We start from the raw sequence: 60,948 nt of genomic DNA, 5'->3' as shown, positions 1-60,948 counted from the left end.
ATTTTCAGTCTGTCTGTTTGTCTTTAGTGACGTCACAGAATTTACCAGGCTATCACAGAATGGCCTCCAACTATTAGGAACACACATGGGTAAAATGATTATTGAATAACCAGTGGGGCGTGCCTTATAACAGGCACCACCCAGTTATCATTTAAAAAAAAATTAATAATATTACATTATTTTTGGGCTTGCTAAGGCAAGCACACACTACTGTTATTTATTATAGTTAATTCTATTCTATTCTATTCTATTCTATTCTATTCTATTCTATTATGTTATGTTATGTTATGTTATGTTATGTTATGTTATGTTATGTTATGTTATGTTATGTTATATTATATTAATTATATAATATTATATTATATTATATTATATTATATTATATTATATTATATTATATTATATTATATTTATTGTTTGTATTATATTATATTTATTATATTATTTTATATTATATTGATTGTATTGTATTGTATCATATATTATATTATATTAATTGTATTGCGTCTTATATTATATTATATTATATTATATTATATTATATTATATTATATTATATTATATTATATTATATTATATCATATTATATTCATTATTGTATCATATATTATATTATATTATATTATTATAGGATTACATGTACTCCACTGCTGCTTTTCTTTTGTTTTGTATTATATAATGGTGTTGCACAGTCTGGTGTCACTGGTCATACACATGTGACAAATAAAGCTTATGAAATGTAGAAATTTAAAAAATAACTACATAAAACAATAACAGCTAGCACATCAAAGGAACTTCAACTAAAAAAGGAAAAGTGTAAAAGGAACTACATGTAAAAAAAGAACTACATTTCCCAAACGTCCCTTAGCGGCACGACGGCGTCACATCCGGTCCCACCGGCAACCAGGAAGTACAAAGTAGCAGCTGAGAGAGAGAGGAGCGAGTGGCTAATGCTAATGCTAAACACAACTATTATGAGCCTGAATGTTTTCCATCTGAACAGTAAGTCATGCGTTGTTATCGTAATTAACTCTAATGAGCGTCAGCTGTGTTTCCATTGAGTGTCATTACCAGTGTTTTAGTGTTCACACAGCCCGTGGAACTAACGTTAGATTGACGTCCATGTAAACATAATGCAAATGTACAGCATTAGGCTTATATTACAGTGTGTACACAACATAACATCATATTTATAAATCTTTATAAAGCATGACGTCATGGTATATTTCAGTTTGACTGGCTGGTTTCTACTTTACGTCTATAAATAACTATAGAAACAGCAGAATGGAAACATGTTTACACAGAATTATGAGTAAACATAATATGTCCAGTGGTGGGGTAAAGTACTCGCATTTAAAAGTATCAATACTGCAATGTGGAAATACTCTGTTACAAGTAAAAGTCCGGAATAAAACATTTACTAATGTAGTAAAAGTACTAAAGTATTGGTATCAAAATGCACTTGAAGTACCAAAGTAGAAAGTACTCATTAAGCAGCATGTCCCATTTCACACGTTTTCAAATGTATGACATTTTAAAAAATCTTTTTGAAAATAGCAGATCTACAAGCTCACAATGTGTGGCATCGAGAGCTTGTAGAAATGTGTATATATGGTCTGAAGTGGTTAATGTATGTTTTGTAATAATAATCAAAATCTACAAAGTAATTAGTAACTAAAGTTTTCAAATAATTGTAGTGCAGGAGTAAAAAGTGCAACGTTTACCTCTGAGATGTAGTGGAGTAGAAGTAAAAGTATTGAACATTGGACATACTCAGGTAAAGTAAAACATACCTCAAAATTGCACTTAAAGTAAATTTACTTAGTTACTTTACGCCAATGACAGTGGTTCTCAAACTTTTCATTTCAGAAGGACAAATGGAACAAATGTTGTACACTCTCAGAGCTAACAGACCTGTAAGTGTCCCTCTAGAATCCCCTCGTGTCAAGGGACCCCTGGCCTGAGGGTGAATTGATCTGAATCTGATGAATTGAATACACAGGACCACAATGGAAAAAAGCCCTTAGTCCATGGTCATATGAGCTTGTAGATCTGCTATTTTTGAAACATCGTGAACATTTGTGACTCAAATCTTTGCTCTATGGGATTCTACAAATGTCTTCTAAATCCTTTTACCTTTTCTGAAAAAACTATTGCTATATATTAGTGGTGCCCAAACTTTTTCATGTCAACGACCCCCAAAATGATATGTATTTGGCCGTGGACCCCCATCTCAAAATATTTAGTTCCAGGGACCCCCATGAAGCAAAGATTTTAGTAAAAAAAAAAGTTCCCTTATATGTAAAAAAAAAAAAGTTCCCTTATATGTATTTTTTTTTTTTACATATATTCAAAGACAATCACTTACCCTACCTTTTAAATCAGGGGTGGGCAACTTTGATGATGGAGAGGGCCACATTTCCAAACTATAGAGGGCCACATTGCATATACTGTTGGGCACCTCTTATCTCCGTATTTTTACTTTTTTCGTAAATGAATGCCGTACTTCGCCATTCTATGTCACACAAAAGTAGCAAAAATAGCCGATCTACAAGCTCAAAAACTTTTTTTTTTGTTGCTATTTTTGAATGGAATCCTGAAAAGTAACATTTGTATTTAATTTCAAATGCATTTAGTTATACTTATGTTAACTTTATGAACTTAAATACAAATACATCTTACTATAATTCTAGTAACCTCTGTAGTGGTGAAGCTACCCGGTTCTCCTCACTGGCTGGAGCAATTGCTCTGATTTTGCACACAGCCATTGACCATTACCATCTGAACTTAACTGTGAAGCCTGTTTTGATTTCATCAAATCTCAGCTTCTTATTAGCGTTTTTGTGTAAAACACTGTCGCCATGGTTACGGGGCTGCCCAGCTATGGGACGAACTGCCTCCCGGGTTGCCAGATCATGTGCGCATATCCCCCCACGGATGCGTCGACCGGGTATGGTCTAGTTGGACATAAAATAGACAATGTATTGTTTATACTAGTCATAAAGCTACTTATAAAGCGGGTCATGTTTGCATGTTTTCAATTGTAACAGCTGAAATCAATAATATATCAGTATTCTGATATTAACCTGCGGGCCGCTTTTTTCTGTCCACACCAAATGTCTTTATAGATTCATCATAATCAAATCGATTATTTAAATAGTTGCCAACTAATTTAGTAATCGTAATCGAATCGACAACCCTCGCTGGAGGGTTTTTCTTTTCTCCCATTTAATCGTGGGTGTTTTTCCACATAACCATAGTTTTTTCCAGCGTTAAATGTAACTAAGCTTAGGAGTAGTGAGCCATATCTCTTCCCTAAAGGCCAGTGCCACCTGCCCCAATCAATGGCAGTTGCAAGGAGTTGCATTGGTGTGAAGTTGAACTGGCCTTAACAGGCATTTGTGGAATCGTCCCCAGGTCTTAATGGGTTGAAACTGTTTTGTTGCAAGGAGTTGCGACTAGTTTGCATTGGTGCGGTCTGGCCTTTTGCGATCTGCCGATAGCTGACCGCAAACCAAAATATGGCACGTAACAATGGTGGTGCCCTATGCAGATGACTTCCAACATCATCTAAAGCAGGGGTGGGCAACTTTGATGATGGAGAGGGCCACTATATTTCCACACTCACTCCAGAGGGCCACGTTGCATTATACTGTCTCTCCGTATTTGATTTAGTTTTCCGCCATTATGTCACACAAATGTAGCAAAAATAGCCGATCTACAAGCTCAAAACGCATCGCAAGCTTGTAGATCTGCTATTTTCAAACACTTTAGTACTTTTGGTCCTTTAAGTATATTTTTATGACAATACTTTTGTACTCAAGTAACATTTTAAACACAGGCCTTTTACTTGTAACAGAGTATTTCTACTTTGCAGTATTGATACTTGTTTTTTTTGTTGCTATTTTTGAATTGGAATCCAGAATTTGTTTTTGCTATTTTTGAATTGGAATCCTGGAAAATATCATTTTTATTTAATTTCAAATGCATTTAGTTATACTTGTGTTCACTTTATGAACTTAAATACAAATACATTGGACATACTAAATACTATAGAATTTAAATACTGGTCATTAAGCTACTAAAATATAGACAGAAGTAATGAAAGCGGGTCATGTTTGCATGTTTGGAATTGTAACAGCTGAAATCAATAATATATCAGTATTACGATATTAACCTGCAGGCCGCATTAAGTGAAGGAGGTGGCCGCATGTGGCCCCCGGGCCGCAAGTTGCCCATGTATGGTCTAAAGTCTGAGGCCATTTGCCCTCTCAACATCATAAATAAAAGGATTACCTGCAGTAATCTTAAGTAGGGCTGTCACGATTACAACATTTAAGTTGACGAGTAATTGTCATACAAATAAGTGCGATTAACGATTTAATTGTGTTTGTGCTGTGGCATTAAACATATGAACATAAATTATCAAATTTCTGTTTGGCATTTTACTAGGCTTTATAATAAAAATAAATCACAGGGCACATATGACAAATCATTATGTATACAAAGAAATTACTGACACATTTATTACTTTTATTAAAAAGAATAAAGAAATAGCTGATCTACAAGCTTATAACCCATACATGGGTAACTGGCGGCCCCCACCTTCACTTAATGCGGCCCGCAGGTTAATATCGGAATACTGATCTATTATTGATTTCAGCTGTTACAATTCCAAACATGCAAACATGACCCGCTTTAATTACTTAGTCTATATTAGTAGCTTAATGACTAGTATTACATTTCTATTGTCTTTTTTATGTCTAATATATTTGTATTTAAGTTCATAAAGTTAACATATGTATAACTAAATGCATTTGAAATTAAATAACATTTAGACTTTTCAGGATTCCAAAAAAAAAACAAGAAAAAAAATCTGGATTCCCCCCAAAAAATAGCATATCTACAAGCTCAAAACGCGTCGCGCTGCGACGCGTTTTGAGCTTGTAGATCTTCTATTTTTTGCCCAACAGTATATCTCTGCTGTCCAGCCAGAAACTGCTAACTCCAAAATGCTCATTGTTCAGGAAACGAAAAAACAAGATATACGTTTTTCAGAAAATGAACAAAACCTTATATTTTTAAAACAAAGCAATATTACCTCGTCAAAGTTGGTATAGTGACTGTATATATTGTGAGATACTTGCATGTGTCATTATATTATCAACACTTTACCCAAATCGCGGGTAAATCAACACTTTATCCAGCGCGAGTGGAGTTAGAAGTTTCAGACGAACAGAAATCAAGCTGAAATGGAGTTGGAAATGGAGGTGTCCAAACAACAGTAGCTCCACTCGCTGCTGAGAGAGGTTTCAAAAGGGTACAGATTCCCAAAAGCTAACAATGGATCTCCAAGCTCACAATGCATCACAACAACGTGTGAATTAATGCCCTGATGCTTCATGACACTTATTATATAGGCCTACAACAATAAACAGGACTTTAAATATTACAATAACTTCTGCTAAGAGGTAGTAGAACACTAGCGCGACAGAAATGCTATGAACGTCTTTCTTCTTATCACATTGCTCTCCTCATTAAACACTTCATAGATTTTAGAAATATAATGACTTGTTTTCATAAAATTAGCGTCAGTGCTGTTTGATAAACAGGTACACTGCATAGTTTTAACAGACTACGGGGAGTCTGTTTACGTGTTGTTCCTCCTCGTTCACTGCGCACCGCGCACTGCTAATGCTGTGCTGTAGCACTGTTTAGAGGAGAGGGGGGAGTTGTTTGTTTTTGACGGACAGTTTGAGGATCCAATGGAGTTGGGAGTTTTCGTCTGAGGCGCTTTTTAATACTTTTCATTGGTTCAAATGTTTAGATTTTTTACACAGACGTGAAGGGTGTTCAATAGCGTCGATTTATGAAAAGAAAAAAAAAACCTGAAAATGGAGTTAGTTGTTCCCGGCTGGACACCGACGATATGCAATGTGGCCCTCTGGAGTGAGTGTGGAAATATAGTGGCCCTCTCCATCATCAAAGTTGCCCACCCCTGTTATAACCCGTCACGAAGTGACACGTTGTAAGCTTGTAGATCTGCTATTTCTGAAAATGTATGATAATTTTTCAACATGGAAACAATTATGACGATTATCTCCAATAATTGCAATTAGACGATTATGTAATAATTACGACAGGCCTATTTGTAAGATGGAGTTTCTACTGTACTTTAACATTAAAGCCAATACAACAACGTCTGTACCTGCGTGCAGCGTTATAGGATCGAGAACAAACAATATGGCTTGGATATTTATTTTTAAATGACCTAGTTCAGTTTTAAAAGAGTACAGTCACCCTTTAGCCTGACAAATGTGTATTCTATAATAAGATTAATGCAGTCAGAATGAGTAAAAGTACCGTGGGTGGCTTTTATTTATTTAGATTTGATTTGTCTTTTATTTGAATAGTAGCCTATTCAGCAGCTGAGCAAAATCTTATAAAATATGTATTTTTGAATGAATCGTCTTTATTGTCTTTTTTGTTAGTTAGAATAAAATAAAATAACTTCAATTTCAATTTATACGCTAATTGCTAAATAAGTGCCATAATCCGATCAATTGTTTCCAGTGGTGTAAAGTAACTAAGTACATGTACTCAAGTACTGTACTTATAATAAAGAAAAACATCACATGGATGCAACTGGGACGTATCATCAGTGTTGTAGCCTGGGGTCATCGGGTGTTTCGGGTCTCGCAACATACAAAATACACCCTCGCCCAGGTGACCCAGCCAGGGTTGATCAAGCCCCGACTTACTTCCCAGTAGCTACCCACGGTCAGTCCTATAGGGCAAGACAGGGCAGTCCGCTTCTCCGGAAGTACTCTGCCGGGACTCGGGGAGGCTCTGGCACGTGGAGGGACTAGGCTCTGTGGGTTGTCTCCTGTCCGGGCTCCTCCTTCGTCTCACCAGGTCCAGGACCTGAGCGCTGCGCCAGATCAGGTGCACCGCCCCGATCCAAAAGTGTACTTATGTACACTTATTTCTACTTTACTGGAGTATTTCCCAATGTCAGTACTTTTACTACTTTTACTTGTACTCCACTACAATTATTAGAAAACCTTAGTTGCTAGTGACTTTGCAGATATGACTTATTACATCATTAAACATACATTAACGACTTTAGCCCTAATCTAAACCTAGGCTATCTGAAAATAGCCGATCTACAAGCTCACAACGTGTCGCATTGAGCTTGTAGATCTGCTATTTTGAAACACTTTAGTACTTTAGTACTTTTTGTCCTTTAAGTATATTTTTATGACAATACTTTTGTACTCAAGTAACATTTTAAACACAGGCCTTTTACTTGTAACAGAGTATTTCTACATTGCAGTATTGATACTTTTACTTAAGCAGAAAATGTGAGTACTTTTTCCACCGCTGATCGTTTCGATAATCGGCCGATTAGTCAATTACGGAAATAGTAATGTGTCTGTGTGTTTGTGTGTGTGTGTGTGTGTGTGTGTGTTTGTGTGCGCGTGCGTGTCCATCCATCCAGGTGCCTTAGCGTGCGTTGGGCGGCGGTGAGGGTCACCACAGAGAGGTCAAAGGTCATGGCGGTGATAGAGGGGGTGGGGGACGAGGTCACGCTGCTGTTTGGCCTCCTACTGGTGGGCCTGGTCCTGGTGCTGGCCTGGCTGTCCACTCACACCGCCGAGCTGCACGCGGAGCCCGCCCCTTCTTCCTCTGCGAGCTCCGCCCCCACGCCGGAAGATGCCGCGGTTCCCGTGGCAACCCTGGCAGACTCTCTAGCTCCGCCCCTTGGCGACGAAGCAAAGGCGGAGGCTGACGGAGAGGGGCGAAGGTAGACACGCACGCACGCACACACACACACACACACACACACACGTAGGCCTGTCTCCATTATTACATAATTGTCTTAGTCGCAATTATTTGAGATAATAGCAATTATTTTGCTTAATTGTTATAATCGTTTCAAACATTACAAATTAGAATAGTGGAAATAGCAGATCTACAAGCTCACAGTGCGTTGACATGCTGTGAGCTTTTCACCATTTTTATTTCGAAAGGATAAAGTATCAAATATGTCATTTATTTGTATGTTTATAGGACCGCTTCACCCATTTTCAACCTTATCTTCATATAATTGGTCCTCACCCGATAACATGCTCACTATAACATGGCACCGTCTGTCTATTCAGTGGCCCAATTCCAAACCACCCCCTCACTGACTCATTGACTTGGGTGCGCGTTCATGTGAGCTCCGTAAGGGCTTGAGGGTTGTTCCAAATGAAATCGGAAAGTCAGCCTGAAGTCAGCGAGGGCTCGGTAACGCCCCTTTCTGCACCCTTTCCGTAAGTCAGTACCTTTGGAGACTTTGGCAAAGAAATTGCCCACAATACATTGCGTAGTGGGAGTTACCAGAGAACGCCGACGCCCACGGCCAGTCTTTTCTTTTTTTACAAATCTTTATTTATATTCTCATGAATTACAAGACAATACAAAACGAACAAACACAAACATACACAAACAAAGAAGTTATCAATACATCTATATAACATCATCAGAGCCAGGGGGATTTACTAACAGAAAACATTAAAGAGTGAACACAAAAAGACAGTTCTTGCAGCTTTCTTATTTTTTGAGTCATAAATTGTTTTAATGTACTGCCTGGCTTCAATCTCAAATACAAAGAATGAGGGTTTGGAATGGCTAAATTTGGATTTATGTATATGAAATTTAGCTAGAATATGATCAAATTAATTATGAATTCCTCATTTTTCTTCTTATTACTATTATTACTGAAGCACGGCCAGTCAGTCTGTCGTTAAGGTAACGTGGGACGTCACAAAGGGCTGTTCCATTGCTTTTGTACCCTTTTGGAGCCCTTAAACCCTCCCACACTCAGGCACTTACTAGCTGACTTACCTTAAGCTAATGATGGTGCAGGGCTTGAGGGCTTAGGGCGGAGTTTGGAATTGGGCCAGTGTGTCTCTTTGGAGGGCTGTGGACAGTTCAGAAACCTGCCCTACCACTGACACTTTTTTTAAATGAATGCAAGAGCAATGAATTCTGTTTCTATGCTCTTGCATTAATACAAGATAACAAACAAAATAAAACAGATGATGTCACTGGGAAGCAGGTTTCTGATCTGTCCACAGCCCTGAGACAGAGTGAGTAGACAGATATGATGCCATCTCTTAATGAGCGTTAGTGAGGACCAATTGTATGAAGATAGGTTGAAAATGGGTGACGTGCTCCTTTAACTTATTTGTCATATCTACCCTGTGATCCAAAAGCATGTTTCATGTATATGCTCCAATGTTCAATGCCAAAACACATCATTATTGTGACGATAGGCTCTATGCACAGCAGCCATATTGGGAATTAATTGGGCCCCTTCCTTGCTTCCGTCACAGGTGTTACCAATGATACTAATTAAGGCTCTGTTCCATTTAGTGTGGCATAGTGGTTGTCCTATTTTCAAGAACCCCCATAACTCTGAGAGTGTACAAATGGAACCAAATGGACCCTTATGGGTCCATTTGGTTCCATTTGTACACTCTCAGAGACACACACCCACCATAAGGGGCCATTTGGGAACCAAAATGGAGTGTTTCTAGTGAGCCAACATGCACGATATCAGCACCCTGACCAAATGACCAAAATGGAACAGCCCTTCATTAGTATCATTGGTAACACCTGTGAAGGAAGTAAGAAGAGGCCCAATTTCTTTCCAATATGGCTGCTGTGCATAGAGCCTATTAATCGTTGAGCAACATTTCGTGGTCGTGGCACAACCCCCAGGCAGAGCCTTACGGGAGACGGGCCAGTAGACGACGGCGTGAGGCGTCGGGACTCCGCCTCCTCGTCCTCGTCCAGCCCGCTAGACGGTTCGAGTCCCGCCGCCCCGGACCCAGCCGCCGCCACCGCCGCCCCGGAGGTGCAGCGGAACATGGTGCTGAGGTTGAAGTTCCTCAACGACACGGAGAGAATGGCCCAGGTCACGCCGCAGGACACCATCGGATACATCAAGAGGTAATTAACGGGTCTAATTAAATTCAGCGTAGCGAATAGCCAGGGGTGCACAGCCAACTGGTGCGCAGGTGCGCATGCGCACCCAAAATAAAAAATGCGCACCACATCAAACGACGCGAGGCGCTTTTGCGTACCAACAGCTGGGACAGGAATTTCCAAGCTTTTATTTTTTAGCAAAAATAAAAAATAAAAGCCTGGACATCGAGGCTAGGAATTGACTTCCTGAAGCCACACTCACACAATCACGCTAAAGCACGCGTTGGCCCCATGTACAGCCATTAGGCGCAGGAGGAGGGGACGCATGCTGTACGTGATTGTGTGATTGTTGCCTCACGTCGCCTCGCATCACCTCGCATTGCCTCGCTGCGTGCACGCAGCCAGCAGCGGTTGTTAGAGGCACTTAGTCGTCACCGATGATGAACGCACCGTAATGGTGCAAAATATGCCGTGAACGTCCCAATCTGGTGGATAAAAGCAGCGCAGCACAGGGCACCAACCTTGGGGGCTTCTCCTAACGGCGTGAGAGAAAAAAACGGCGAAAATCGGCGGAATTTGGAAGCAGAGCGTCCTTTTATTTCCCCCGTTGACAAAACTGTCCGGTGGGCGCCGTGCGTGCTGAACCCTGCTTAAACAATTAAAAAGCTATTCGACACGTCTAACGTGCCAAGTGGACCAAGTAGCAATTGACTTGAAAACGCATCGAAGGCAGTCAAAGAGTTAAGCAGCTTCTGTTCGCTGTTCAAATGGTTAATGTTGCATTAAATGGTTATATGCAATAATATGGTAAATTGTTAATAAATGGTAATGTTTCATCCTGAGCTGAAGTGTCTAAATCAGGGGTCTTCAACGTTTTCAGGCCAAGGACCCCCTAGCTGAGAGAGATGGAGCAGGGACCCCCTCTATATTGTATAAAATTGAGTTTCAGATTAAACTTTTTTTGTTTACTTGGTCTGCTCTGTTTTTCCCTCTACACCTATACATCTTTGCCAAAAATAGCCGATCTACAAGCTCACAACGCCTCGCAGCGCGAGGCGTTGTGAGCTTGTAGATCGGCTATGTTTGGCTGAAGTTCTCCTCGGAAAAGGGATGCTAGGGTTCAAGTGGTTAATGTAAAAAAAAAAAAAGAATCATATCACACAAAGATTTGGCGGACCCCCTGTAGTAACTCTGAGGACCCCCTAGGGGTCCCGGACCCCCTGTTGAAGAAGACCCCTGGTCTAAATGAACAGTAGCGATGAACGATGGGTGGGACCACAAGCGCTTTCCCTATTTCCAAGTGGATTCAGAAAAGGTTGAAAACCTTCTTCACTTCACACAGTTTGACTCTGCTGTATGTGTGTGTGCATGTGTGTGTGTGTGCGTGTGTGCGCGTAGAACATATTTTTCAGGTCAGGAACAGTGCGTGCGTCTCATCTATCAAGGTCAGCTCCTGCAGGACGACGGACAGAGCCTGGCCTCCCTCAATCTGACCCACAATGCCGTGCTGCACTGCTACATCTCGCAGCACGCGGCGCGGGGGGGCGTAGGGGCGGGGCCAGCCGGTGGCGGCGTGGGCGTGGCCTCAGAGCAGGTAAAAACCTTTAACCTCTGTTCACTTTAGCGTAGGATGGCCTCGGAGTGGAGGAGAGAGTTTCCCCATCTTTCATTGTGTTTGGTTTTTAATATCCTAAACGGCATAGCTCCCGAAATACTTGCTTAACCCATATAGACACGAGGCCGATTCTACAAATCGTCTCTGTCGGGTGGAAACCAAATCCAAATCTGTTACTTTTCAGGATTCAAATAGAAAAATAGCAAAAGTAGCAGATCAACAAGCTTGTCGATCTGCTACTTTCGGTACTTTTTGTGTGACGCTGCACTATGTTCAAGTAGGGCATTAATTTACGAAAAAACACAAAAAGTTAGAAGATGGAGGTAAGAGGTTTGTGCCCGAGAGCAATAAAATACCATCTAAATCTTAACAGTTTGCTGAAAAACCTATGATGTTGCTATATTAGCTAAGATCTAAATTGACACGGATGCTTTCCAGGTCTAAATGGGCTTTTTCATTAACCCATTAAGACCTGAGGGCGATTCTACAAAATGTCTTCTAAATCCCAACAGTTTTCTGGAAAAAAACGTATGTTTCTATATCAGTGTTGCTCAAACATTTTCATGTCAAGGTGGTATGTATTTGGCCGCGGACCCCCATCTCAAAATATGTTGTTCCAGGGACCCCCCAGAAGCAAAGATTTGAGTAAAAAATGTTCGCTTTAAAAGAATATAAATATATTAATTTGCACACATTTTCTCGATTTTTCAAAAATAGCAGATCTACAAGCTCGTAGTGCGGCACTCGGTGCCGCGCTATGAGCTTGTATATCTGCTATTTTTGAACAGCCCAAGTGTAAAGTAGTAATAATAACTTTTTTGCTCAAATCAAAAAGTGACACAGATGCGTTCCAGGTCTTCATGGGTTAATATTTTTATTAGAAGTTGGGTACAAAATCAGTTCACTTCTGTATGATTGCTGAGTTGGCAGCGGCAGTCTTCCATGTGTTTCTATGTGATAAAGATGCGCTGATGCGCTCAAGCTGGAAACGGTTCAACTTTTGGGGAGGAGCACTAGTCATTTGATCCTCCTTATTGTGTGTGACAACCCGATAATTTACAACCCGACTTCTATTCATTACTACAACTATGGGAAGTCCATGTTTACATTGTTTCAACTAAGCTGTTTGTGCTAATAACGCACTAGGACGTTTGAGCAGTGAGCACCTCAATAGTTGATGAGGTTTAAACAGTGTGGACGTCACCCTGTGTTCGACCATGATATCCAAAGCACTGCTCATATGTACTCCACCCATACCAGGTTCAGGACCCTTACCCTTACAAATTATTGGCTTTAGGAATGCGACAAAAAACAAAAAAAATCTCCATGAATTCAAGGCTTTGTGGGGTGTGTAATTGATAGAAAATAAGTTTTTTTGAGTGAACTACTCCTTTTTAAACTGTCATTTATACCTTAGGGCTGAGATTATTAAAACTTTCCCACGTTGTGGGCAGCCTAAAACCAGAGATTTTCATGTCTTTATTTTTTTCATTTCATGTCTTGTGAAACAGAATATATAATCATATGCCATTATAAACTACTATGATTTACGTTTACATACATACTGGGACCACAAAGGAAACTTTTTTTTTTGTGCTGTTTATTCCGTTTTAGCGCTTTTAATTGGGTGATGGTGTGCTTTTAACTGTCGCAAATACAGTCTCCCGTTCTTCTTCTTTTCCACACAAACACACAGGTGCTGAACGTGGGCAGCCTCATGGTGCCGGTGTTCGTGGTCATGCTGGCCGTGTTGTGGTACTGCCACGTCCAGTACCGCCACGTCTTCACGGCGCCCGCCACCGCCTCGCTGATGGGCATCACCGTCTTCTTCAGCTTCGTCGCCTTCGGAGTCTACAGACGATGAAATTCTCAATTGATTGATTGATGGATTGATTAATTAGTCTACAGACGATGAGTTATATTACACCCAATGCTTTACAGGGCCGTTCATACACACACCCCAAGCACTCTAACCGTAATCTATAAAGCAGTTGGGTTTCTCAAACCTTTTTTTTTTTTTCATGTCAAGGACCTGCCAAATTTAATGTGTAGTTGGCTCTCGTTGCAGTCGGGCAGAAACCTTGTACCTCCATATTTCAACTTTTTACGTTTTGTTTTTTCGTAAATTAATGCCCTTACTTCATCATACAAGAGTGTCACACAATGCGAGCCGTTGTGAGCTTGCGGATCGGCTATTTTCCACTGCTTTAAATCGTTTCGAAAAATAAAACAAAATTTAAGTTTTATTTTTTTACTCGCAAGGTTTCCACCCCGACAGCAACGCTATACTATAATGATGTCTATAGCTGTATCATTGGTTATAGTTGTGATGAATAACCATAGCTATAATGACGTCTATAACTGTATAGTTCATTATGGTTGGTGGTGTGTGGACTCTCCCATCCACTGGAGTCCGCTGGAACCATTTTTTTTAAAACTACGTCTTTATAGTTATCGTTATAGTTCCTGGCTGTGGACAGCCTGTATCACTGAGCTGTCTGTCTGTCTACCTGAATGTCTGTCTGTCTGTCTGTTTACCTGAATGTCTGTCTGTCTGTCCTCTTTTGTGTGGAAGACATGGCATAAAACCGTTGCTTCCACAGCGATGGCTGACAGGCAGTGTGTTTGTTTGTGTGTGTGTGTGTGCGCACGCGTGTGTGTGTTTTTAGTGCCAGACACACCTCTCGGAGGTGTTTTTTTTAAGGAGGTCAAAAGGTCAACTTCCTGACTCCACACAGAGCAGCGGTGTAGCTATGCTGCTTTCTCTTTGGCTGAAACCCAAATAAACTGTCTGGTTTCCCCCGCTTCTTCAGCGCTATACAGCAAGAGGGTAAGAGTTTGTGCATGCCCTGTTGTTTGGCGTGGGATTCAAACCCTCAACATAGTCATTAAAGTTTGTGTAAGTGATATTATTTGGTTAAAGTTACGGCTCTATATTGTGATAGTAATCGTTGCTGTAGAGTGTTCGTTCGGTAACGGGGGGGGGGTTTCCCCGTCTCTCCAGCTCTTCAATAAACAGATAATACATTTTCAGGTGGGACTCCAATTTTATCCAATCAGGGCGAGCGAACTCATTTGTCAGCTTCAATTTCATAGTGTTCCAGACCAGTTCCAATTCGTTTTTGTTTTGTTTCATCTCTTCCATTTTGGATCAAATTGGTATCCAGACTTGAAAATGTATTTTTGTTTATTAACCCATTAATACCTGGAACGCATCTGTGTCACTTTAGATTTCTTTGGCTATTCAAAAATAGCAGATCTACAAGCTAGTGCCGCGCTATGAGCTTGTAGATCTGCTATTTTTGAAAAATCTTGATTTTTTTTTTTTTTTAATTCAAAAAACTGTTGGGATTTAGAAAACCATTTTTACGAATCGCCTCAGGTCTTAATGGGTTAAAAAGCTGGAGAGAAGGGGAGAACCCCCGTTACTGAACTCTATAGCAATAATTACGAGCACAATATAGAGCTTTTTAAAACTTTGTGGCTGCCGGGTGGGTACCTTTTTATATGTCCAAAACGGTTACTTTTCAGGAAATGGGAAAACAATAACCTGTGTTCCAATGGAACTATATAAGTTATTATTTATTCACAAGCTCTTGTTGATACTTTGCATTGCTTCAGTATTTATACAACCCGTAGACACACTTAACCACATATGCTTTCACTTAAAAAAAAAAAAATCAAAAATACCCGATCTTTAAGCTCACAACGCATTGCATTGCAAAGCGTTGTGAGCTTGTAGATCTGGTATTTTTGAGAGACACTCGCGTGCGTCAAAGTAGGGCATTAATTTACGGAAAAGATTTGAGGTTTCTGCCCGACGGCAACGACCGAACAACTAAATATCTCTTACTGCACCATTAAGACCTGAGGTGATTATTAAAAAATGTTTTCTAAATAAACAGTTTTTTGAAAGAAAATCAAAAAAAAAAAAGTTTTTCAAGATTTTTCAAAAATAGCAGATAATACAAGCTCATGGTGCGGCACTCGGTGCCGCACCATGAGCTTGTATTATCTGCTATTTTTGAATAGCCAAAGAAATCTAAAGTGACACAGATGCGTTCCAGGTCTTAATGGGTTAAAAAAAACAGAGTTGAGCTGTGGGCTCGACACTGACCTTTGACCTTTCGACCCCATGTCTGACTGTATACTCCATGGTAGGAGTACATTAACCACCAGGGGAAAACCTTCGCAGAAAATGGCAGATCTACAAGCTTATCTGCTATTTTCAAAAGATATGTAATGTAGAGCGAAAACAGAAAACGGCTACTAGAAGAGGGCCCTGAGGGACTCCACTTAACCATATGGGGTTTAAGTGGTTGAAGTGACGTATTGTTGCCGTCGAGCAGACACCTTGTGTGTCCATATTTCAACTTTTTATGCTTGTAGATCTGCTATCGTTTTAGACCGGCTTTGGACATCCAAGGTTTCCACCCTACCGCAAGGGCAGGTCACACAAAGACTTGCAGATGTAATGAAAATGAAGTTTCACGACCTCGGGTCGTGATTTGACGATACAGTGCATTGTATCGTACAGACATGCATACGTACATATACCCAGTGACGTACGTATCATGTCTGAAAATAAAAAACAAAAAGAGCTGTTCTCTCTCCATGTTTTCTTCATCTCTGCTCGTCACAAAAGAACGTCACCGAGATGAAATAGGCTCTATGCACAGCAGCCATATTGGGAATGAATTGGGCCCCTTCCTTGCTTCCTTTCCTTCACAGGTGCTACCAATGATATTAATTAAGGCTCTGTTCCATTTAGTGTGGCATAGTGGTTGTCTTATTGTCAAGAACCCCATAACTCTGAGAGTGCACAAATGGAACCAAATGGACCCTTACGGGTCCATTTGGTTCCATTTGTGCACTCTCAGAGTTACGCACCCACCATAAGGGGCCATTTAGGAACCAAAATGGAGTGTTTCTAGTGAGCCAACATGCACGATATCAGCACCCTGACCAAATGACCAAAATGGAACAGCCCTTCATTAGTATAATTGGTAACACCTGTGAAGGAAGGAAGTAAGAAGAGGCCCAATTTCTTTCCAATATGGCTGCTGTGCATAGAGCCTATTGTTTCATTGATGCTTGATTGATTCGGAATTAGGATTTGCAATTATATCGTTTGATTTCTAGTAAAAACAAAAAAAAATGTCTTAATGTGCGAGATTCACTCACTGTGCCTCTGTCTCACATCTTGTCTGTTTATATGCATCTGTCTGTCTGTCTTATCTGTGGTAAAAGGTTGTCAGTAGTTGATCAGTATGCGAGGCCTGGATGTGAGAGTGTAAAAATAATCTTTTATGTAAAATATGGAAGGAAGTACAATTCTATTAAATCATTCTTTTATGAATGCCTGTGTTTTTTGTTGTTTTTCTTTCATGTAGCGAAGAGATGCTGTGGAAACCAGTCCGCTTTCTGCTTGAACTCTTTTACACTATTAAAATTCAGCCAGTAATACTAATTGTATAAACCATCTTAAGTATAAACTAATTATATAAACCATCTTCATTATTTATTAACAACTAATTATCCTATAAATAGTATCTTTGTCATGGCATGTTTTGTTTTCAACTCAAACACATGCATGAAATAATTGAATGAAATCATTTCATGTATGCGTTTGAGATTAATAGGACCACGCCAGTGGTGTAAAGTAACTACGTACACTTACTCAAGTATTGTACTTATGTGCAATTTTGAGGCATTTTTATTTTACTGGAGCATTTCCAATGTTCAGTACTTTTACTCCACTACATATCGGAGGCAACTAGGCTATTATACTTTTACTCCACTACAGTTATATGAAAACTTGAGTCACTAGTTACTTTGTAGATTTTGATTATTATTACAAAACATACTCACACAACATTACTCACTCCCTATATACATTTCGGCCATTTGAAAATAGCCGATCTACAAGCTCACAATGCGCATTGTGAGCTTGTAGATCTGCTATTTTCAAAAACTTGTGAAATGGGACATTCTGCATAATGAGTACTTTCTACTTTAAGTACATTTTGATACCAATACTTTTGTACTTTACTCAAGTGAATTCCAGACTTTTCCTTATGAAAGAGTATTTCTAAATCTAAACACTTTTACTTAAGTAAAACATAATTACTTTTTCCACCACTGCATAGGACAGAAAAACAGAAAAGCAGAAACTGTTCAGTGTTGCACTCGGGGTCCCCCGGACACATTTAGCGGCTGTACCGACAAGCAAACATGGCGGACGTTTCTTGTTAAAATATAATTATGGAACAAACGGGTTAAATAATAGGATGAATTGCAATAGAAAGGTCATGAGAGAGTGTAAATCACAGTCATGTGATAAAACTCCTTCTGAAGGATTACATTTGTAAGATAAGTGCTGAATCTGAGTCACTTTGAGTGAACACTGAAAGTTCTCACTGTGACCATATTAATCCAGTAGATGGCAGTATAATGCAATGACAAACCAGAATGAGTCACACATGTAGGTGCAGAGCAGAGGGAGACGTTAAACAACAGTTCAGTGATGGGAAAAGTACTCAAGTAGTCCATGAGCCAGAGCCCCAAAATTGAGCAATGATTATCGTAAGAGTGGGCAAAACCATACCAATATTAAATGGTTTATAGCGTCAATATAAGTAAATAAATATATGATAACCTTTCCACAGGAGCAGCTTTTTCATATTGATCACACATTTTGTTATTTTCCCCATACGTACATGACAGGTGAAAAAAATGACACAATTAAAAAAATAGTTATCATAATGAAACCTCCCCAGTTGATTACTTACATGAAGGCAATGATTTATTGTATTACAAGTTTTCTGAAATTGTATATTTAAATATACAAATTGGGCATCTAGTCCATGAGCCAGAGCCCCAAAATTGAGCCAGATATTGAATATTCCCTCGTTAAAAACCTTTGACTCCAAGTCTCCAACATCTTAACCAAATGAAATAAGAATGTTGACTCTGGCTTTGTCCAATGTTTCAATGTTGATTCTGGAAAGTTATTATATGGTATATTATTAGGGTATATTTTCCTAATGCCTAATACAATGTCTGAACATCTTTTGAAAATAGCAGATCTACAAGCTCACAATGTGTCACATCGCGACGCATTGTGAGCTTGTAGATCGGCTATTTTCAAATGGTCAAAATGTGTATAGGCCTGAAGTGGTTAATGTATATGTTTTGTAATAATAATCAAAATCTACAAGGTAACTAGTAACTCAAGTTTTCAAATAATTGTGATGGAGTAAAAGTACAATATTTGTTGATTTTTTATTTTTTTCATTTTAATAGACAGCAACAAAATATTGATGTGTTTTTTTCTTTTATATATTTCTAATGGCTTTTGTGTGTGTGTGTGTGTGTGTGTGTGTGTGTGTGTGTGTGTGTGTGTGTGTGTGTGTGTGCGCGTGCGTGCCTGCCTGCCTGCGTGCGTGTGTGTGTGTGTGCGTGTAAAATTGCCTGCCACTGTGCGTTTTTAGTTTACCTTTAAGCGTTAATTGCATGTTAATTGAGTGGTGCACAGGTGTTAAATGTTTGCCAATTACTGGTGATCCAGTTCAGTTGTTTCAGCTGCTGTGTGTGTGTTTGTGGATTCCAAGTGTAGCAAACAGTGTGTGTTTCTGACAATGTAAGTGTTGATTATTATGTTAAGTGTAGGGGTCTTCAACTTTAGCCACTTACCTTCGATACTTGTTAAACTTTACCTGTGGCTCTGTACTTGGTTTGCTCTTTTTTCCCCCTTCTACACCAAACCTCTTAACGGAAAATAGCCAATCTACAAGCTCACAAGGAGTTGCGGAGCTTGTAGATCGGCTGTTTTTGGCATAAATGAAGGAATGAAAAGAACCGGTAGGCTATGCTAGGGTTCAAGTGGTTAATGTAAAAAAAAAAAAAAACACAGATTTGGCAGCCCCTCTATAGTAGGGGGTCCTAGACCCCTGTTACCATGCTTTGGTGAATTGAAGTTCTTTATCTTGGATTATATCAGTGTTTGCTAGATTCAATGTGTAGTTTGAGGCGGAGATATTCCATCACTTGTTTAACTCAAATCTTGTCAAATTGCTTCCCACTATTAGATTACAGAGTGTCTTTAATTATTTAGGCTACCTGTAGGACATTGTTTCCATAATGTTTGCAGTGGTGGAATAAGTACTCACAATTTGTACTTAAGTAGGCCTACTAATACCACAATGTAGACATGGTATACTCTGTTGCAAATAAAAGTCGGGTATAAAAAAAATACTTGAGTAAAAGTACAAAAGTATTTGCATAAAAATATACTTAAGTACTGAAAGTAAAAATACTCGTTTTGCAGATGGTCCCATTTCACAAGTTTCCAAATGTATAATAATACCTAAAATGTAGCAGATGCTTTTATCATTTAGCAGCTAAATGACTGTAATGTAATGTACTTAAGCTACTTTTGATCATGTTATTTTGGACCTTTTCTGGACCAGGGCCTGCTTGAAAATCTGGTTCTAGGATTCTCTGTGACTCCCTGTCCCCTAATAGCCATCTTCGGTGTGTCTCCTGTAGGGGGCAGATTTAACAGATCCCAGGCTGACTTGGTTGCTTTTGCTTCCCTCATAATCAGACGCCGTATATTGCTCCACTGGAAGAGCCCTAACCCTCCCAGTGCGTCATCATCATGGGTAAAGGACTTGTCTGCGTTTCTCCAGACCATTTGGAGAAAATCAAACACACTGTTAGAGGTTCGTCTGGGAACTTTTACAGAACCTGGGACCCATTTATTCATTCAATGCATTAACTCCTTGACCACGGTTTAATTAGGGATTAATCCCCCATTATTCTTTTTTTCAATCTTTGTACTTGCTGTACTCTGTTAACCATCATTTTTGTTGCTTTTTAGATATAATTGCTTGCTTTCTATTTTATTTGCATGAGTTCACTAATATACTATTTTACTCCCCCCAGGGCAGGAGTGGGTGGTGTCTTGGTGTATAGGAGTTTTTTTTTTTGTTGTCTGCCTTATTTTATGTTATGTTATGTGTCCTCTGTTCTGTTTGTGGTCATGTATGTCTTGTATTTTAAAGCGAATAAAAAACATATTTAAAAAAAGTTATATCATTAACCCATTAAAACTGGGAACACGTCTGTGTAACCAACCATTGTTTTATACTTTGGCTATTCAAAAATAGCAGATATACAAGCTAGTGCGGCACTGCTGCACTATGAGCTTGTATATCTGCTATATTTGGAAAATCTTGAATGTGTGCAAATCGATAATATATTTTTAAACGGAACATTTTTGACTCAAATCTTTGCTTCTGGGGGTCCCTGGAGCAACACGATGACAGATGGTGGTCAGCGGCCAAATACATGTCATTTTGGGGGGCCTTGACATGAAAAAGTTTGAGTACCACTGATCTTTAGTAACATACGTTTTTCCGAAAACTGTTGGGATTTAGTAGACATTTAGAATCCCCAGAAGCAAAGATTTTAGTTACAAATGTTTGCTTTAAAAAGATGTGTGTGTGTATATACAAGAAATCTACAAATGACACAGATTCTTTCCTGGTCTAATTGGGTTAAAATCTTAGTGTTCTTCCAGTTATTTGGGGGCCTACTTGCAATATCCTCACAGAGATGTATAACTTTAATGAGAAACAAATTGGTTGAATGTTGTATATATAAACACATTTTTCTTTCAACAGCTATGGCCTGTAATGCCCTTTTAAGTCGCACGTTCCCAGCCAGTAAGCCTGGGAAAATGCCTGCCAGAAACAAACGCATTGCCCTGGACTTCTACCAGCGTTATGTTGAACTCCCCAACTAACACATGGCTCTGAACAGAACCTGGCCTTCCTGCAAGGGAAAATGGACGCCCTCCGAAGGTAGGTAGATTCCACACAGGGTTACCTCCAATGACTGGCTCCTGAGGTATTTCCTTAAAGGGACAGTTCACCCTCAAACTGATTTTTTTTCCCTATTGATTACACACCCCATGGAGACTTGAATTCATGGAGATTCTTTAGTTTTTGTCGCATTCATTCCTAAGCCGATAATTTGATGACCGCCGGCGGATCCGGTAGGAGACTCAAAGTGTCAACTTTGAGTCTCCTACCGGTTACATTAGCAGCTTTCCGCCGGTCATCAAATTATTGGCTCAGGAATGCGACAAAAACTGAAGAATCTCCATGAATTCAAGGCGTGTGTAATTGATAGAAAAGTCATCTTTTTGGGTGAACTATCCCTTTAACCCATCCAATCCGGGAACGCATCTACAAATCCTAACAGGTTTCTGAAAAACGTATGTTGCCATATCAGTGGTGCTCAAACTTTTTCATGTCAAGGACCCCCAAAATGATATGTATTTGGCCGCCGACTCCCATCTCAAAATATTTGGTTCCACTCTCATTTTAGAAAACTTATGTCAGGATTTAGGAGGCGTTTTTGGAACCGGCCTCAGGTCTAAATGGGTTAAGTGGAGATTTCCAAGTGGGCCCTGATCCAGCTGGTTGAGAACCACAGCTCTAGAGCATCTGTTACTGAATAGAAAGCTACAGGTCATACATAGGTCAACATTTTCATCTGACAAGCGTCTTTTAAATGACTTTTAAATACTCCAGTAAAGTAAAAGTACCCCAAAATTGTACTTAGGTACTGTACTCGTAAATGTACCTTTCTACCCTAAGACAGAAGGGTTGCAATTGAAGAAGGCAACATTCAGTGTACATGTGGTCTTGTTGCTTCACAAAGTCCAAGTTTGAACAAAATGTCTTGATTTCTTTTCAGAACGGTTGGAACAGGAGTTTGACACACCTACGTACGAGGCAAGACAACATTGTGGGGTACCATGCCCTTCGTCCTTGTGTGTTCCTCAATCTGAAGTGGCTGTTGACGTTTTCGTCTCCGGGCAAAAGTTGATCAACAACGTGAGTCAAGATGGAGTGTTTCACAGTCTTCACACAGTTTACTCTGTTGACTGAAAATGCATTTTCAGGTGGGGGTACGATATTTCATCCAATCCGGAGATAGTACCCATTCATCAGCTTGTTACAGTTCCAATTTTGTTTGCTCGTCTCTTGGTGTCATCACTCTAACTGTAACTTGTTTATCCTTTTTGAGTTCGCTCTCCTAATTGGATTAAATTGGTATCCCTACAAATGTATTTTCTGTTTACGAAACTGCTGGAAAGACGGGGAGACCCCTGTTACTGAATAAACACTCTATATTACTATCACAATATGGAGCTATTTAACACTTATTTTGACAAGACAAAAAAAAAAAAATCACTTAATGCACCATGAAACAAAACAAAAGATTTCGTTTGTAAGTAGAGTGCATAGCAGATCTACAAGCTCACAATGCGTCCTGTTGTGAGCTTGTAGATCTGCTATTTTTTTCCGGTTGCCAGTGGGGTCGGTGAACCACTGCTCTATAGCAATGATTACTATCACAATGTAGAAATCACTTTTTAACACCACATATTTTAACTTCTTTCTTCCAACAGGTAGTTTTGTAAAGGGACCATGAGGCTACAGTGAAGACCTCACACTGACCACACCCACACTGACCACACCCACAGGACCAGGAGTGATCTTTGAAGTGGACTAGTGGCCAACTCTGGTACTGCAAGCTTGTCCCAACATTCAGGTGGCTGGAAAAATAGGCTCGACGCACAAGCGCCCTCCCTGGAGGTACTTAGTGACTCACTTGCTCTGTTACAGGCGTTCCCAAACTTTTCCTCTGAAAACCCAAAAGACACATTTGACTCCCTGGGCCCCAAACCTTAAAAATACATTAGGAATAGGATATGTACATTAGGATACATTAGCATATGTGTTTTTCTTTAAAACAAAATTAGGATATGTTTTTTTCTTTTCTTTTTGAATCTTTGCAAATATGGGTCTTGAGTCGACCCGTTGCTTTGTCAAGTTGGTCTCTTACCTCTATCTCTACCTCTTATCTCTACCTCACTCATCAACACAACAGGAGTGCCTACTGCCTTGGAAACTCAAAATCACATCACATGTTTCTCTGGGACATTTACCAATGGAGGTTTTGATACTCCACTGGACCGGTAGGCAGCGGTTCCAGTGCAGACACAAAGGACTCTTTGTGTCTCCTACCGGAACCGCTGCCGGTCATCAAATTATTGGCTTAGGAGTGCAAGAAAAAATCCATGAGTTGACTAATCGATAGAAAAAGTTTATTTTGGGGGTGAACTATCCCTTTAAGCCAGACAACTATTCCACAATGTCTGAATGCTGGTGATTCACCTGCTCTGTTACAGGCGTTACCAAACTTTTCCTCAGAAAACCCAAAAGACATATTTGTCTCCCAGAGACAATACAAATACATTAGGAATTAACCTCGTAAAGCACAATTTAAAAAATGGCGTAGACCGGCTATTTTCACTATTTCTTAGGTTTTGTACATTTATGGATTTTATTTTAAATATTCTTTTATTTCTGGAACTCTTGTGAAAAATTGTTAAATTCAGAGTGTACTGGATCCTTTGTAAATATTGGTGGTTGCGTTTTTTTGGGGCTTAATTGTTTTTAAAGTGTAGTTGCTTATTTGGGCTTGCTTCCTAATATTGTTTAAACCAGCTTAAACATGTTTGAGTTAAAACTCAAACATTTTCATGTCAAGGAAACCCAAATGAAAATGTTTTGTGTCAGGGACCCCCATACCAGATTTCTGTTGTTAAAAAGCTTCAAAAACATTCTGAATTCTTAAATGCTCATGTAGCTCATGTCGCTTCTTTTGGGCTTGTTTTCATAGACCTGGTTGCTTATTTCTTAACAAAATCTGGCTACACTGATGAAAGCAATTAATGATCTTGTGCAACATGTTGCAGTGGTGGAAAGTACGGAGTACCTTTACTCAAGTACTGTAATTAAGCACAATTTTGAGGTCATTAAGTTGTACTATAATTTTCAATACTATATACCAGTGGTTCTCAAACTTTTTCATGTCAAGGACCCCCAAATGGACACTTATTTTAAAAGATAAGCCAGGGACCCCCATAAGAGAAGATTTTTACGAATGCATTGGGCCCCTTCTTACTTCCTTCACCGGTGTTACCAATGATACTAATTAAGGCTCTGTTCCATTTAGTGTGGCATAGTTGTTGTCTTATTTTCAAGGACCCCCATAACTCTCAGAGTTAAACACCCACCATAAGGGGCCATTTGGGAACCAAAATTGAGTGTTTCTAGTGAGCCAACATGCACAATATCAGCACCCTGACCAGAATGGAACAGAGCCTTCATTAGTATCATAACACCAAAGGAAGGAAGTAAGAAGAGGACCAATTTCTTTCCAATATGGTTGCTGTGCATAGAGCCTATTTCACAGCTTTTACGATGTGGGTGACTACTCGTCACAACCCGGGGCTGCTGGACAGCAAGCCAATTCTGAGGTGTGGTTGGTTCTCTGCCCTAGCCCATTAAGACCTGGAACTGTGTAATTTTTAGATTTGAGCTAAAAAGCCTTATTTTACACTTTGGGCTATTCAAAAATAGCAGATATACAAGCTCTTGGCGTGGCACCGAGTGCCGCGCTACAAGCTTGTAGATCTTATATTTTTGAAAATTTGTGAAAATGTGTGCAAATCTTTGAATATATATATTTTTAAAGCGAACATTTTTAACTCAAATCTTTGCTTCTGAGGGTCCCTGGAACAAAATATTTTGATGGGGGTCCGCGGCCAAATACATATACTTTTGGGGGTCCTTGATATGAAAAAGTTTGAGCAACACTGATATAGAAACATACGTTTTTCAGAAAACTGTTGGGATTTTGGAGACATGTAGAATCGGCTTCAGGTCTTTGCCCTAGGGGGAGGTGGCCTCTGGCCAGTAGTGTAAAGTAACTAAGTACATATTACTCAAGTACTGTTCAGTACCATTTTGAGGTACCTTTACTTCACTGGAGTATTTCAAATTTTCTATACTTTTACTTCTACTCCACTACATCTCAGAGGCAAATATTGTACTCTTACTCCGCTACAATTATTAGAAAAGTTTGTTACTAGTTTCTTTGTAGATTTTGATTATTATTACAAAACATACATTAACCACTTCAGCCCTTAATACAGTTTAGCCATTCGAAAATAGCAGATCTACAAGCCCACAATGCGTCGTGAGCTTGTAGATCGGCTATTGTCAAAGATTTGAAAACTTGTGAAATGGGACATTCTGCATAGCCTAATGAGTAGCCTACTTTCTGCTTTTGGTACTTTTAAGTACATTTTGATTCCAATGCTTTTGTGCTTTTACTCAAGTCAATTTTGAATTCCGGACTTTCACTTTGAACAGTATTTCTACATTGCAGTATTGATACTTTTACTTAAGTAAAACATTTCAGTAACATTTCAGTACCTTTTCCACCACTGCTGGGTGCTCCCCCAGGTACAGAGTACGTGTGGAAGAGTTTTTGGGCTGGGGCTTTAACGCCTGAGGTGCTGGGCGTGCGAGCAGTACGGGTAGCGGGGTATAGGAGAAGGGGTGACAGCCGTCGCGAGGAGGGCAGGTTGGGTGGTGGAGTGTGGGAGGTCTCGAGTGGGGTTGAGAGAGGGTGGTGTATGTTGTTGTATAGGTCTGGCTGCTTGTATGTGTGTGTCAGGTCGTGTACATATAGGTTTGGTGTGTGTGTGTGTCCTCCCGCAGGGGAGGCTTTGTTTCTTGGCTGTCATAACAAAATAATGGGTTTTGTTCTTGTAGTACACAATGTTCTAAGTACTTTGGGCGCGTGCTTCCTTATCTCTTCTTTCTACCCCAAGGTCCCCTCAGTGGACAGCGGGAACACATCCGTGGAGTTGCAGTCAAATCGTTAGAACATTAACTGTTTTAACAATTTTGAACTAAAGGAACATCCTGCTGGCACTGTTTTTTTTTCAGGAATCAATCAGGCAGATGTTTTTAGCCTTGCCAGGTGCGAGATGTCCTTGGTGGAGGTAACAGTGGCGGTGATGATGGAGGCCTGGTACAACAATCTGTAGTCATTTAAGTCCTGCCCGTCTAGAAAATCACGGCAGAGCGCTGGAGTGACAAATGGGCTCTATGCATAGCAGCCATATTGGAAAGAAATTGGGCCTCTTCCTTACTTCCTTCACAGGTTTTACCAATGATACTAATTAAGGCTATGTTCCATTTAGTGTAGCACAGTGGACCCCATAACTCTGAGAGTGTACAAAAGGAACTCATTCTCATCACCCTCATTGCCAGTCTTTGCTCTGCAACTGATGAAAGGTTTCCTGGATATTACACACTGACAGCAACACCTTTGGCAGCAGTATTTGGGCATTTATTTTCAGAGAAAAATGATACACACACCCTGTCAAGGTGCTGATGAGCTCGGCCGTGCGGCAACGGGTGGCTGTCGTCGCTTGGGAAGAATCTCCCAGGTACACCATGATGTCACGTGTCTGCTCCTCTGTGAATTCACCGCTGAAACTTCTCTTCAATGCCTTTCTAACGCAATTACTGGTCACCGGTTTACACTTGTTGTGTTTCAGCAGAGCAACTGTGTCCGCCGAGGCATCAACTTTCTCTCCTCCGGACCCGATGAAGAATCGTCCCTGGTTTGGAACTTTGTCCTTGACGAGTTGTGGGCGGATAAACGTGTAGTATGCCTCAAGGAACTGCAGAGCAAACATGGTTCCAGTTAGTTCACGGGTTACACTTTGGGGGAAAAGATGAAATAGGAAGGAGTCAAGTCCCTATGAACTGTCATTGTAATTCCACCCAAAAAAACAAACAATGCATTTGATCAGTTGTATAAATTACGTTCTTGTCCCCTTCATTGAGGACGAAGGCAGCTTGTCTCTGTTGATCACGGGCAGACACCCTGAATGTCCACACACCTGCCTCTCCCCCTTCTCGTATATCAGTATCCCACTTAGTCACCTTGGAATCAATAAAGAAGCAGAATCTTGTGTTATAATGACACTTACTATTACAATGATTGTTGTTATAAATGGCAAAGACGGGAAAAGTAGGCAAGTTTGATAACTAGCTCACTGTGAATGTCTCGACTGATTCAGTCTTTTTCATGTGCTTCTGGAGCACGATAGCCTGGCAGAAACGCCGGTAGCGATGCATATCTGCTTCATCGCAGGCGCATCCATCCCCCAGTCGTTTGCGTATCGGCTCCATTCAGAACGCAACTTTTGCAAAGTCTTTGCGTTGATCGGACAGAGATTCCTCTCGTTGGAAATCAGATAGGCAGACACCCATACTGCAGACGATGTTGACGCTGTTGCTGCAGAGGATGTTGACGCTGTTGCTGCAGAGGAGGCTGTTGCTGCAGAGGAGGTTGACGCTGTTGCTGCAGAGGCAATGAAGGAAAGGTCTTCTTTGAAGAGGAAACCCCTTTCCGTCATTGCCTCCGTGAGAGCGATCCTGGAGTTTTCATCTGGAATGAGCCTCAAGAGCTGCGATTGTGTCCACAACCTCCCATGCTCATTGAACTTCTTATTGGATGCTTTGGCCCTAATCAACTCGGCCGTTACCGCGTCCTCGCCTTTTCCCTTCAAGCATGCCCCTTTCAAGTGAGCGGAAAGCTGATCGGAGGCCTTTCCGCACAGCAAGCACTGCACAACGCGTCTGTCTGGGTCTTTCTTTGGCGGCATTGCACAATATCTGAAAAGGGTTTCAAAACAATGGACATTGTTACGTGGCATGGCAACCAAGAACCAAGGACCGATTTCCAAAGCAATTGTAATAACAATATAATGAATTATTAAAAAAAATATATAGTAGTAATATATCAGTTTTTGTTCATTCATTACATTATTGTTAGTGCCATTGTAATTCTAGTCCTAGTCTCATACAGCGTATGACTAGGGATAAGAACTTCCAAGGCAATTGTAATAACAATATAATGGATAATACAAAAAGTCATAATAATTATCATTTTTTAATTATTCATTACATTATTATTAATGCCATTGAAATTCTAGTCCTAGTCTCATATAGCGCATGACTAGGGATAAGAATGTCCAAGGCAATTGTAATAACAACAATATAATGGATGATACAAAAAATAATAATTATCATTTATTCATTACATTATTATTAATGCCATTGAAATTCTAGTCCTAGTTTTGTAGAGTGCATGACTAGGGATAAGATTTCCAAAGCAATTGTAATAATAACAATATAATTAATACAAAAAATCATAAGTATCAGTTTTTGATCCTTCATTACATTATTGTTAGTGCCATTGTAATTCTAGTCCTAGCCTCGTTAGGGTCGTTTGTCTACCGGGAAACTGGTACTACCTCCTCTTTTGGCCTCCAGAAAGATGAGTTTTTAGGGCTGTTTTAAATGAGTCCAGCGAACTGCATTTTTTGAGGGATGGGGTTAGACTATACCATACCTTGGTGGCTGTGCTGTAGAAGGAGAATTTGCTGAAAAATGTTGTTTAAGGACATTGCCCTGCACAGCCTCATATACTGGTGTCTGCTTTTTCAGCCCCTCACAGGCCTCCTCCGACCCCCAATAGGCCTCCATATCTTCTGGTGTTACGTCATAATCCACATGGATTTCTGAGGGATACCTTGCCTCTCTCCCATAGAGGAGGTAGAAGGGCGTGTGCTGTGTTGTAAGGTGCTTCTTCGTCCTCAGTGCGAACAAGGCAGCTGGAAGGTACCTGTCCCACTGGTTGGGGTGATCTTGACACAGGGCTTTCAGCGACCTGAAAATGTTCACGTTACATAACATTATAGCAGACATTCAGATGCATTTAATGTAGTCTACAGCATTCATGTTGTGTACTGTAGGTGTATCTGCCAATTTGGCAGTATGCAACTTACTTCTGGATGGTTCCATTAATTTTTTTCTACCAGGCCGTTAGTCTGCGGGTGGTAGGGCGCCGAAAAGCTCCTTTTTATGTTGAGGTCTTCACAGAGCCGAGAATTCACCTATAAATTCCATTAATAATAGATTTGGAACACAATTTGACACAAATCTCAAAGTGCTACATTGCATAAAAGTATAAAAGCAATTAAGAAATGTTTTTAAATGGAAACAATAATAATAAAAACAATTAAATGAACACAATTCAGATCAATGGTACGAGTCCCATCCCCAACATAAAAAAATTAAATGACAATATAATTTGTAATGTTTGATGAGTGTTGTACCTGATTACGGAATTCGGATCCCTGATCCGAAAGGAGCCTTTGCGGGGCCCCATGCCGGTAAACAAAGTCTATGATGCTCTTTGATACCTCCCCTGCATGTTTTGACCTCAGTGGGAAGGCCTCCGTCCATTTGGTAAAATAATCGACCATTACACAGATGTACTCATTGCCATCCTCTGTCCTCTTTAGCTTCATGAGGTCAATCCCCACAAGTTCAAACGGCTCCTTGACCTGAAAAAAAGGTGATTAAAAAATAAACCAATTAGACATCTGTATGATTGTTGGTAGCCTATCTTTGCACATTTAGATGCATGGGATATTCAGAAAGATGAGTTTTTAGGGCTGTTTTAAATGAGCCCAGCGAACTGCATTTTTTGAGGGATGGGGTTAGACTATACCATACCTTGGTGGCTGTGATGTAGAAGGAGAATTTGCTGAAAAATGTTGTTTAAGGACATTGCCCTGCACAGCCTCATATACTGGTGTCTGGAGCCTTTGCGGGGCCCCATGCCGGTAAACAAAGTCTATGATGCACTTTGATACCTCCCCTGCATGTTTTGACCTCAGTGGGAAGGCCTCCGTCCATTTGGTAAAATAATCGACCATTACACAGATGTACTCATTGCCATCCTCTGTCCTCTTTAGCTTCATGAGGTCAATCCCCACAAGTTCAAACGGCTCCTTGACCTGAAAAAAAGGTGATTAAAAAATAAACCAATTAGACATCTGTATGATTGTTGGTAGCCTATCTTTGCACATTTAGATGCATGGGATATTCAGTTGCTAAACACTCACTGTTATGGGTTTGTGACAGGGTCAAAGCAGGGGGGTGAAACCAAATTGTAACATTTTTTATTGATGATGAAAAACCTGTATTACGCACTTAAAAACATCATTCTCTTAACTATATTTCTGCACTGCATGTTTTATGGTTGACGATGTATTTCCCCCCGGTCCCCGAGCCACTTGACATTGGACTCCCCTATAGGCTGTGTGACATTGGCCTTGTGACAGCGGACGGCCAATGTCCCCAGGTCACGCTGGTGGCAGAGCGAATGAGGGCGGAGTAGGGTGTGGCCCACCTTATTCAAAAGTGAGCGCGAGCCACTTGGACAGCAGAGAGACAGGCATACAGGGCAGTGTGGAAGTGACAGCCAGAAGGGACGGTTGTGCACAGGAGGAGCAGACATACCACGGAGCAGAGGTGGGGAATACAGTGATCGCGGCACGTACCAAGCCACCAGCAGCGGACGGTGAGCAGACGGCGCAGTAGCAGCAGAGACGGGGAGGACAGACAGACGAACCAAGGAACGGAGGAGAGGTCCAGTGGCGATAACGTTGCGCGCTTCACACCCTCAAAGCCAGACGTACAGTCTGGCGGGCGAGTAAGTGTCCTTCTATGCAACGTTACCTTTATAAACCCACGGTCCTAAACCTCATATGTGAAATATACCTGAACAGATGAACTGGTTCTAGTTTCTATGATTGCAGGCAATACGCACGAAGACAAGAAGAGACAGTGATTCCTGGCCTAAACCCCCGCTCCAGTTAAACCCCATATAAGGACATTCCCACCTTTTGCATTGAACCGTGATGAGTATATGACATATAGCAATTGAATTGGCACTTGGCACTTTACTGCTTCAGTAATAGTTGGCACTTTAACGCTAAATTCATTATTTATTTGCTATAGTTTGCACAAGCCCTGTCTGTTTTTAGTGTTTGGTGATTGTCTGTATTCCTGTATTTTAGTTAGTTAGTGGGCGCATTAGGAGGTTGAGGTTTTAGAATTAGTGTTATATTTTGTTTATGCTTTTCAATATTTTATGGCTTATAGACGCCACTGTATTAGCTTAATAAAATAGATTACCTTTTTATACAAACCTGTTTCCGTCCAGCTTTCTCCAAGGGATATGTGTTGAAGTGTTGTTCTCATTTAAAAGTATTGTACTTACCTGGGTAAACTCGAACCTGTGAATAGCCTAAGAAAGAGTGTTACAGAGGACCCTACCTCTTAAATAAAAAGGTGGCGTAGTCTTGCAGTACCTAACAAACAGTATTATTCTCACAGTAATTACGCACCCCGCACTTTACCGTGCAACTGATATTTTATTGTTGTGAGTTTAATGTGTATTGTTATTTATTTATTATTGAGACAAAGTAAAGAGTGTCAGCATTCTAAAAAGAAGTGGCAAGTTACATGTGACAACCTGGCCACCGTCACATATTTGGCGTAGCGCGGCAGGACTGGGTAGAGAACAACACAAAATCCCTAAGAGAAACTGTATTGAAATTTTGCTGTTTTGCTGCTTTTTGTTTTGTTTTGTTTGGTTGAATCAAGAAAGTAATGATGATGATGCCAGTGTATCCAGGGGCACCGTGGCTACCTAAGTTTTCGGGCATAGAAGGTGAGGAGAAATACAGGGAATGGAGAGAACAGATTAAAGGATTATTGGGCACTCAGGATTTAACAGAGGAGAAAAAAGTTGCTTTTGTAGTACAGACCCTTACTGAGGAAGCTAAGCGACAAATTAGTGTAATTGACAAGGAAGATCGCAATACAGTGGCCAAAGTCTTTAAATGTTTAGACACGTTGTATAAAACATCCGTTTCTGCTTCCCAAGCTCGTGCCTTGTTCTATGGCTGTGCGCAACGCGCAGGCGAAAGTGTGCAGGCTTATATTTTGAGGCTTAGAGAGTTGTTCTGCGGGCTGCGGCGGCTCGACCCAGACACCGCTCCCTCCGATGCCATTCTGCGAGAGCAGTTACTTGTAGGACTGTCTGAAGGCCCTCTGGGTCAAGCCTTAAGAATATATGCCCGTCGAAACCCCACAGAAGACTTCGCCGCCCTAAAAAATGAGGCCTTCCTACTAGACACTGAACATAGAAGAGAAGGGACTGCTGAAATCTTGTGCCATGCTGTTAAACCTGTCTCTATCCCAACACCCTCACAGGAATCTGAATGGAGAGAGAAACTGAAACAGGAGATTATGGAAGACGTCAAATCGCAAATGCAGGGGTTTACGCAGGAGCTCATGAAAGAGATCAGACCGCTCCTTCGACCCAACACCACCGATACACGACCTCGCGGTTCGCCTCCATCTGAACGACGCCGGGAGCCGTACCAACGCAACGAGTGGGATGAGGGAGGTAGGCCGATCTGTAGGAGCTGTAGGCAGTCTGGGCACATTGCTCGCTTTTGTAAATCTGACCCCAATCATTTAAACTAGTACGCCCTGTCGCCGAGGTCCGGGAGACAGGGGTGCAGCGCGCACTCGCCAGATCAAGGGCTAATGAAGTGTTTATTGGGGACTGTCCGACTATTGGGATCACTATGGGAGGAGTCCACTTAAGGGGGTTACTGGATACTGGGTCACAAGTCACATTAATGCAGCAAAGCTTATTTGAGGAAAAATTCTCACACCTAACGTTGGGAAATGGGCCCCTTGTTTTTAAATTACGCGCCGCTAATGGTCTTGACTTACCGTACACTGGCTATGCCATATTGGACCTAGAGCTGGAGGGAATGAAGATCCCAGGGAGAGGAGTTGTAATCGTGAAAGATGAACATTGTACTCAACCGCTGATTATTGGGATGAATGTCGTGAACGCTGTATGGCATGCCCTCTTTAAATGGCCTGGGAGGCCTGTGTTTCCATGTCAGCAGGGAAGGACGCTGTGGAAGGACGCATTCGCCACCTGTAGGAGGGTGGAGGCAGTGACGAACGAAGATGGGTCCATCGGTTATGTGTGGCCGGTCGGCCGGCGGAAGATTCGAATCCCCGCGCAGAGTGACGCAGAGTGAAGTGATGATCTGGGGCCGCGCTTGGAGAGGACCAAATGGAGCGGACTACGAGGCCTTGATGGAAGCCTTGCCGGATGGAAAAGATTTGGGAGTGGCCCGTGCCCTCGTCACGGTGCGCCACGGACGTGTTCCCATGCGAGTGTGCAACCCACACGCATATAGTCTGGTCCTGGACCGCCACCAGAAGCTGGGGAGGCTGTACCCGGTGGAAGAAGCGGATGTCCGAGGCGGCAGGGACCTGAGCCTGTCCCTGGGGACCGACGGAGAGGTGGAAGTGGCCGTAATCAGTGTGGAAGATGATGGACCACTGAAGACCCTGCCCGAAGAGATGGAAGTGTTGACGGAGCGTGATGACCTGCCGGAGGCGCAGAAGAGAGAGTTACACGAGATGTTGTGTCGGTGGAAGAAGGTGTTCGCCATCCATGACGAGGATTTCGGACGGACGGACGTCGTGCAACACCAGATACCGACCGGAGACGCGGCACCCATACGAGAGCGACACCGGCCGTTGCCGCCCTCCATGTACCGGGAGATGAAGACCCTCCTGAATGAGATGCTGGAGAAGGGAGTCATCAAGGAGAGTTGCAGTCCGTGGGCGGCACCTATCGTACTGGTCAAGAAGAAAGATGGCAGCTGGAGGTTCTGCGTCGACTACAGGAAACTTAACGCCGTGACGCACAAGGACGCCTTCCCCCTACCCAGGATAGAAGAGACGCTCACCAGCCTGACGAAGGCGCAATGGTTCTCCACGTTAGACCTGGCCAGCGGGTATTGGCAAGTAGGAATGGATCCCCGGGACCGGGAGAAGACCGCCTTTACGACCCCGCTGGGCCTGTTCGAGTTTCAACGCATGCCGTTCGGGCTTTGTAATGCGCCCGCGACGTTCCAGAGGCTGATGCAGCAGTGTCTGAGTGGTCAGGTGACAGAATCCTTGCTGGTATATCTTGATGACATTATAGTATATTCACCTGACTTCTCCTCTCATCTACAGCACCTCGAGCTCGTCTTCCAACGCCTGTGGAGACATGGACTGAAGCTGCGGTTAGACAAATGCAAACTTCTGCGGAGGGAAGTGCAATTTCTGGGCCATGTCGTGGACAAAGAGGGAGTGCGGCCCGATCCGGAGAAAGTGGTGGCAGTGCGGGACTGGACACCACCCTCAACGGTCCGCGAGGTCCGCGCGTTTCTAGGTCTAGCGGGTTACTATAGGCGTTTCGTGTCCTCTTTTGCTGCTATAGCACGACCCTTAAACAACTTATTGATAGGAATCCCAAATGACGTAAAATCCCACCAGTGTAAAGTCGAGTGGACTTCGGAGTGCCAGCGGGCGTTTGATGCGTTAAAGAGTGCCCTCACACAAGCCCCGGTGTTAGCGTATGCGGATTATACACAGCCTTTTGTGGTTTACACTGATGCGAGTGGCCGTGGGTTGGGAGCGGTTCTAGCCCAGGTCCAAGACGGTCACGAACGTGTAATAGCTTATGCAAGCCGCAGTCTCCACCCGACCGAGCAGAATGACGCAAATTATAGCTCGTTCAAATTCGAGCTTTTGGCCCTTAAATGGGCCGTGACCGAGAAGTTTAAAGATTATCTCACTGGCGCTCGATTCACAATATTCACGGACAATAACCCTGTTGCGCATCTCCAAACGGCTAGATTGGGAGCTGTGGAACAACGGTGGGCTGCTCAACTTGCGTCGTTTACTTTCGACATCAAGTATCGACCGGGCAAAAACAACGCCAACGCTGATGCCCTATCGCGGTTCCCAGTGCAGCCTGTAGATGTGGCGGCTGTACAATCGACGCCAGCAGCCCGGGAGGATGAGTGGAGAGAGACGCAGGATCGGGATCCAGATGTGCAGGTGGTGAAGAGGTGCGTGGAACGGGGGAGAGCCCCTAATATGGTGGAGAGGAAGAATTGGACTCGGGGAGCGCGGCAACTGTTACGCCAGTGGAACAAACTGATTATACGAAATCATGTGTTATATAGGAAGGTGACCGATCCTTATACCAAAGAACAATACTCACAGATCATTTGTCCAGGTTCACGCAGAGAGGAGGTATGGAGAGGAATCCACACGGCCGCGGCGCATGCTGGGTTGGAGAGGACCTTGGCCCAGCTGCGACGTCGGTTCTATTGGCCAGGCATGGAGGGAGCGGTGCGTCAGTTACAACAGGGTTGTGTCGCCTGCAGCCTGCAGAGGAACAGGTCAGAGCCTCGGGCCCCCTTACAACCCTTTGAAGTCTCATATCCACTAGAAGTAATAGCCATTGATTTCCTCACATTAGGTAGGCCTGCTGATGCGTGGCAAAACATTCTGGTAGCTACTGACTTATTCACCCGTTATAGTTGGGCTATTGCCACCCGAGACCAGACTGCGCACACCACTGTCCGTGCGTTATGGACGCATATTATCCAGCCGTTCGGCTGTCCGGCCCGGTTCCACTCAGATCGAGGCCCCAACTTCGAGTCCGAGTTAATGCACCATTTATGTCAGACTTATGGTATTGCAAAAAGTCGCACCACTCCGTACCACCCGGCTGGGAACGGTGGAGTGGAACGATTTAATCAGACATTACTGAACATGTTGCGATCACTAGACACTGATAAACAAGGAAGATGGAATGAGCACTTACCCGAGTTAGTTCATGCTTATAACAACACGATCCATAGTGCTACGGGTTATGCCCCCGCCTACTTAATGTTTGGCCGACATTTGAGGCGCCCTATAGATGTCCAGTTAGGAGTGCAGTCAGCGCAAGAGCGCATGGGAGTGGGTGGCTGGGTACAGGACCACCAACAGAGAATGGCGACAGCTTATAGGACCGCAGGGGAGAGGATGGGAGAAACGGCCAAGAGGAGAAAGCAGGTTTATGACCGTAGGGCCGGTATTACACCCCTATTACCAGGAGAGAGAGTGTGGATTCGAAATAGGAAGAGAGATGGCCAGGGGAAATTGAGTACGTGGTGGGACCCCGAGCCTTACGCAGTGATGGAACAGGTGGGAGCTACGGGGTTGGTGTACCGAGTCAGACCCGAGAAGGGGGGGCGAGAAAAGACCATACATAGAAATGCGTTGAAAGTGTGTGTAGCCCCCAGGTCGCCCCACGAGGACCCCCCAGCTGTAGTGCAGCCCGAGCAGGTAGAAGCAACAACGCCGCAGTATTATGGGTTTCTCTCCGTCCCGAGAGCACCAGATGAGCCACGGCGCTCGGGAAGAGCAAATATAGGCCAGCCACCCCAGAGGTATGGACATGATTAGGGACAGTTGCAGGGACTGGCAACGGAAAAGTGGGGGGGGATGTGACAGGGTCAAAGCAGGGGGGTGAAACCAAATTGTAACATTTTTTATTGATGATGAAAAACCTGTATTACGCACTTAAAAACATCATTCTCTTAACTATATTTCTGCACTGCATGTTTTATGGTTGACGATGTATTTCCCCCCGGTCCCCGAGCCACTTGACATTGGACTCCCCTATAGGCTGTGTGACATTGGCCTTGTGACAGCGGACGGCCAATGTCCCCAGGTCACGCTGGTGGCAGAGCGAATGAGGGCGGAGTAGGGTGTGGCCCACCTTATTCAAAAGTGAGCGCGAGCCACTTGGACAGCAGAGAGACAGGCATACAGGGCAGTGTGGAAGTGACAGCCAGAAGGGACGGTTGTGCACAGGAGGAGCAGACATACCACGGAGCAGAGGTGGGGAATACAGTGATCGCGGCACGTACCAAGCCACCAGCAGCGGACGGTGAGCAGACGGCGCAGTAGCAGCAGAGACGGGGAGGACAGACAGACGAACCAAGGAACGGAGGAGAGGTCCAGTGGCGATAACGTTGCGCGCTTCACACCCTCAAAGCCAGACGTACAGTCTGGCGGGCGAGTAAGTGTCCTTCTATGCAACGTTACCTTTATAAACCCACGGTCCTAAACCTCATATGTGAAATATACCTGAACAGATGAACTGGTTCTAGTTTCTATGATTGCAGGCAATACGCACGAAGACAAGAAGAGACAGTGATTCCTGGCCTAAACCCCCGCTCCAGTTAAACCCCATATAAGGACATTCCCACCTTTTGCATTGAACCGTGATGAGTATATGACATATAGCAATTGAATTGGCACTTGGCACTTTACTGCTTCAGTAATAGTTGGCACTTTAACGCTAAATTCATTATTTATTTGCTATAGTTTGCACAAGCCCTGTCTGTTTTTAGTGTTTGGTGATTGTCTGTATTCCTGTATTTTAGTTAGTTAGTGGGCGCATTAGGAGGTTGAGGTTTTAGAATTAGTGTTATATTTTGTTTATGCTTTTCAATATTTTATGGCTTATAGACGCCACTGTATTAGCTTAATAAAATAGATTACCTTTTTATACAAACCTGTTTCCGTCCAGCTTTCTCCAAGGGATATGTGTTGAAGTGTTGTTCTCATTTAAAAGTATTGTACTTACCTGGGTAAACTCGAACCTGTGAATAGCCTAAGAAAGAGTGTTACAGAGGACCCTACCTCTTAAATAAAAAGGTGGCGTAGTCTTGCAGTACCTAACAAACAGTATTATTCTCACAGTAATTACGCACCCCGCACTTTACCGTGCAACTGATATTTTATTGTTGTGAGTTTAATGTGTATTGTTATTTATTTATTATTGAGACAAAGTAAAGAGTGTCAGCATTCTAAAAAGAAGTGGCAAGTTACATGTGACAACCTGGCCACCGTCACAGGTTGATACTGGGTTTTGTCCTTTAAGCTACCCTGCTTTTTTTGGCACCCAGGGCACTCCTTGATCTTAAGTCAAATGATATGCACATTCATTTATATCACAGGCCTTTGGTCAAGCACAAACAGTAAGTGAAGGGGATATACAATCACACGAGTGTGTGTGAATTTAATTAATGCTTCAATTTGCCATTGTTTTCTTAAGTAGGCCCTGCATAAATGGGCCTGCATGTACAAATGATATATACACATTTGGATGACCCTTGACCCTTCCAACTTACCCATTTGTGGATGTCAGCCTCCATTCCAGGCCAGTAGTATCAGTGGATCACTGCGTGGTGTGTTTTCTTAACACCACAGTGACCACCGATACTACTGGCATGGAATTCGTTGAACACCGACGCCGCCTCAGCAGCCGACGCCACCACCTACATACATAGATAGCATATAGAGAGATGAGATAGACAGATACTTAGATTCCTCTTTTGATTCTCATGGGGAAATTCAAGTGTTTGAGCACCAAAAGTAAGCATGAAACACATTTACCTTTGCAAAATGGGGCTCCTGCTTCTTAATGAAGCATTCCATCTAGTACAAATAAATGTGAAAATGTTCAATTTACTCTTAAAGGGACATTTTATCATCTACTCTTGCTTGATTCAGTATTTAGATATTTGATATTCATTTTATCAGACACGCCCCCTTCCTATACAAACCCATTATAACTTCAAACTCCATTTTAACCATGATGGATTAATCAAAGACACCAGTTCTTGGTCCTGGTGACTGATATTGTCCTTCTAATGTGTGAGGAGACCATGTTTTTTTTAAAGAATTTTAAAAGGTCAATGAACAAAGTACTTTAAATAAAGATTGATAGTGTAACAGAATACATACCCTTAAGGATATATTGGTTGGCCCTTCTTTTGATGTTTTACCTCTGCTGTTTTGTGAGGCCTTCAGGAAATGTTGGATTCCTCTTGAAAGCCAATATTTCTGCAAACATTTTTGGGTCCATGACTCAAAAATCTCTCTCTCTCTCTCTCTCTCTCTCTCTCTCTCTCTCTCTCTCTCTCTCTCTCTCTCTCTCTCTCTCTCTCTCTCTCTCTCTCTCTCTCTCTCTCTCTCTCTCTCTCTCTCTCTCTCTCTCTCTCTCTCTCTCTCTCTCTCTCTCTCTCTCTCTCTCTCTCTCTCTCTCTCTCTCTCTCTCTCTCTCTCTCTCTCTCTCTCTCTCTCTCTCTCTCTCTCTCTCTCTCTCTCTCTCTCTCTCTCTCTCTCTCTCTCTCTCTGATATATGGTGTCTCACTCTCTGACTATAATCGCTCCAACTCCCAATACAGTTGTTCAACCTTTTATATGTTTGTTAATTGAGCAAGCAATCAGCACACCTAAACCCCTCCAAATTTTCTGACACCATGTTAAAGGGATATGTCACTTTCAAACATGTTTGGCCCATTTATTTCTTAATCTACTCAGAATTGTGTGAGCACCCCAGACATTTTTACGTTGCTTGATTGAAGTATTTAGATATTCAGTATATCCTATACCAACCCATTGTACACCCATTGTCAAATAGCAGATATCATCTGAAAGTGTGAAAACTACTGATTTAGAAGGAATTTGTAAAATAGGCCTCGTCTCAATGGGTTAAGGTTACTACTCATGTTACTGGTTGTCATGGTTACTTATTCTAATGAGATAACTGAGCAAAGGCTGGGCTTCATGGCAAGGGAAATTTGCTCACAGACACACAAAACGTCTAAAATTATGAATACTTTTAACTTATGAAGTGGTTTGTAGGTGTCTTGCCTACTACGAATTTGTTCCTTCTGGGTCTGGCAGAACCAGGTCTCCTGGTCTGTAACATAATGAATAAGAATAATAGATGATGATGGTGAGAGATTTTAGAAACAAATCTGTATTAAATAGTTGGAAATCAGTGTGGTGACTGAGGTCTCAAGTTAATCTAGTGACCATGACTGTTTTGATTCTTAATGGCTGGTTGTATACTCTATGAGTTGTGGTACCCATTTGTTGTGAGAAGAATGGCGCACCGGAGTAAGCGCCTGTCTGGTGTAATTGTGCTGATTATTGGGAAGAGTTCGAATCCCAGGAGGGAATGAACATTTATTTATATATTAATTCATTGATGCGTTTATTTGCACGCTTTGAATGGGCTGAATATTGATTGTACCTTACACATGTTGACTCCGACTCCAATGGCGAATAGCTGCATTTATAAAATGTATTGTTAGAGATTGTCACAGGAAGAAGTGGCGTCTCATTTGTGGCGATTCGAGTACGAGTCTCTGACTCGAGTCCCCATCTCATATGAGTTTTCAGTCATTCTATGGGCTTGTGTCGAGTCAAGTAAATTTTATTTATCGAGCTTGTTTAAAAACAACCAAGAATAACCAAAGTGCTGCACAGCATAAAGAACAAAAACATTAAGTTCTGCAAATCATAAAACCCAAAGTTTTGAAATGAAGAACAATAAATGTGAGTGGTGTGCGTAAATGTGAGTAATAAAGGTGTGTATGGAAACCTGCGAAATGGAAGATACAGAACCTTTGAAATTGAACAATTACTTGTGGTTTGTGACATTGCGATGTACAGTAGCAACAGACCGGAGACATGTTTATACTCTTTGCCACAGATGTTGCAGGAGTACATGCTCAACTTTGCCGTGCTGTCGCAGGTGGCCATTCAGCATGCGGTTGGTTGTGAATGCCTTTTCTTGGTTGGTTGTGAATGCGTTGCCCTAATATATACTCCTGCCCGACTTCTATTTGAAGATGGCGGAGCAGAGGGACTGCAAGTCTGTGAACTTATCTCCACGCCGGAGTTTCCTGGAGTAATGAGGAGACGGGAAAGACAAAGATGATGACGATGATGATGATAGCTTGAATCTATAGGCCTTTCATGAACCCCACGGATGCTTTACATAAAAAAACGATTAACAACCAAACAAAACAACAATTGACTACCGTAAATTTTGGACTATAAGCCGCGACTTTTTTCCCATTTTTCGACCCTGCGGCTTATATAACGGTGCGGCTTATCTATGGATTTTTATAGCTAACGGCCACTAGGGGACCTCCTAAATCTAGGGATTTTACACCCGCGGCTTATAGTCCAGTGCGGCTTATATATGTACAAATCATTCAATTTAGCTGCTGCGGCTTATATTCAGGTGCGGCTTATAGTGCGAAAATTACGGTAGTTGCCATACTGTATGCCTGAGAGAGTGGGCGTCTTTTCAAGGCAAATCTCTATTGGGAGAGTTCCACTGGGTGGGGGCTGCCACACTGAAGGCTCTGTCCCCAGAGCTAGTTTGGGGTATCGAGAGGAGATCCAAGTCTGTGGACCGCAGGTTCCGTGAAAGATTAGGCCTGAGAGGTTTGGTTTCAACCGGTCCGTTTCAGTTGGTCTGGTGTACTTGATCACCTCGTCGGGTTCATATTTGTGTTGGAATTTCTCAACTCGAAAGCTACAGTTTGAACTTGTGACTCTGAGCCTGTTTGAGCAGTCGGTCAGCTGTGAGGAGTTTTCCTCTCCAGCTCCAGAGCTCTCTGGCTCTCGGGCGAGACAGTTCACCCCTCCCCCACACCTTCTATATCCTTAATCGAGTTGTTGAGCTTCATTAGGAGCAGGTCAGTGTTGTACGTTTCATCTTGACTGTCTCCACTGTCTGCTGGAACAGGACACACTGGCTGCGACTTCAACATCATCTCCCGTTTCTGGAGTTTGCTCATGAGGCTCTGGATCTGAGTTCTGGACCTTCATGTGGCGAAGCTGTTTGCTGAAGACATGTTGTTTCAGCAGAGACTGGTACTTGACCTTCATACCCGGCCCACGGACACCCAGCCTGGCTGAGGAACCGTGAAGGAGGAGCACAGGGTGGAGGGGAAGTGATCTAGACCTGTGGTTCTTGAAATGGGGTCAGGGGACCCCCAGGGTGTCCTGGAGGGGTTTCCAGGGGGTTCCCCAGCAAAATGCTGAACAGTTCAAACACTTGAGCCAATGTCCAAGCACACAACGTGTCGCATCAAGGCGTGTGTGAGCTTGCGTGTCGGCTATCCCTTGTCACTAAATATTTTCAAACGGGCGGGGGGGGGGGGATCCTGTTGGCTTTGTTAACTGTAGTACTGGGTTTCCAGAAAGTGGCAAAACCCACATCCGGTTCCAGTTAATATTCCCATAGCTTTGTTTGATAGGCAGCAAATTTAAACCGGAAACGCATATGAAAGTGTCATGTGTGTTTCCAGTTCCAAGTCTGCTGCCGAGCCAATCAAGTGACGCTATGGGAAAAGGAGAGTTAACCAGGATAATAGTCTGGGTATTGTGGGAGAGTTAGCTCTTCACCGTCAGGGACCACTGCTTCGGAAACAAATGTAATAAATAGTTCTCCAGTTCTCCAGTATCTGTATCTGTCGCTTCTCTGCTCCGTAAGCCAGAAACCGGAAGTAGTGATTCCATTCACTTTTGTTACACAACCAAACGGGTCACAGCATCACATTTAATTAGCAAATAAATTACCGTCAACACTACATTGTGTGACGGTCGATATCAACACATTCAACAGCATCCAAAAACGGTTTGTCGTATGCTGATGGCAGCAACTTTTATAGACCAATTATTTATTTACCAACATTGAGACTGGATGCACAGGTGATTGTTTCATCAATTATCAACCTGTTGTTTCGGGGTGCGCTGGTTTCAGCACACCCCAACCCCCTCTTGTGTGTTGGCTAGTGAGGCGCGTCCTAGCGAGACCTGACAGAATGGGTTTCATTGCGCGCATACTGGTTGCACGCATACTGGTTCTTATCAGTGTGACGTCGTCTGTTAAGGGGTCTGTCTATACACTACGCCATTAAGAGCTTGTATGAGGAAAATATTTTCAAGTCTGCAATAGGCTCTATGCACAGCAGCCATATTGGCCAGAAATTGGGCCCCTTCCTTACTTCCTTCACAGGTGTTAACAATGATACTAATGAGAGCTCTGTTCCATTTAGTGTAGCACAGTGGTTCTCATTTGAAGGACCACCAGAACTCTGAGAGTGTACAAACATTTGTACACTCTCAGAGTTACTCACCTGTAAGGGGACATTTTGAACCCCCTCAAGGAAGGAACCATGAGGGTCCCTGGACCACACTTTGAGACCCACTGGTGTAGCAGAGTGTTTCCAGTGAGCCAATATGTGACGGTGGCCAGGTTGTCACATGTAACTTGCCACTTCTTTTTAGAATGCTGACACTCTTTACTTTGTCTCAATAATAAATAAATAACAATACACATTAAACTCACAACAATAAAATATCAGTTGCACGGTAAAGTGCGGGGTGCGTAATTACTGTGAGAATAATACTGTTTGTTAGGTACTGCAAGACTACGCCACCTTTTTATTTAAGAGGTAGGGTCCTCTGTAACACTCTTTCTTAGGCTATTCACAGGTTCGAGTTTACCCAGGTAAGTACAATACTTTTAAATGAGAACAACACTTCAACACATATCCCTTGGAGAAAGCTGGACGGAAACAGGTTTGTATAAAAAGGTAATCTATTTTATTAAGCTAATACAGTGGCGTCTATAAGCCATAAAATATTGGAAAGCATAAACAAAATATAACACTAATTCTAAAACCTCAACCTCCTAATGCGCCCACTAACTAACTAAAATACAGGAATACAGACAATCACCAAACACTAAAAACAGACAGGGCTTGTGCAAACTATAGCAAATAAATAATGAATTTAGCGTTAAAGTGCCAACTATTACTGAAGCAGTAAAGTGCCAAGTGCCAATTCAATTGCTATATGTCATATACTCATCACGGTTCAATGCAAAAGGTGGGAATGTCCTTATATGGGGTTTAACTGGAGCGGGGGTTTAGGCCAGGAATCACTGTCTCTTCTTGTCTTCGTGCGTATTGCCTGCAATCATAGAAACTAGAACCAGTTCATCTGTTCAGGTATATTTCACATATGAGGTTTAGGACCGTGGGTTTATAAAGGTAACGTTGCATAGAAGGACACTTACTCGCCCGCCAGACTGTACGTCTGGCTTTGAGGGTGTGAAGCGCGCAACGTTATCGCCACTGGACCTCTCCTCCGTTCCTTGGTTCGTCTGTCTGTCCTCCCCGTCTCTGCTGCTACTGCGCCGTCTGCTCACCGTCCGCTGCTGGTGGCTTGGTACGTGCCGCGATCACTGTATTCCCCACCTCTGCTCCGTGGTATGTCTGCTCCTCCTGTGCACAACCGTCCCTTCTGGCTGTCACTTCCACACTGCCCTGTATGCCTGTCTCTCTGCTGTCCAAGTGGCTCGCGCTCACTTTTGAATAAGGTGGGCCACACCCTACTCCGCCCTCATTCGCTCTGCCACCAGCGTGACCTGGGGACATTGGCCGTCCGCTGTCACAAGGCCAATGTCACACAGCCTATAGGGGAGTCCAATGTCAAGTGGCTCGGGGACCGGGGGGAAATACATTGTCAACCATAAAACATGCAGTGCAGAAATATAGTTAAGAGAATGATGTTTTTAAGTGCGTAATACAGGTTTTTCATCATCAATAAAAAATGTTACAATTTGGTTTCACCCCCCTGCTTTGACCCTGTCACATCCCCCCCCACTTTTCCGTTGCCAGTCCCTGCAACTGTCCCTAATCATGTCCATACCTCTGGGGTGGCTGGCCTATATTTGCTCTTCCCGAGCGCCGTGGCTCATCTGGTGCTCTCGGGACGGAGAGAAACCCATAATACTGCGGCGTTGTTGCTTCTACCTGCTCGGGCTGCACTACAGCTGGGGGGTCCTCGTGGGGCGACCTGGGGGCTACACACACTTTCAACGCATTTCTATGTATGGTCTTTTCTCGCCCCCCCTTCTCGGGTCTGACTCGGTACACCAACCCCGTAGCTCCCACCTGTTCCATCACTGCGTAAGGCTCGGGGTCCCACCACGTACTCAATTTCCCCTGGCCATCTCTCTTCCTATTTCGAATCCACACTCTCTCTCCTGGTAATAGGGGTGTAATACCGGCCCTACGGTCATAAACCTGCTTTCTCCTCTTGGCCGTTTCTCCCATCCTCTCCCCTGCGGTCCTATAAGCTGTCGCCATTCTCTGTTGGTGGTCCTGTACCCAGCCACCCACTCCCATGCGCTCTTGCGCTGACTGCACTCCTAACTGGACATCTATAGGGCGCCTCAAATGTCGGCCAAACATTAAGTAGGCGGGGGCATAACCCGTAGCACTATGGATCGTGTTGTTATAAGCATGAACTAACTCGGGTAAGTGCTCATTCCATCTTCCTTGTTTATCAGTGTCTAGTGATCGCAACATGTTCAGTAATGTCTGATTAAATCGTTCCACTCCACCGTTCCCAGCCGGGTGGTACGGAGTGGTGCGACTTTTTGCAATACCATAAGTCTGACATAAATGGTGCATTAACTCGGACTCGAAGTTGGGGCCTCGATCTGAGTGGAACCGGGCCGGACAGCCGAACGGCTGGATAATATGCGTCCATAACGCACGGACAGTGGTGTGCGCAGTCTGGTCTCGGGTGGCAATAGCCCAACTATAACGGGTGAATAAGTCAGTAGCTACCAGAATGTTTTGCCACGCATCAGCAGGCCTACCTAATGTGAGGAAATCAATGGCTATTACTTCTAGTGGATATGAGACTTCAAAGGGTTGTAAGGGGGCCCGAGGCTCTGACCTGTTCCTCTGCAGGCTGCAGGCGACACAACCCTGTTGTAACTGACGCACCGCTCCCTCCATGCCTGGCCAATAGAACCGACGTCGCAGCTGGGCCAAGGTCCTCTCCAACCCAGCATGCGCCGCGGCCGTGTGGATTCCTCTCCATACCTCCTCTCTGCGTGAACCTGGACAAATGATCTGTGAGTATTGTTCTTTGGTATAAGGATCGGTCACCTTCCTATATAACACATGATTTCGTATAATCAGTTTGTTCCACTGGCGTAACAGTTGCCGCGCTCCCCGAGTCCAATTCTTCCTCTCCACCATATTAGGGGCTCTCCCCCGTTCCACGCACCTCTTCACCACCTGCACATCTGGATCCCGATCCTGCGTCTCTCTCCACTCATCCTCCCGGGCTGCTGGCGTCGATTGTACAGCCGCCACATCTACAGGCTGCACTGGGAACCGCGATAGGGCATCAGCGTTGGCGTTGTTTTTGCCCGGTCGATACTTGATGTCGAAAGTAAACGACGCAGGTTGAGCAGCCCACCGTTGTTCCACAGCTCCCAATCTAGCCGTTTGGAGATGCGCAACAGGGTTATTGTCCGTGAATATTGTGAATCGAGCGCCAGTGAGATAATCTTTAAACTTCTCGGTCACGGCCCATTTAAGGGCCAAAAGCTCCAATTTGAACGAGCTATAATTTGCGTCATTCTGCTTGGTCGGGTGGAGACTGCGGCTTGCATAAGCTATTACACGTTCGTGACCGTCTTGGACCTGGGCTAGAACCGCTCCCAACCCACGGCCACTCGCATCAGTGTAAACCACAAAAGGCTGTGTATAATCCGCATACGCTAACACCGGGGCTTGTGTGAGGGCACTCTTTAACGCATCAAACGCCCGCTGGCACTCCGAAGTCCACTCGACTTTACACTGGTGGGATTTTACGTCATTTGGGATTCCTATCAATAAGTTGTTTAAGGGTCGTGCTATAGCAGCAAAAGAGGACACGAAACGCCTATAGTAACCCGCTAGACCTAGAAACGCGCGGACCTCGCGGACCGTTGAGGGTGGTGTCCAGTCCCGCACTGCCACCACTTTCTCCGGATCGGGCCGCACTCCCTCTTTGTCCACGACATGGCCCAGAAATTGCACTTCCCTCCGCAGAAGTTTGCATTTGTCTAACCGCAGCTTCAGTCCATGTCTCCACAGGCGTTGGAAGACGAGCTCGAGGTGCTGTAGATGAGAGGAGAAGTCAGGTGAATATACTATAATGTCATCAAGATATACCAGCAAGGATTCTGTCACCTGACCACTCAGACACTGCTGCATCAGCCTCTGGAACGTCGCGGGCGCATTACAAAGCCCGAACGGCATGCGTTGAAACTCGAACAGGCCCAGCGGGGTCGTAAAGGCGGTCTTCTCCCGGTCCCGGGGATCCATTCCTACTTGCCAATACCCGCTGGCCAGGTCTAACGTGGAGAACCATTGCGCCTTCGTCAGGCTGGTGAGCGTCTCTTCTATCCTGGGTAGGGGGAAGGCGTCCTTGTGCGTCACGGCGTTAAGTTTCCTGTAGTCGACGCAGAACCTCCAGCTGCCATCTTTCTTCTTGACCAGTACGATAGGTGCCGCCCACGGACTGCAACTCTCCTTGATGACTCCCTTCTCCAGCATCTCATTCAGGAGGGTCTTCATCTCCCGGTACATGGAGGGCGGCAACGGCCGGTGTCGCTCTCGTATGGGTGCCGCGTCTCCGGTCGGTATCTGGTGTTGCACGACGTCCGTCCGTCCGAAATCCTCGTCATGGATGGCGAACACCTTCTTCCACCGACACAACATCTCGTGTAACTCTCTCTTCTGCGCCTCCGGCAGGTCATCACGCTCCGTCAACACTTCCATCTCTTCGGGCAGGGTCTTCAGTGGTCCATCATCTTCCACACTGATTACGGCCACTTCCACCTCTCCGTCGGTCCCCAGGGACAGGCTCAGGTCCCTGCCGCCTCGGACATCCGCTTCTTCCACCGGGTACAGCCTCCCCAGCTTCTGGTGGCGGTCCAGGACCAGACTATATGCGTGTGGGTTGCACACTCGTATGGGAACACGTCCGTGGCGCACCGTGACGAGGGCACGGGCCACTCCCAAATCTTTTCCATCCGGCAAGGCTTCCATCAAGGCCTCGTAGTCCGCTCCATTTGGTCCTCTCCAAGCGCGGCCCCAGATCATCACTTCACTCTGCGCGGGGATTCGAATCTTCCGCCGGCCGACCGGCCACACATAACCGATGGACCCATCTTCGTTCGTCACTGCCTCCACCCTCCTACAGGTGGCGAATGCGTCCTTCCACAGCGTCCTTCCCTGCTGACATGGAAACACAGGCCTCCCAGGCCATTTAAAGAGGGCATGCCATACAGCGTTCACGACATTCATCCCAATAATCAGCGGTTGAGTACAATGTTCATCTTTCACGATTACAACTCCTCTCCCTGGGATCTTCATTCCCTCCAGCTCTAGGTCCAATATGGCATAGCCAGTGTACGGTAAGTCAAGACCATTAGCGGCGCGTAATTTAAAAACAAGGGGCCCATTTCCCAACGTTAGGTGTGAGAATTTTTCCTCAAATAAGCTTTGCTGCATTAATGTGACTTGTGACCCAGTATCCAGTAACCCCCTTAAGTGGACTCCTCCCATAGTGATCCCAATAGTCGGACAGTCCCCAATAAACACTTCATTAGCCCTTGATCTGGCGAGTGCGCGCTGCACCCCTGTCTCCCGGACCTCGGCGACAGGGCGTACTAGTTTAAATGATTGGGGTCAGATTTACAAAAGCGAGCAATGTGCCCAGACTGCCTACAGCTCCTACAGATCGGCCTACCTCCCTCATCCCACTCGTTGCGTTGGTACGGCTCCCGGCGTCGTTCAGATGGAGGCGAACCGCGAGGTCGTGTATCGGTGGTGTTGGGTCGAAGGAGCGGTCTGATCTCTTTCATGAGCTCCTGCGTAAACCCCTGCATTTGCGATTTGACGTCTTCCATAATCTCCTGTTTCAGTTTCTCTCTCCATTCAGATTCCTGTGGGGGTGTTGGGATAGAGACAGGTTTAACAGCATGGCACAAGATTTCAGCAGTCCCTTCTCTTCTATGTTCAGTGTCTAGTAGGAAGGCCTCATTTTTTAGGGCGGCGAAGTCTTCTGTGGGGTTTCGACGGGCATATATTCTTAAGGCTTGACCCAGAGGGCCTTCAGACAGTCCTACAAGTAACTGCTCTCGCAGAATGGCATCGGAGGGAGCGGTGTCTGGGTCGAGCCGCCGCAGCCCGCAGAACAACTCTCTAAGCCTCAAAATATAAGCCTGCACACTTTCGCCTGCGCGTTGCGCACAGCCATAGAACAAGGCACGAGCTTGGGAAGCAGAAACAGATGTTTTATACAACGTGTCTAAACATTTAAAGACTTTGGCCACTGTATTGCGATCTTCCTTGTCAATTACACTAATTTGTCGCTTAGCTTCCTCAGTAAGGGTCTGTACTACAAAAGCAACTTTTTTCTCCTCTGTTAAATCCTGAGTGCCCAATAATCCTTTAATCTGTTCTCTCCATTCCCTGTATTTCTCCTCACCTTCTATGCCCGAAAACTTAGGTAGCCACGGTGCCCCTGGATACACTGGCATCATCATCATTACTTTCTTGATTCAACCAAACAAAACAAAACAAAAAGCAGCAAAACAGCAAAATTTCAATACAGTTTCTCTTAGGGATTTTGTGTTGTTCTCTACCCAGTCCTGCCGCGCTACGCCAAATATGTGACGGTGGCCAGGTTGTCACATGTAACTTGCCACTTCTTTTTAGAATGCTGACACTCTTTACTTTGTCTCAATAATAAATAAATAACAATACACATTAAACTCACAACAATAAAATATCAGTTGCACGGTAAAGTGCGGGGTGCGTAATTACTGTGAGAATAATACTGTTTGTTAGGTACTGCAAGACTACGCCACCTTTTTATTTAAGAGGTAGGGTCCTCTGTAACACTCTTTCTTAGGCTATTCACAGGTTCGAGTTTACCCAGGTAAGTACAATACTTTTAAATGAGAACAACACTTCAACACATATCCCTTGGAGAAAGCTGGACGGAAACAGGTTTGTATAAAAAGGTAATCTATTTTATTAAGCTAATACAGTGGCGTCTATAAGCCATAAAATATTGGAAAGCATAAACAAAATATAACACTAATTCTAAAACCTCAACCTCCTAATGCGCCCACTAACTAACTAAAATACAGGAATACAGACAATCACCAAACACTAAAAACAGACAGGGCTTGTGCAAACTATAGCAAATAAATAATGAATTTAGCGTTAAAGTGCCAACTATTACTGAAGCAGTAAAGTGCCAAGTGCCAATTCAATTGCTATATGTCATATACTCATCACGGTTCAATGCAAAAGGTGGGAATGTCCTTATATGGGGTTTAACTGGAGCGGGGGTTTAGGCCAGGAATCACTGTCTCTTCTTGTCTTCGTGCGTATTGCCTGCAATCATAGAAACTAGAACCAGTTCATCTGTTCAGGTATATTTCACATATGAGGTTTAGGACCGTGGGTTTATAAAGGTAACGTTGCATAGAAGGACACTTACTCGCCCGCCAGACTGTACGTCTGGCTTTGAGGGTGTGAAGCGCGCAACGTTATCGCCACTGGACCTCTCCTCCGTTCCTTGGTTCGTCTGTCTGTCCTCCCCGTCTCTGCTGCTACTGCGCCGTCTGCTCACCGTCCGCTGCTGGTGGCTTGGTACGTGCCGCGATCACTGTATTCCCCACCTCTGCTCCGTGGTATGTCTGCTCCTCCTGTGCACAACCGTCCCTTCTGGCTGTCACTTCCACACTGCCCTGTATGCCTGTCTCTCTGCTGTCCAAGTGGCTCGCGCTCACTTTTGAATAAGGTGGGCCACACCCTACTCCGCCCTCATTCGCTCTGCCACCAGCGTGACCTGGGGACATTGGCCGTCCGCTGTCACAAGGCCAATGTCACACAGCCTATAGGGGAGTCCAATGTCAAGTGGCTCGGGGACCGGGGGGAAATACATTGTCAACCATAAAACATGCAGTGCAGAAATATAGTTAAGAGAATGATGTTTTTAAGTGCGTAATACAGGTTTTTCATCATCAATAAAAAATGTTACAATTTGGTTTCACCCCCCTGCTTTGACCCTGTCACAGACATACACAACATCAGCACCCTGACCCTGTTTGACCAGAATGGAACAGAGCCTTCATTAGTTATCATTGGTAACACCTGTGAAGGAAGTAAGGCAGAGGCCCAATTTCTGTCCAATATGGCTGCTGTGCATAGAGCCTATTGGACTTTTATAGTGATTAGATTTGTTTTAACCTCAAGGCTCGTAGATCTGCTATATAACGCAAACTTAGGGCTTAATTGGTTGGTTTTGTAATAATCCAAATCTACAAAGTAACAGAACTAGTAGTAGTAACGTGTAACTAAAGTTTACAAATAACTGGAATAAAAACAAACATATTTGCATCTGATAGTATAGTGAAGTAGAATTATAAAGCATCACAAAATGGCCATCAAGTCTCCGCTCCCTCCATTGGCTCCCAGTTGCTGCCCGGCCCGCACAGAGTACCAAACACTGATTGTAGAGAAGACACTGGAGCAGCTTGGACAGTTAAAGCCTCTTGTATTGAGGTGCTAGGTACAACAAGTAATGACTGACGTTCCGATGCTACTGCATCTTCATCTGTCACAAAAAAATGGTGGCATGGTGGCTCACACATTGTGAGCTTGTAAATCTGCTATTTAAAAAAAAACAATATTGGGGAAAAAGAGTTTAGTTTAGTTTTTGAAACATTTTAACACAAATCTTGGGGTTAAAATATTTTCAGATGGGGGTCTGCGGACAAATGCATATTAATCTGGGGGTCCTTGACATGAAAAAATGTGGGAACCACCGGTTTAAAAAACATTAGGAAGCAAGCCTAAATAAGCAACTACACTGCTGGAACTACAAGCTGGAACAGGAAATCCCTTTATGGGTCTCCTTACTCCCCTGGCCATGCCCACGGTGGGTGTGGCCAGGAATGAGGTGAATAGTTTCAATGCACAGATTAGTATATTGTTTAGACTGATGCTATAGGTTCTTGGTTTACCTATGATCCTAGTTTACTGAGGCACTACACTGTCTCTCTGCATTTGATGTATGCGTTTACCTTGCTTAATTGTAAAGCATCTGCTAAATGCCTAAATTGTAAGTACAGTACTTGAGTAAATGTACTAGTCTTCTCTTTCCAACAATCTTATTTGAAATATAATGAATAGAGAGATTCATTCCAGTTGTCTTTTTTTCTTTTACCCTAGTAGAATAACCCTTTAATACAAAAGTGAATTCTTTAAAATGTGAATTGGTAAAAAAAGGTTTACTGAGTGTGACTCGTTTAAAGTCTGCTGCTGTGCTGTGCTGCCTTGGCTCTTAATGAATATATATATTATTTTATTACATTTTATTAAATTAAAAATATGTGTGTTTATGTAGTCTTGTCTTGTATGTTATATCAACACGATCTCTTTTTGTATTGTGTACAAAAAGAGATTGTAACATAAAAACTGTAAAATAAAGTTGTAAAAAAATAAATAATAATAATTTAGTGTGAATATTTCTAATTTTGTTTTGTTTTTCCTAAATGCATGCCTTACCTTGGTCACATGACAGTGTCACACAAAAGTACTGAAAGTAGCAGGTCTACAAGCTCCACAACACATCATAGCGCGCTGTGTGCTTGTAGATCGGCAATGTTCGAATAGAGGAAGTAATAAAAAGTGCAAAGTCCAAAGCCTCTGCGGTGTAAATCACCCTTTTGAGGTCCAATGGCAAGGTTTGACCTGTGCAGTCAGAACATGAGTGTCAAAGGTCATAGTTAGAAGTATGGTTGGGGTCCAGGGATCCCCAGGGTTCCTTGAGGGGGTTCCAAATGGACCCGCACAGGTCTGTAACCATTTTAAAGAACGAAATTGGCTCTTGAACCCTAGCATCCCTTTTCTGAGGAGAACTTTAGCCAAAAATAGCCGATCTACAAGCTCTCAACGCCTCGCAGCGTTTTTTGTTTACGTGGTCTGCTCTTTTTTCCCTCTACACTGTAGAGGGAAAAAAGAGCAGACCACGTAAACAAAAAATGTTGAATCTGGAACACAATATAGAGGGGGTCCCTGCTTCATCTCTCTCTCAGCTAGAGGGTCCTTGGCCTGAAAACGTTGAAGACCCCTGCTCTATAACATTCAATACATGCAATACATACAACATCAATGCCCAATATACTTTTATTTTGGGCATTTTTGGTTATTTCCAGAACGTTAGTGACACAGCGTGAACACAAGGGCTAGTGTAGCTGATCTTAAACCACCAAACCTAAAAAAATAAGGTACAGTAGGTAGAAGCTCATTCCAATAATACACAGGGGTGGAGGAGTGGAACAAAATCCCACATGAAATGAAATTTGCCCAGTCATTGAAGTTTTAAAAATCTGTTGATGAATTGGCTGATGGGCTAGTTAGAATAGCGTCATCATGGGCCCCTGGTTGGTCTGCACTGGACCTTGTTGGTATGGCTGGTATTGCGTGTTTTTAAATGTTCTATTTGTTTATTTGTCTCTTGTACACTGGTTTTATGACTGTCTATGTTGTTGAATGCTATTACTACAGTGAGTTGTACGCATTATTAGCTTATTAGATCCATTATTTTATTAAGAAAGCGTTGTACAGATGAATTGAGCTTAACATACATTAACCAATTAAGCCTTATTTTATTATTAGTTTATTCAAAAATAACCAATCTACATGCTCACAACAAATCACACTGCGACACGTGAGCTCGTAGAGAGTCATTTTGAACTTTGGGGGGGATTTTTTTTTCTTTTGTTACTTAAGTATATTTGGATGTCAATACATTTGTACTTTTACACAAGTATAATGTTGAATACAGCCCTTTAACTTGTAACAGAGTATTTCTACATTGTGGTATTTCTATTTTTAAGTTACTGTACAGATACAATGCATTATTCCACCATTGTACAAGAACAGTTATAAATGTTAAATGTGTTGCTGTTTTACATGTGTTCTGAGCTAAATAAAATGTCATTGTCCCATTAGCTTGTGTGTTTGAAATGGATTTATTCAGCTACTTTACTGCCCTTTTTATTTGCATGAAATAGAAACATATCTGCTGTTCATAATGATTTGCACCAGCAAGGATCAGTCATTATGAACGATGGGGTTGATATTGATTAATGTGAGGCTTTTATTGACAATTAAATGCATAATACATGACCTAATTATTAATAATAAATGCAGATAAATGATATGACATTGTCTGTCGGGTGGAAACCTCATTATGTCCAAAACTGTTAATTTTCAGGATTCAATTATTGATTTACCTAAGATTCTAGTTTACTGAGGCACTGCACTGTCTCTCTGCATCTAATGTATGCGTTTACCTTACTTATTGTAAGTCACTCCGGATAAAGGGCATCTGCTAAATACCTAAATTTGTAAGTAAAGTAAAAGTAGCCTACCTCACTTGTACTTAAGTACAGTACCTGAGTAAATGTACTGGTCTTCTTTCCAGCAACTTCTTATTTTTGGAAATTCTAAGTCAAATTCTAAGTCACATAGCTTAAACATTACCTGCGGTGTCCCACAGGGGTTAGTATTAGGACCCAAATTGTTCATTTTATACATAAATTATATTTTTAAGGTATCAGACATTCTGAAGTTAGTTGTTTTTGCGGACGACACAATATTTTCTGTTCAGTAGATGATTTAAATCAACTCATAACAGAAGTCAAGAGTGAGCTACTCAAATTGAAACACTGGTTTGACGGTAATAAATTATCACTAAACTTGAGTAAAAGTTTATGATATTTGGAAATCGTCAAATAAATATAGAAATAAATGTAAAAATGGACCAGGTAAAGATTGAAAGAGTGTATGAGATCAAGTTTCTGAGTGTCCAAATTGACCACAGGCTCAGCTGGAAATCCCATACAAAATATGTGTGCTCCAAACTGGCAAGAACAATAAAGCCAAACACATTCTAGATAGGATATCACTACACACTCTGTATTGTGCACTTGTTGACCCTTATTTGTCGTACTGTGTAGAAGTATGGGGAAATACCTATAAAAGCACTTTAAATAAGATTCGTATTTTACAAAAACGAGCAGTAAGGAATAAGGATAATTAATGGAGCAGGATGCCTTGACCATACTAATAATCTGTTTTTACAATCTTATATTCTAAAGTTTCCAGATCTAGTGAAATTTAAAACGGCACAAATCATGTTTAAAGCCTGGAATAAGAGTTTACTTGGAAACATCCAGAAGCTTTTTAAGGAGAGTGATGGAAAATATGATTTAAGAAACAAACATAATTTTAAACGGATGATAATTATTCATTCAACACTGAAACAAATGTGCATTTCAATATCAGGTATTAATCTTTGGAATAATCTTGGTACAAGTATCAAAAACTGCAGAAATATTAAACAGTTCAAGCGATGCTATAAGCAGTCATTTATACTACATTATGGTCAGATAATTTTATACTGATTTACTGATTTAATAAGTTACTATGATTATTTGCTTTATATGAATTGTTTTTTTAATTGACTATTTTGGTCAGGGGATCTTAGTATAATCTCACATTTCAGTCCAATTCACATTATAAAAAATTATTTTACTGATTTTCCTTTCAGACCCCAAATTAGATATTGCTCAATTTTTCTAATATTCACTTCCAATTTGAAGCTCAGATTATACTAAGATCCCCCGGGCTTTTTGGAGTCAGGGTATCTTATGTATTATTTGTTCTTCGATTGGAATAAGCGTCTGAAAAGTATATTTTACTAATATTCGTTTCAGAACCTAAATAAAACATTGCTTAATTTTTTTACATTTCTTGTCCACCCTAAAATCTTGAAAATGGCCCATTTTTCTGATATTCTCATTAGTATTTTTGCTTTTTTCGATTTGGAACTGACACTGTAAAAAAGCTCTTAAAAAAGGTTTTTTGTATTTTTTCATCCCAGACCAAAAATCAAATAATGGCTTTATTTTTCCAATTTTCTAGCCCACCAAAAAATCAGGAAAATGCTCTAATTTTTTATATTCTGATTAGTATTTTGGCATGATTTGATTTGGGACTGACACTGAAAAAAACTCTTAAAAAAGTTTTTTGCCATTTTTTTCATCGCAGACCAAAAATCTAATAATGGCTTAATTTTTCAAATTTTCTAGCCTACCAACAAATCAGGAAAATGCTCAATTTTTCTGATATTCGGCTTAGTATTTTGGCGTATTTTGATTTGGGACTGACACTGAGAAAAGCTGAAAATGTTTTTTTTTTCCATTTTTTTCATCCCAGAAAAAAATCAAATAATGGCTTCATTTTTCCAATTTTCTAGCCCACCAAAAAATCAGGAAAATGCTCAATTATTCTGATATTTTGATTAGTCTTTTGGCATTTTTTTGATTTGGGACTGACAAAGGAAAACGCTCTTTATTTGTCTTTGTTTTTCTTAATTCATCTGGACTCTAAAAGCCTGAAAAGGTTATTATTCAAAATGTCAATCATCTTTTTTCATCAAAACAACGAAGCCATGTGACCATGTGTCAAAGCACATGGTCTTTGTCCTTCAAAGTAAAAGTTGTAGTCTAACATGCAAGCAATAGGATCTACAGTCATTACAGTCATTAACACCACATGTAATGAATGTATGATGTGTTTTTTAATGCATTTTCTGTCTTTTTTTTTTAGATCAAAGCTACGTCTCACAAAAGTATGTTGCAAGACTACTAAAACCTTTCTGGGACATAAAACAGTAAACTCCTTACAACTATATACTTGTGGTGTGGAAGCTCCACCAGCAGGGGTCATTCACTTTCTAGGACCTGGCTTAGATATGTATGCACTTAATTTAGGAGAGAATATCTCAACTGTTCTTGGCTAATATGACCCCAGGGAACAACTTATGAACTGTGACTAATTCTTTATCCGGGATGAAATACCCGAAAATGACCATGCCCTTTTTAAAATGACCATAACCGGTGCACTACTTCTGTGACAGGGTCAAAGCAGGGGGGTGAAACCAAATTGTAACATTTTTTATTGATGATGAAAAACCTGTATTACGCACTTAAAAACATCATTCTCTTAACTATATTTCTGCACTGCATGTTTTATGGTTGACAATGTATTTCCCCCCGGTCCCCGAGCCACTTGACATTGGACTCCCCTATAGGCTGTGTGACATTGGCCTTGTGACAGCGGACGGCCAATGTCCCCAGGTCACGCTGGTGGCAGAGCGAATGAGGGCGGAGTAGGGTGTGGCCCACCTTATTCAAAAGTGAGCGCGAGCCACTTGGACAGCAGAGAGACAGGCATACAGGGCAGTGTGGAAGTGACAGCCAGAAGGGACGGTTGTGCACAGGAGGAGCAGACATACCACGGAGCAGAGGTGGGGAATACAGTGATCGCGGCACGTACCAAGCCACCAGCAGCGGACGGTGAGCAGACGGCGCAGTAGCAGCAGAGACGGGGAGGACAGACAGACGAACCAAGGAACGGAGGAGAGGTCCAGTGGCGATAACGTTGCGCGCTTCACACCCTCAAAGCCAGACGTACAGTCTGGCGGGCGAGTAAGTGTCCTTCTATGCAACGTTACCTTTATAAACCCACGGTCCTAAACCTCATATGTGAAATATACCTGAACAGATGAACTGGTTCTAGTTTCTATGATTGCAGGCAATACGCACGAAGACAAGAAGAGACAGTGATTCCTGGCCTAAACCCCCGCTCCAGTTAAACCCCATATAAGGACATTCCCACCTTTTGCATTGAACCGTGATGAGTATATGACATATAGCAATTGAATTGGCACTTGGCACTTTACTGCTTCAGTAATAGTTGGCACTTTAACGCTAAATTCATTATTTATTTGCTATAGTTTGCACAAGCCCTGTCTGTTTTTAGTGTTTGGTGATTGTCTGTATTCCTGTATTTTAGTTAGTTAGTGGGCGCATTAGGAGGTTGAGGTTTTAGAATTAGTGTTATATTTTGTTTATGCTTTTCAATATTTTATGGCTTATAGACGCCACTGTATTAGCTTAATAAAATAGATTACCTTTTTATACAAACCTGTTTCCGTCCAGCTTTCTCCAAGGGATATGTGTTGAAGTGTTGTTCTCATTTAAAAGTATTGTACTTACCTGGGTAAACTCGAACCTGTGAATAGCCTAAGAAAGAGTGTTACAGAGGACCCTACCTCTTAAATAAAAAGGTGGCGTAGTCTTGCAGTACCTAACAAACAGTATTATTCTCACAGTAATTACGCACCCCGCACTTTACCGTGCAACTGATATTTTATTGTTGTGAGTTTAATGTGTATTGTTATTTATTTATTATTGAGACAAAGTAAAGAGTGTCAGCATTCTAAAAAGAAGTGGCAAGTTACATGTGACAACCTGGCCACCGTCACATATTTGGCGTAGCGCGGCAGGACTGGGTAGAGAACAACACAAAATCCCTAAGAGAAACTGTATTGAAATTTTGCTGTTTTGCTGCTTTTTGTTTTGTTTTGTTTGGTTGAATCAAGAAAGTAATGATGATGATGCCAGTGTATCCAGGGGCACCGTGGCTACCTAAGTTTTCGGGCATAGAAGGTGAGGAGAAATACAGGGAATGGAGAGAACAGATTAAAGGATTATTGGGCACTCAGGATTTAACAGAGGAGAAAAAAGTTGCTTTTGTAGTACAGACCCTTACTGAGGAAGCTAAGCGACAAATTAGTGTAATTGACAAGGAAGATCGCAATACAGTGGCCAAAGTCTTTAAATGTTTAGACACGTTGTATAAAACATCTGTTTCTGCTTCCCAAGCTCGTGCCTTGTTCTATGGCTGTGCGCAACGCGCAGGCGAAAGTGTGCAGGCTTATATTTTGAGGCTTAGAGAGTTGTTCTGCGGGCTGCGGCGGCTCGACCCAGACACCGCTCCCTCCGATGCCATTCTGCGAGAGCAGTTACTTGTAGGACTGTCTGAAGGCCCTCTGGGTCAAGCCTTAAGAATATATGCCCGTCGAAACCCCACAGAAGACTTCGCCGCCCTAAAAAATGAGGCCTTCCTACTAGACACTGAACATAGAAGAGAAGGGACTGCCGAAATCTTGTGCCATGCTGTTAAACCTGTCTCTATCCCAACACCCTCACAGGAATCTGAATGGAGAGAGAAACTGAAACAGGAGATTATGGAAGACGTCAAATCGCAAATGCAGGGGTTTACGCAGGAGCTCATGAAAGAGATCAGACCGCTCCTTCGACCCAACACCACCGATACACGACCTCGCGGTTCGCCTCCATCTGAACGACGCCGGGAGCCGTACCAACGCAACGAGTGGGATGAGGGAGGTAGGCCGATCTGTAGGAGCTGTAGGCAGTCTGGGCACATTGCTCGCTTTTGTAAATCTGACCCCAATCATTTAAACTAGTACGCCCTGTCGCCGAGGTCCGGGAGACAGGGGTGCAGCGCGCACTCGCCAGATCAAGGGCTAATGAAGTGTTTATTGGGGACTGTCCGACTATTGGGATCACTATGGGAGGAGTCCACTTAAGGGGGTTACTGGATACTGGGTCACAAGTCACATTAATGCAGCAAAGCTTATTTGAGGAAAAATTCTCACACCTAACGTTGGGAAATGGGCCCCTTGTTTTTAAATTACGCGCCGCTAATGGTCTTGACTTACCGTACACTGGCTATGCCATATTGGACCTAGAGCTGGAGGGAATGAAGATCCCAGGGAGAGGAGTTGTAATCGTGAAAGATGAACATTGTACTCAACCGCTGATTATTGGGATGAATGTCGTGAACGCTGTATGGCATGCCCTCTTTAAATGGCCTGGGAGGCCTGTGTTTCCATGTCAGCAGGGAAGGACGCTGTGGAAGGACGCATTCGCCACCTGTAGGAGGGTGGAGGCAGTGACGAACGAAGATGGGTCCATCGGTTATGTGTGGCCGGTCGGCCGGCGGAAGATTCGAATCCCCGCGCAGAGTGAAGTGATGATCTGGGGCCGCGCTTGGAGAGGACCAAATGGAGCGGACTACGAGGCCTTGATGGAAGCCTTGCCGGATGGAAAAGATTTGGGAGTGGCCCGTGCCCTCGTCACGGTGCGCCACGGACGTGTTCCCATACGAGTGTGCAACCCACACGCATATAGTCTGGTCCTGGACCGCCACCAGAAGCTGGGGAGGCTGTACCCGGTGGAAGAAGCGGATGTCCGAGGCGGCAGGGACCTGAGCCTGTCCCTGGGGACCGACGGAGAGGTGGAAGTGGCCGTAATCAGTGTGGAAGATGATGGACCACTGAAGACCCTGCCCGAAGAGATGGAAGTGTTGACGGAGCGTGATGACCTGCCGGAGGCGCAGAAGAGAGAGTTACACGAGATGTTGTGTCGGTGGAAGAAGGTGTTCGCCATCCATGACGAGGATTTCGGACGGACGGACGTCGTGCAACACCAGATACCGACCGGAGACGCGGCACCCATACGAGAGCGACACCGGCCGTTGCCGCCCTCCATGTACCGGGAGATGAAGACCCTCCTGAATGAGATGCTGGAGAAGGGAGTCATCAAGGAGAGTTGCAGTCCGTGGGCGGCACCTATCGTACTGGTCAAGAAGAAAGATGGCAGCTGGAGGTTCTGCGTCGACTACAGGAAACTTAACGCCGTGACGCACAAGGACGCCTTCCCCCTACCCAGGATAGAAGAGACGCTCACCAGCCTGACGAAGGCGCAATGGTTCTCCACGTTAGACCTGGCCAGCGGGTATTGGCAAGTAGGAATGGATCCCCGGGACCGGGAGAAGACCGCCTTTACGACCCCGCTGGGCCTGTTCGAGTTTCAACGCATGCCGTTCGGGCTTTGTAATGCGCCCGCGACGTTCCAGAGGC

The 60,948-nt window shown here is 43.0% G+C and overlaps 1 protein-coding gene across 1 annotated transcript; it reads left to right on the top strand.

Annotated features, from left to right (window-relative positions):
- The first annotated feature begins 896 nt into the window (after window positions 1-896).
- Window positions 897-15,457, top strand: tmub1 (transmembrane and ubiquitin-like domain containing 1). The gene is made up of 5 exons (XM_084057261.1): window positions 897-1,002; window positions 7,502-7,807; window positions 9,772-10,002; window positions 11,377-11,572; window positions 13,290-15,457. Exons 2-5 carry the CDS (start codon window positions 7,557-7,559, stop codon window positions 13,455-13,457), a joined length of 846 nt encoding a protein of 281 aa, XP_083913387.1. The 5' UTR covers window positions 897-1,002; window positions 7,502-7,556; the 3' UTR covers window positions 13,458-15,457.
- The last annotated feature ends 45,491 nt before the right edge of the window (window positions 15,458-60,948 follow it).

The sequence above is a fragment of the Gymnoscopelus microlampas genome (genome assembly GCF_963454915.1).
Source record: "Gymnoscopelus microlampas genome assembly, chromosome: 5".
NCBI classification, from domain to species: Eukaryota; Metazoa; Chordata; class Actinopteri; order Myctophiformes; family Myctophidae; genus Gymnoscopelus; species Gymnoscopelus microlampas.
The sequence above is the reverse complement of the archived record's forward strand: the minus strand, read 5'-3'. Positions and strand labels throughout refer to the sequence as shown.

Excerpts from the sequence above, each read along its gene's own strand:
- tmub1 (XM_084057261.1), top strand. The coding sequence starts at position 7,557 with ATGGCGGTGATAGAGGGGGTGGGGGACGAGGTCACGCTGCTGTTTGGC. Across the intron at positions 7,808-9,771 it reads GCTGACGGAGAGGGGCGAAG|GCAGAGCCTTACGGGAGACG; the intron begins GTAGACACGCAC and ends CACAACCCCCAG. Across the intron at positions 11,573-13,289 it reads TGGGCGTGGCCTCAGAGCAG|GTGCTGAACGTGGGCAGCCT; the intron begins GTAAAAACCTTT and ends ACAAACACACAG.